The following is a 68,369-nucleotide window of genomic DNA, read 5'->3' as shown; positions in this document are numbered from 1 at the left end:
CGTTAGGAAAGCTATTTTTCCAGGAAACTATTTTCCCATATTATTCGTACAAATTAAATAGGATAAACTTAAATTGACGAAACTCTCTAAAACGACTTCAAAGTTATATGATTTTGTCAGTGTAGCCGTGTATTGTTTGTCTGTTCTTGTGGCTATACATCGTACTTGCTTTGCTCCCAAATAGTATCGTCTACGCAACACTCATAACTAAAACGTGTTTACACTATTAAGATACATGCACCTAAATGCTAGACCAAACGAATAGGTTGAATTTAGTCCCGAAATCATATATTATGAAACGTGTTTATACCATCAAGAGACAAGAGCTAGTCTCCAATCAAGAGACTATGCATAAATATCTTGGTACGTTATAATAAATCATTCACCTAAATCATATGGTTATATTGGTCGGACTGCTCAAATAACACTGATTCTATCATTCACAACCAACATATTTTTTTTTCACACCCAACATATTTCAACCTTAAGAACTTAAATAAGACCAACTAATATTAACACAAAAACAAACATTCACTTATACATGTAATATTTTTATTTTCCAATATTTTTGAGATTTTACAGTATCACCAGTCAAAACCTACGATTCGAATTAAACATCCCAAGATCTTATTAATATAGCAAACATTACATTCAAGTTGATTCAATTTATAGGGCACAATATTAGTGCTACAGACAAACAACACGTAACATATTACAACAAACCAAACAAGAAAAGAAAGGCTTCTGGGGAAATTTAATTCTTAAGCTTTATAATTAAGGAGTAGGCTTCAACGTGTTGGCAACATCAATCACAAAACGGTATCTAACGTCAGCCTTCTCGAGCCGTTCCATGGCAGTGTTGACATAATCTGCAGAGATAAGCTCAATGTCTGCCGTGATGTTGTGTTTTCCGGCCAGATCCATCATCTCTTGAGTCTCTTTTATCCCTCCTACCATACTTCCCACCACCATCTTCTTCCCTATATATATGCACAACCACAAAATATATTCTCAATGTTTATCAACTGTACACTTGAAATGTTTTTAAATTTCTGCTGATAATAGCCATAGATATACATGTCGGTAGAATTTATTATTGATACAAATTACAAGAGCTGGTCCCAAGATTTGAGAAGCTATATGTAATTTAGTAAGAGTTTTAATAAAAAAAAAATTTCCAAAAGTTTGAGACATATTTATGTAAATTATATCTTAAACGTTGGGGATCATAGACCTATATTTTATTTGTCTACTATGCTCAAGATCGTGAAATTAAGACAATTCTTAAATTTGGCTAAAGACATACCCTAAAAAAAATAAAAGTTAGTATTTCGTCATGAAAACTATATACATATAATATAAGCTTATGAATTGAAAATAAAAATATCATGTGAGATAATGGTTAAAGAAAATGCTTCTTACCCACGATGAGAGGCAGAACCGGAAGCTCAAGTGGTTTCTCAGGTGCACCAACCATAATTAGTTTACCGTTATATTTAAGCAAATCAAAAAGCGGGAGAAGTGAATGAGTCGCAGATACGGTATCAATAATACCATCCATAGTCCCCATTACATCCTTCATCTGCTCCGGGTCACGGCTCACCAAGAACAGATCCGCACCAAGCCGACTAATGGCCTCGTCTCTCTTCTTATCCGAAGTACTAATAACCGTAACCTTAGTACCCATAGCCTTAGCAAATTTCACAGCTACATGACCTAAGCCACCTAGGCCCACCACACCGATGTGCATACCCGGCCCGAGGAGCCCGTGATACTTCATAGGGGAATAGACCGTGGTCCCAGCGCAGAGTAGCGGCGCGGTAGCGTCTAACGGAAGATTTTCTGGAATACGGATGATGTAGTCCTCTTCACAAACCATGTGGTCGGAGTAACCACCATATGTTATAGTGTCATCGTAGTACTTGGCTCCGGATGTTAGGATCATTTTTGGACAGTAGTTCTCTTGGTCATCGGAGCAGGTTTCACATGACCGGCACGAGCTGACCATATAACCAACTCCGACTTTGTCTCCGGCGTTGAATTTAGTCACTTTGGCTCCGACTTCAGTCACCACGCCCACTATTTCATGACTGAAACAATTTATAAAAAGGTTATAAAAACAAGAAAACAATTTTAAAAAATAAAATTTCTAATTTAGATAAGAGTTATATATGAAAAATATGATATGTTATAACCCCAAACAAACAAAATATATATTTGTATGTATTTATATCTATAAAGTACATACTGTATATATATCTTTTAGTATATTTAAAGGATATTGATTAGAATATCAGAAATTCACGATATTTGGGATCTAGATTCAGTTTTAACTTATCCTTAATTTATTATTTGAATCTAAATTCAAAATCCTAAGATATCCTAATTGTTTGAACGGATATGAGTTGTTAGATTAGAAATTTACCATGTATGGGGTAAGGATCCGTTATATGAATCCAAACTAAAATAAATTTTTGAATCCAAATTCAAAATTTTAGGGTATCCTGATTTTTCTTATTTGGATGTCAGATGGAATATTTTCATATAATAATTCCTTTTTTTCAACATTTTCATATAATAATTCCATTCTTGATTTTGAGTATCTTTTGAGTATTCAAATGTTGTCTTTTACCCGGGGACGAGAGGATAAGTAGTAAACCCCCACTCGTTTTTTGCCATGCTCAAGTCAGTGTGGCAAATTCCACAGAACAACACTTTGAACCTCACATCCTTCTCTCCCGTCTCCCTGTAAGTTAATTTCACAAAAAATAGTTTCATTTAATGAAAAAAAGAAACAAAATCGACACAGATTAATTCGTTAAAAGGACACTGGAACCTTCTTGAGAAACTGAAAGGCGAGAGAACTCCAGATTCGTCTTTTACAGCCAATCCGTACGCCTCCGTCTTCACAACCTCTCCCATTATGGATAAATAATAAGAGAATAGGGCTGAGAATTTTTCTCTGAGTGATGATACTAATAATTGAGAAGTGTAGAGTTAATGAAGAGGAGAGGCACCAGTTTAATATAGGAGAGGCTCGTTGAACCGATATTATTGAGGAGTGAGTACTATTACTCATTACTCGATTGGACCATTTTCATTACGATATTACAGTATGATGTTTTTGAAATTATTTTACCTTATATACACTAGAAACCACTAAACTTTCAGACTGTAGAGTAGGTAATATCAATGATCTCACGCTAACAAAATATTCTTACCGAGAATTTTACTTCTAACTTCATAGTGAACTACGTTCATTATAAAGAAGTAATACTTTGAGATTTTAAGATTTGTTCTCGACTGCGTTGAAAAAAAAGCGTTCTAAAAAAGATTTCTTGTGGATCCAAAGACATAGTCAAAGACTAATAAATATTCCCTCCGTTTTTTCAATAAGTCGTTTTAGATTTGACTACATAAATTAAAAAAAATAATTAATCTTTATATTTTCATAACAAAAATATCATTTATTGTTTATATAATCATATAATCTAACCAATAATAAAATATAATGTATATTATCATTGGTTAAATAACATTAATTGTTAATAAATTTTACATAACAAAAAACTGAAAAGGTCATATAATTTCAAACAAAAAAATTCGCTAAAACTTAAAAGAACGGAGGGAGGAACTCGTAACAAAACTGAATGTATATGATACTGATGTCTTTCATCCTTCGTTTTTGTAATTCTTATTGCTAGTATTATGAGTTATAAGGCTGAGAATTTTTCTTAGTCAGCATCATCAATTTTAAATAAAACTAGATTTTGACCCGCCCTTAAAAGGGCGGGTATATTTTTTTCTCTCATTTTTTAGAAATTAAAATTTTTTATATTTATGTTTTTTATATTTGTGTTTTTTGTATTATTTTTCTCTTAAATGACTAATAAGATATTTTAATAATTGTATTAAAATAATTAGATAACAGCTAATCAATAGGTTATATTCATGTTTTAATAATATTGATATAAAAGTATAAATTTCTCATGGTTATTGATAACCTATTATAAATCTATATTTATTTTTGGATTTTAAATATCATTTTATAATATTACTTCAAATATTTTTGAACACTCAAAATATTTATACATTTACATGAACTGGTAAGCCCTTATATATTAATAAAATATTATAATAAACTGGTTAGTTTTCTAAACCATGAAATGATATTTTAGTATATATAAATTCACAAGTAAATTCTATCCGTATTTTCAAAATGTGATATAATCTTTGAAGTAAACCAAATTTATATATTATAAATTTCAATTTTAATTATGTACCTACATTTAAATGTTACACATTAAGTGTTATATTTAGTGTTATGAAACCGATCGGACCCGCTGTTAATATTAAAGTAAATGTTATATTAATCAAATAAAATGTTGAAACTTTCAAAATAAAAATTAAGATTCTTTTTCTTTTTGCTAATAAAATTCATCGTTTATATAACCAATATACATTTTTCTAATAAAATCAAAGTGATAATATGTAAAAACACTTTCGAAAATATTTCAACAGACAGAAATATATGATGTTATCGAATGTGTAAGAAGGTGGTTTCACGATTCCACGTTGTATATGTAGAAAGTGGTTATCAAATTTTAACAAAAAAAAAAAGAGAAGTGGTCATCAAGGTGGTTACATGATATTTTAAATAATCATTAAATACAGGTATATAAACTTTTCTTCTTTCATACATAATGCATAAGAATTTTTGACTCAAAAGTCATCATCTATAGGTTAGCACTTACTGTAGTTTTATGCATTCTTGATCCAAGGTCCACAAACCACACATTGTTTGCATGGTTTTTGTTTGTTTTTTTTTTCTCAAATAATTGTTTTATTTTTCTTATTATGCAGTGAAACAAAACATGACGCACATAAACTGAAAATTATATTCTGCCTCAATGGCCTCAAAACAGTTTATGTGCATGGAAACTTAACTCAAGCACAACTTCGTCATGTAAGAACTTGGACTCATCAGCTTTTATTTTCTTTTGTGATTACCTCGGCTTGGATCTTTGCAATAACTTAATTGTAGCGTTTTATAATATTAGAAACTTTTCAGAAATAAAAAGTTGCTTTTTCATAAACTGGGTTTCATCGTAGAATTGAGAAGAAATCCAAATTGTTCCTAAATCTATTGCTGGAAATTGTACTATGTTTCAATCTATTTGCAGATTCGATCAACGTTTTAAAATTAACAAAGGGTTTCTGCAACAGCCATTTAAAGTAAGAGATATTTTGTGTTTCACGTAAAAGAAAGATAGAAAGGATAACTGTCTATGTGACCTTATTTGTAGGAAAAAAGATAACTGACTATATTCATTCTTATGCAGTTATATTTTAAATTTTTTTTTTAATTGGACCCAACTTTTATCAATTGGTCAAACAGCAAAATTAATAGAATAGATATTGCAAATAGTACTGAAAAAAATTATGATCAAATTTAACGATTTCATAGTTACTGTGATTAAAATATCTTCATCGCTATTTGCAGTTGCAAATTATAAACATTAAATTCCAAAAGTATAGATAAATTGTTTATATGCAAATCATATATATGATGTGAATTGCAAATTTACAAATTTTCAAATGGATCCACACCTTCTGGATATTTGAAACTAATTTCATTTTGTTAGTTGTAATCCCAAACGCGAAACTATGAGTTTTAGGTTTAGAACTGTAAAATTTATCTTTTTCGAATAAACGAAAATAAATAGTTGAAGTCTGCGTGGAATTCTACTACAGGGTAATGCAAGGTTTAGTTGGATCATTGATAATCTGATTTCTTCGTTTCAACATGCAACGACAGTGATTTCGTCTCATTGTCTCTACTGACAGAGACTTTGGCAGTTCGATCCGCCATAACATTTTCCCTCTCTCCCAGTCTTGTTTCCATCTCAGTTTTCTCGGATTCATAGACTCTTATCAATTTGATCAATAAGAAGAAGATAAATCTTGAAATCTGTGGCGCACTAAATGATATCTGCCTCCTATCTTCCTCTTTTTAACTATCGCTTTCAATTTCATACCAAGATCGACAAATATTAGGCCGATCAAGTTGCTAAATAAACCATTGGGGCCTCAAACCCACTCTAATTATTAATGCCAGTTATGTTTGAACCAAAGAAAAAGAAAAATTGAAGTCTAACTCATTTAACTAAAGTACGATAACAACAGGATGCTCCGTAGAATGGGTCAGTATATGTGTGGAGGGAAATATTTTCACAGAAAAAAACGAATCCACGCGGGAAATGATAAACCACATAATTGCAGACCCAGTTTCCATATAACTCGGACAAGTAAGTGTGTGTGAGACCATATTCAAAATATGAATAATGCAAAGAGTACAAAAAAAGACAGAAATATCACATGGGTTGTTAACAAAAAAAAAGAATATCACATGGGAGTTTTTCTACCTATCTCACTTCACTAAAAATAATATGAGTTGATTGCCGTAAAAGGCACATTTTGAGTTTTCGTTACACTGAGAGGCAGATTGCGCTTGAGAGGCACATTTTTTTGTCTGTAGCGGTGTGCTTTCGCGCTTATACCCTCACTTAAGGCAGACCCGCTTTTGGTTTGGTTTTTGTGTTCGGTTTAGAAGCTTTCGAATCGGTTTGATATCAATAAAGATGAGGTTTGTTGCTTTTTGTAACTGACCGTTGGATTAGATGAAACCTTTTTGAACTAGCGGCTTAGATCTGAACAACTTTATTGAGCGTTGAGGTTGAAAATGACGTGAATTTAATGCACAGCTGTGTTCGGCTTTGGGGAGCAAGACAGAAACTCTCTCATCGGAGACAGAAGAGGCAAAGAGAGGCAAACTAGGTTTTTTTTTTGTTTTTGGGACTTGTTTTCACTGTACGATTGGGTTTTGTCATCTTTGCCTATCCGTTTGACAATGTTTTTTCCTTGTTGCAGTTGCCATGGAGGAGCAGTGTTTGGTGATTTGTGGTGATTGGGTTTGTGGACACGGAAGCCGGTGGGAATTTGTTGTAGACAAACAGCAGATGGGTAGACTGGTTCCTGTCTCGGACGGTATTACTGTGAAAGAGCTTGGAGGTTATGTTTTGAGAGAGTTTGGAAAGGACGAGACGTGTTGGGTAGCTATTCTTAGCTACTGGCCGCCAAGTAGCATGGAGCTTGCCACAGGGATTCGCACACCTCCAGTTCAGCTAACAAGTGATGGAGCAATCAAGTATTTCGTGCAGCACTTAAGGGTTAAGGGTTGTATGAATCTTTTTGTACGTTTCGAGCAGAAGATTTCAGCAGTTGATTCGAGCCCCAATGTTGATGACACTGGAATGGGCTTCGTGACGCCGGTCTCCTTAGCTCCTAAGCGTTCGGCAACATCTGTCTCTGGTGTTTCAAACGGAGTTAATGTCTCTACTGGTGCTTCGAAGGCTAAAGGTGTGAACTTTATCGATTTGGAGTTTATAAACGAGGTTGAGAGAGTTGAGTCTGAGTTGAACAGCGTGGGTAAAAGTGGTGGGGCTGAAGTTAGGAGAGGTTCTCGTGGTGGGGAGGGTAGCAATAACGTTAGCAGAGTAGTTGAAGGTGAAGTTTCCAGCGGAAGCAGTGAAGGGGAGGAGGACAGGACTGAAAGAGCAGTTGATGAGCGAGACGTCAGACCGAGAGGATATGATAAAGACTTCTGGAAACCATTGCTGGACTCTGACTACAAAGGATCAAATGCTGTGAACGTCATCTACAATGAAGACGAAATTGTTGATGGTTTAACGAGAGGCAGTGGAGGTCGCCGTTACAACTGTACCACAAATGATGTATTTGAACATGTTGCTGAGGTAGGTGGGTCAAGCCGTGGCGTTAGGTTTCGTAAAGATGAAGACTTGCGCAAGCAAAATCCATGGCTTCGTGGTGTGGATGCAAGTGTGAATGTGGATAGGCCGCGACGTGCGTCCACACGAAAATTAGAAGAAGTGGATGACGAGGAGTTTGATATACCTCCGCTCTTTGATGATACAACGTACGCTGCACCAGAGATACCTGATATGGACTTGGATGAGAGGGATGGGAGAATTTATGTTGGCAAGGTTTTTGGGAACAAGGAAGATTGCCAGATATCTTTGGCTATATATGCTATTAAGAACCAGTTCCATTTCAAGCAGACAAGAACCAAGGTTGATTCATTTGTGGTTGAGTGCCCTGATAAACATTGTGATTGGCGTGTTACAGCTCATGAGATCAGGGGGTGTGGTTATTATGAGATAAGGAAAGCTCAACTAGACCACCGATGCCTAATTGAGTCAAGACAGGGGTATAAGAGCAAAGCTACCTCTAAGGTTATTGCTGCTGTGTACAAATCTAAGTTTGGTGAGACTGGTAAAGGACCTATGGCTACTGAGTTGCAGAAAATGGTGCTAGAAGATCTTAGAGTGACAGCATCTTACATGAAGTGCTACAGGGCTAAAGAGAAAGCTGTTATGGGTGTTCATGGTTCAGAGGAAGACTCATACCTGAAGCTTCCCGAGTATTTACACATGTTGAAACTTGCTAATCCCGGGACGGTTGCTGATTTGGAGACTGAGGTGGATGAAGATGGAGATGAGCGCTTTCTTTATTTGTTCCTTGCTTTTGGTGCATCAATTGCTGGGTTTAAACATCTACGTCGTGTGCTTGTGATTGATGGTACACACCTAGGAGGTAAGTACAAGGGAGTGTTGCTTACTGCTAGCGGACAGGATGCAAATTTCCAAATTTTCCCCTTGGCCTTTGCTGTTGTGGACAGTGAGGACACGGACGCGTGGACTTGGTTCCTCCAGAAGGTTGAACGCATATTAGCTGATTCTCCAAGTCTAGCTATTATATCTGATCGTGCCACAGCCATCTCCAATGCTGTAAAATGTGTCTACCCATCCGCTCAACATGGTGCCTGCATTGTTCATTTGGCACGGAACGTGAACTCGCGTTACTCAAGCAAACACTTGGCGAAAATGGTAACTGAAGCTGCAACTGCTTACAGGATAAGGGATTACAGAGATAAGTTCAGTAAGGTTAGAGCAACTAACAGTGCATGCGGTGTGTACTTGGGGAATATAGGGTCTGGTCATTGGTCAAGGGCTAACTTCCCGGGTGAACGTTATAATATTATGACTAGTAACATTGCTGAGCAACTCAACAACGCTTTGGTGGAAGGAAGGTCTTCACCAATCATGGAATTGGTAATCTTCATTCAAAGGATGATGACAAGGTGGTTCTCTGCAAGGAGAAAGAAAGCAGAGAAGCATAGAGGGGTGGTAAGCGTTGAGGTGGATAAAGAGATGACTAAGAACATGGCAACCATGAAGGGTAGCAAAGTGAACTCGGTATCTAATTGGACTTGCGAGATTGTGGGAAAGTTTGGTAGTAAGGAACGTGTGATGCTTGCTGAAAAGAAATGTGATTGCAAGTATTTTGATAGGATCCAGATACCTTGTGGTCATGCCATGATTGCTGCCGACAGCTTGGGATTGACATATGAACCCTTGGTTGGTCACTGGTACAAGACAACGACTTGGAGAGAGACATATGCTGGTTTAATCAGTCCCGAAGGAGATCCAAAAGATGTAGATGTCCCTGAAGACGTGAAGAAGAAGGTGGTGATGCCGCCTTTGACGTCAAGGCCACCAGGCCGGCGTAGGAAGAACCGGATGGCTTCCACTGGTGAATTTCCAGTAAGTGTGTGCGTAGATGATATGTTTTTATTTTGATTTAACAATTTTTGGGTAACTCCGCTTATAATGGTTGCTTGGATAACAAACTGCAGGTGACTAAGAAGAAGAAGCTAATTCCTAACAGGTGTGGAAGATGCGGTGGAACCGGGCACAACAGGACCCGTTGCACCGAACCGATATAGAGAGTTTTGTATCGCGTTTCGTTTTTTGCCGTTATCAAATGTGGGCTTGGCACACTCATTTGGATGAGGGAATCTTGTTACTTTCCCTTGCTCAAACATAGTTAATCAATTTAATTTGGTTATCTGCGGAAAAGTTTTTTTTAAGTTGTGGAAAGGATTGTGATAACAGAATTTCTTTTGTTTTGGGAGTTTATTGTGGTTTTTGAGACATATTTTGAAGTTAGGAATTTGTTTAACTTGTTTCCATATTTTGGTGTATTTATGGTAAAACAGCATAAGTTAGGAGTTGGTTTATCTTTTGAATGAAGGAATTGAAAACCTACAGAAAGTTGTAAAGAATAGAGTAAACCAACTTCCTCTTATGACAATTTGTGTTCGGACAGTACAGGCGTTCTCCGAACACAGCAATTGCGTCCACAATTGTAAACCGAACACAAGGGAGTAAGCATTAAGACACTACTGGAAACTGAGAAACATTTTAGATTCTTACATAGCAATAATCTGATTCTTAAATAGTATCGGCTAGTGAGATAACATTACTACAAACATAATTAAATGATGAGAATTACAGAGCCATAAAAAAGTTTAAAGGAACTTCCAATATAAGCATGTGATTGCTCCAACGATTGCCACAGCAGCAAGAAAGTTGTGGGTGGTGCCACTGTCGGCAAGCGGTTTTACCACCGTGTTTGAAGACACGATAGCCTCAACCTCTTCTTTCATCTGTCTTGTGGCTTGACGAATCTCTTGCTTCATCTGCTTGATGTGTTCATCCACCTTGAACACACACTCAGCCTTGTGTAGATCTATCTGTTCAGAGACGGTTTTGCTTAATGTCTGAATGTCGTGTACGAGATCCATGATTTTCGCATCCAACATCCTAACTTCGTCTAAAATGGCTTCGTCTTCCCATTTGAAGAGATGTGACTCTGTTTTCCTCTGAAATCATCAATGTAAATGTCAAAACGATATCATAATCATAACAGTTAGTGTGGTTTGGGTGGTGTGTTGTATGTGTCGCGAATTTACCTGAAGTGCTACTTCGCAGCGGTAGAATCGGCGGAATGGGTTCTCTTTGGTTTCTGAAGCCCAGACAACGAGTCCTTTGCCACACCAACATTTAATGGGAACGCCGTGGACTGTCCTCCGTGCCGCCGATCGGGAAGACATAGATGAAGAGGTGCTCATCGATCTGGAGGGGGGATCTGAATGAAGGTACGAGTTCTCTACGTAGAAGATGCGTTGGAGGTGAAACCCTAATTGAGATTTGGGATGACACGATTTAAGCAAGAGAAAGTGTTTACGGAGAAAACCGGTTTGTTGATGCCGGTCTAACCAACCGGAATGGACATATTTAATTGGTTTAACTCTTAATTTGTTTTTTGAGTAGTCATCTTTGGAAAGATTCAAAATTGTTTATTGGTTTAGTTTAGAGTGAGCGATCAAAAATCTAGGATTTAAACAAAAAACAAAGTGAACATGGAACCCAATCAACTAGGAAACGATTAATAGATAGAAAGTAGTAGTTAGAAGCAGAAAATAGTTTAGGAACACAAAGAGAATTCTACGCAGAAATAACAGAAACAGAAATAGTCATGGAGACAGAGAGGTGAATCGAAACAACAGCAGTAACAGGACACAATCTTTGTTCAAGGCATTGGTGGGGCATGATAGGCAGGTAGAACGATGGTCTTGTAGACATCCATTGCGTATTGTTTGCGCATGTCGTCCACATTGGTGTCTGTGAGACCTGACATCTGTGGATCTGGATCACCGTGAGCATGGAGCTCCATGAACTTGATGCTAAGGGGTCCACAATCACCTCCACGCTCGTTTATGTAGATGTCTTTCATCCTCTTCCAGTAAAAGGGCTTAAGACCACGAAACTGAGTCTGCTGGGGTTTGGCGACCTTCTTGACTAGGTAGGGAAGTGAAGTGAGTAGAGCCTCCATAAACTTCACAACCTTCTTATCACCGTAAAGCGATGGTAGGGGATCCATGATCTCGACGTATCCCATGTCGAGGTTTATCGCCAGGCCAACCCAGTGTCTATCCCCCCAGATCATTGGGGTGTATATGGTGACAACATCCTCCATCCACTTCCCCCCCGGCTTAAGCACCAAGTCTGTGAGGTTCTTCTCCCATTTGAATCTGTCTTTCCTTCTGATCAGTTTGAACCTCTTCCACACCTCCTGAATACTTGACGTTAGGAATGGTGTTGTGAACGCAAGCTTCTCCCTCTCAAGCAGTACCCGGTGCCTACCAGCGAGCATGTACATCAAAATCTCCATGTGCTGCATGAAGATAAACAGCAAAAAAACAAACTTTCAGGAACTACTATTACAAGTACACAATCACCAAAAATCCCAAGAAGCTTCCGTATGCTTTTGTATAATTGTTGCCTACAATCCAACTATCAACATACGCGATAAGTGTTCATCTGAAACTAAACAACCTCCAATAGCTACTAGACAATATGATAACATCCACTACATATCGAGATGGTTTTAGCGTGACACTTACAAATGTGGTAACCCATTTCTGCGGCTCCGCTATCTCAAGCACGAATTTGTTGGAGAAGTCAAATTTAGAGGGAGTGATGTGCAACCTGTGAAAAGACATTAGACACACAAAATGTAATTCTGTTAGGGCCTTCGGATAGATTTATAACGTTACTAATGAAATAATGATTGCACTTACACATGCTGTTTTGTTTGGAGAGTGGAGTCGAATCGTTCCCACATCGTCTCTGGGAGGGGGGGAACGAGGCAAATCGCTGGAACGGACGTACAATTAAACAGCTCAGCTGCGAGCAACGCTTCCTCTTCGGAAGGCTGATGCATTGGGGTCGGCCTTGCTGGCGATGAGTCGCTCAGCTCAGTACAATCATCCGTCGCATTATCCTCCTGAACTCTTAATTTTTTGGACTTAAGCATTGTGTCCTAATGGGCCTAAACAACGGTAAAGAGACAAGAATGATCAGTACCTGACTCTGGTCGAAGTTAAGTTTAGGTATTGAGATCCGTCTGGATGTAGCAGTTGCAGCGAAGGCGTTAACTGTGGCCGCATGCTCTTCAAACCCGCTGCTTTTCGTGGGAGAGGTATCTGGAGTGATAGGATGTGGTGGAGGTTGATCATCTCTTCTCGTTGAAGTGTCGTAACGTGGGTTTTCAAGTGATGAAGCGTCAGGACTTATTAGATCGAAAATTTCAAGACCTTCATTGAGGAGGTGGTGTAAGGCAGGACTGTTAGGATGATCAGCAGCAGTGTAGATCTCTGACTTGTATATGACAGGTGGCGACTCCGGAGTGTACAGCCAGGGGGGAGTGGCAGAGGGAGAAGCTGCGAGTGGTAAGGACTTTACTGGTGTAGTGCCTTCTGGAACTGGTGGAACAGAAGTAGTGGGCTCTGGAGAGTTGTGGAGAGGAAGTCGGAGGTCAGTTACCTTGGGTTCAGAATCTTTGTGTGCAGGGCTCTTGTGTTCAGGAAGGTTGTGTTCAGTGTCCATTGGTTCCAGGTCTGTGTGTGCAAGGTTCATGTGGACGGGGGATTTGTGTTCTCGTATGCCGTATTGCTGAGCTCCGTATTGGCTGATAACAGGTGAGTTGCAGTGAATCAGGTCTTCCTCCATAGGTGTAGGAGATTCCTACGAGTGGACGATAATAGTTAGATTCGTTATGTGTAATAGCATACTTTGTTGTTAAAGATAAAAGAGATAGAAAAGGTACTGTTGTAGGTGCTTTAGCCTCTGTAATTTGTTCTTCGTTTTCGGTTTGACAGCCTCTTGATTGAAGATTATCTTTGCGGTCACACGATATGACTCTGTGAAAAGTTGTTCGCGTGTTGTGGCTCCGTGTCTTCTTGCGTTTGATCAGCTGCCGCATCGCCTTGAAATCTTTCTGAAGTTTTGAGACCTGGGAGGAAACCGTAGTCAACAATCCGATAATCTGGTCGTTGGTGTTGCTGGGATTCGAAGCTGTTCTAGGGAAGTAGTTGCTGATCCTTCTCTGCTTGCGGGAAGAGGATGGTTTGATAATGGTCTTGGTGGGTTTCAGAACATGCCTCCTAGGTTCTGGTTGCTCCTTCAGAGGTTTATACATCAGTTTAGGACAGCCCCCAAAACCCCCAGGCCATAGATGCTTCTTGAATGGGTGGCTGTTCGATATGAGGCTCTCCATGTAGGTTACACGGGCGTCAACTGCGGTTCCAGGCCAGACACCCCATCCCTGTTGTGGTTGCATGCGGATAGGTATCAGAGAGGTCACCGCAAGCTGCATAAACAAATGAAAAAATAACAGAACGATCAGACAAGTTAACAGCAGTAAATATATAGATTATATTCTGCAACAAGACATGAAACTAACAGGCTTACTGAGTTCTGAAAAAATAACCAAAAATTGAGAAAGTAATTCGAGTACTTACATCCTGCTCAGCTTCCACGCGTAGAATGTCATTGTAGTTGATGTTCGCGTTCACAGGAAGATGGGGTTCTTCGAGATCACTTATTGATAGCGTGTCTAAGGGGGCTGGGATTAGGGACTGCAATCTAGGGACGGCCTGAAATGCAAGGAGTTGCAAAGCTAGGGGAAAACCCTGAAGCCGGTATGTTTCCTGTTTCAGCAGACTGACAAGCTCACCAGCAGGATCTTCGCAATCCAATGGCGGTTTCATGCAATTGATGGTCTTGAGAAATGATTCTCTGCCCCAGGGGTGTTGGCAGAAAGCGTCCACATCCTGAACCATCTTGACATACTTCAGAGTAGGGCGTGTCTTCTGCTGATGAGCAATAAGGACACCGTCGACGATTAGTATCAACGCTATCTGCAACTTCTTGCGCCGTGGCATCCTTATGTCGGTCTCGAGTCTGTGCCGAAGATCAGCAATAGTGACAAACTTCTTCTTCCCGAGCAGCCTAATCCAGTCTGGATCACTGTTGGCTTTGCTCTGGTCTTCTAGTTCGGTCTCGTAGTCTGCAGGGAAATCACCACATGGTAACCCTGTGATGGTGCCAAACTCTTGGAGCCCAAAACGAACGGCGTCGCTTCCAAAAACTGACCACAAGGTGTGCCTGTCCTCGCAAAGAAGTTGTCTGGTGAGAAAGGCGTGGATAAGTTTGCAGGAGACAGGACATTGACGTGCAGGGAGATCAAACAGCCCTCCGAAGCAAGAGTTCTTGATGTACTGCAGCTCGTCCGTGTCCTTTAGGACATTCTGAATGAAAGGTAGAATGTCTGGCTTGGAGAAAATGTTATGTCGACCGGTGGGGAAACGATCTGTCGCGAAGAGCCTGGATGGGAGCCTTTTGTCGGGTTTACTCTTCTTTTGCCCTACAAAACAATGGATCTCCAGTACGTGAGTATAAAAACAGAACTCAACTAAGAACAAAAACAAAAGAAAACAGACAGACAGTGTGAGCCTCTGGTTGGAAGTAAACAAAAGTAAAACAGGATCACAAACCCTAAAAAAGACAATTAAAAACCCTAGAAAAGACTCTGGTTGGAAGCACATTGTTATAATGACAGTCAAACGATAGCAAAACTTCAAAATATGTATGAAAGTCGAAGGAATCGAAAACCCAGAAAGTCGAAGGAATCGTACCTTTCATATCTAGAGAAGAACTTAAGAGTAGTCGGAACCGGCAAACTGGTAAATCATGGGACTGAACGAACAGATAGGCGAGCTTCGGGAATTAGGGTTCGTCGTCGCCGCCGCTTCTTTGGGAGAGAAAGATAGAGTGCGAGAATTAGGGAAATGAAAGAAAATGAACAGACAAGGGTTGGGGTTTGGTTTAATGGATATTGGTTTAACTTTTTGGTTTGAGGCGAAACCAACCGGTTTAGTTTCGATTAGTCTTAGGGGCAGTGGAGTCTTTGACTAGAGAAGAAGTGCTCTTCAAGTGGATTGTGTCTTTTCTTGATATATGAAACTCATAATGTGTCCTAGGGGGTAATAAAATCAAATAATATCTCTTTCGATAATTTAAATAAATTTTTTCATTAATATGTGCTTCCATGTTTTTCATATGAATTCAATAGAACAAGAACTAAAACAAAACCACGAGGAAAGAAAAACGAAGTTTTTTTTGTGTAATAAGAAAACGAAGTTAACGAGAACATAGAATAAAATATGATGCCGTATATGTCGTAGTCTTTAATTTTCGAAATTTTGTATTGTAATAGGATTGAGGTGGGATAATAAATGAACAAAACTTACCTTCACCCCCTAAGGTGAATCTCTACATTCATCCACCAACATGAATTAGTTAATTGAGATTTGATATCTCTTAAAAAAGGAAACCAAATAATAAGAATTTAATGAAATAAAATTATGTTTTTAGATAAATAAAAAATAGTAGCAATTATAAAAATATTTTTTTTTTAGTATTGATAAATCCGTCAAAAATACTAAACCCTAAACTCTAAATTCTAAATACTAAACCCTAAATTCTAAATACTAAACCCTAAACCCTTAAGGAAAGCATGAACCCTTGGGCAAATTTTATACCCTAAATCGTTAATCTTAAACCCTAAACCCTTAATCATAAACCATAATATTAAACCTTAAATTCTAAACACGAAACCCTAAACCCTAAACTCTTTGACAAATATTAAATCATATACTCTTAATCCTAAACCATAAACCATTTTGGAATTTAGGATTTAAGGTTTAGTATTCGAAGTTATGATTTAGGGTTTAGGGATTAAGATTTAGTTCATGATTTAAGGTTTGGTTTAAATTTAAGGGTTTAGGGTATAGGATTTGCCCAAGGGTTCAGGCTTTCCCTACGGGTTTAGGGTTTAGTATTTAGAACTTAGGGTTTAGGGTTTATAATTTAGGATTTAGGGTTTAGTATTTTCTGACGGATTTATCAATATTAAAAAGAATGTATTTTTTTATGATTGCTACTATTTTTATTAATCTAAAAACATAATTTTATTTCATTGAATCATTATTACTTGGTTTCCTTTTTTAAGAGATATCAAATCTCAATTAACTAATTCCTATTGGTGGGTAAATGTAGAGGTTCACCTTAGGGGGTGAACCTAAGTTTTGTTTATAATAAATGAGGACTTATTCTTGGGTTCACTCCCTAGGGTGAACCTCTAGGTTCACCAACCAATAGGATTGTGTCATTTAAGATTCAATATCTTTTAAAAAAGGAAACAAAATATTATTGAATTCTATTATACTTTTAAAATAAAAATTAAATAAAATTATACTAATCTAAAAAAAAAACTTTTTAATCTAAAAAAAAATATTTTCAAAAAAATTTTTAACGCTCCCAACAAACATTAAATCTTAGACTTTTGGATAAATCTTAAATTTTAAGATTTATCCAAAAATTTCGGATTTACCCAAGGGTTTAGGGTTTACCCAAGGGTTTAGGGTTTAGGATTAGGATTTAGGGTATAGTTTTTTGTTAATTGTGTTATAAATAGTTTTTTTTAAATCAAAGTTTTATAATTTATCCAAAGGTTTACTAAAGGATTTAGGGTTTAACATTTAGAGATTAGTGTTTTTTGTGGTATTAATTTATTTTTTGAAAAATATTTATTTTTAGTATTATTTTATTTATTTTTACTTTATTTTATTTATTTTTACTTTATTTTATTTATTTTTACTTTATTTTTATTTTTAAAACGTAATATAATTTGACAATATTTTATTTCCTTTTTTAAATGATGTCAAATTTGAAATAACTAAATCCTATTGGTTGGTGAACCTAGAGGTTCACCCTAGGGGGTGAACCCAAGAATAACTCATAAATGAGGGAACTTTTTTTTTTTGTGGTGTCGTGAATCAAATAAAATATGCATGATCTAGACAATTAGAATACTTACTGAACATTGTCATATTAAAAATGTGATTGTTATTCATATGAAAATCATTAAATCATGGTTTTTCTTGCGACACAGCAATACAAGTGAATTAGTGTATTTGTTTCCTTTTAAAATGATTGTTTTAGTCTTCTTCTGCAATGAGTATTCTCATGGATTCTATGGCAAATATGGAAGTCTAGGAACGCGATAGTCTTTGAAAATGTCCAATATGATTTCATTTCAATCATTTCAAAGGCAGAGGAAGAGGCTGACATTGGGTTTGCTACAATAGCCCCTCAGAAGATGTTGAAAAAAGGAAGATAAATGATGTTCAGCTCGTTGGGGGTTGGCTGCAAATAATGAACTACCGGTGGTTCTTAGGATGCTATGAGGAAGATGAGTGTCACCTCTTGGATTGTTCGTGACCATATGGGCTCAACTTCTTTCCATAGCCTCCCTCACTTGTATTCTAATGTAAACTCTGAAATGGAAGCACCGAAGCAGAGTTACTTGCAGTCTTATGGTTTGTGTGCAGCATGCGGAGTATGAAGTGGCACAACATCATTTTTGAATCCACATCCACCTTTGCAAGAGTGGCTATGCTTTTGCCTCAGGTATTCTCATAGCATGCTACTCTTATACTTGAAATTATCTACTCGCCTTCATTCTCACTAATAGCTGGAACAATGCAGCTGAAGCAATTGCTCTTAAACTAAATTTGCTAATCAATACTATTAAAACAGGAACCACCGGTATATATACGGTCCAAGTATTTTAAAATGATCTATTGATATATGTATGGTCCAAGTATTTTAATATAATTATTAAAACATCTTATTAATTATTTAAAATAAATATAATACAGAAACACAAATATGATTAAAAATACAAATATAAAAATTAAATTTCTAAAAAAATAGAAAACAAAAAATAAACTCGCCCTTTTAAGAGCGGATCATAATCTAGGTTGGTTTTAAATGAGTTTTTAATATAAATAAATATCTTCTTTTTGTGGTCAAATAAATATCTAATCAGCTCCACTTATTTTAATAGATTATAAATTGGTAGTTCGATTAAGGCTCATTTATTCTATGGAGTTTTGCTTAAAATTAACATAGATGTTATTAACATGTTTAACTTAATATATTTAATTTGTATAAAAATCAATAAAAACTAAAAGTTCCCAAAAATAAATATATCTTTTAAAATCATCTTTTCCAAAATTAGTTTTCCATTTTTCATTTTTCTTTTCTTTTGAACTTTAGAATAAAAATTTAAGCTTTTTTTAAAAACACTCTGAATCTTTTTATAATTTATAGTTTTTATTCCAAATAATATTTGCTTCAAATGGATCTAAACAGGTAAATATAACATTTATTATGGATCGAAATGGCTAATTCTAATAAATCTTATAACTAAATAGGTCTAAACATGTTTAATTTTTTCTAAAAGTTTCATGTAAAAGTTCCAATGTAGAATTGATGCCTAATGATTAGTCAAGAAGACACCGTTTTAGGACACATGACTAACACTCGCTCCTCTGTTACATCTTTAGAAGTGTAGAGTATAGAAACTGTATGCCATAGATGATGGTGAAATACGTGCCGTGTGTTTTAAACCGTGTCTTTTCCTCGACATACTATCGATTAAACATGTTCAGGGACCACAATCTAGACTTTAGACGACATGAAAACTCAAGTGTCTGGAAAAATATCAAACTGTAAGTGAATCTGGTATTGCGAGACAGAACATAAGCAAAAGAACAAAAGGATAAAAGTTTAAGATTGATCACTGTCTCAGAAACAGAGCAGTATTTAGTTTAATACAACGACAAGAATAAAACTTTTTCTCAACGGTGTGGATACATAAAATATACTGTAATCTAAACGTAGTTGTTATTTTCGATTCAAAAAAGAAGAGATTATTCTATAAAAGGGAACCGGGGCTTCTAGCTCAGTTGGTAAAGGGTTCACAGCTGTGAGTTCCGCCACCTGGGTTCGAATCTCGGCCACTGGGGAATTAACATTTCGGCATCGCCAGGGACAGAGGACCGACATGTGGCAACACGTGACTAGTCTGGACCACTTCGGTAGGGCCAGGATACCTCTGTATAATTCAAAAAAAAAAAAATTCTATAAAAGGGAAGACAGAAAAGAGACTCAAGTCTGCTTTCTCTCAGAGACCCACTCATTTAACCGGTGTTTTGCAATCCTGCGGCAATACCCTTCAAGAAGATCTTTGTGTCCAAGAGTCTGCAACAAAAAGATTTTAATGGCACTGCAAAGTAAAAGGAATAAGAAACAGAGGACTCTGTTTTTGCTTTTGTTTACCTGGAGCACGAGGCTCTTGGTTTCTTCAAAGTTGGTTCTGAGTTTCTCTCCAAAGGCCCATAAATCTTTCGAGACAAGAAGTTTGTCATACAATGACTGCTCAATGACTTCACGATCAACTGTCACTCAGGAGTGAGCCATTAACTGTGTCCGGTGGCTGAGACAATATAGCATGATGAGTGGGACCACCTCCTCTTCTAACTATGCCACCACGGCCATGAAACATAGTTGGCTTCACTCCATATTGCTTAGCGACCTTCACAAGCTCTTCTTGAGCTTTGTACAGCTCCCAAGCAGCTGAGAGACTCCCAGCGTCTTTCCCTGAATCTGAGTAACCTATCATAACCTCTTGAAACGGCGGGACAGCAACTTCCTGTTGGATCCGGTGTATGAGACAAAAGATCATCCATTTTGTTAGAGGACACAAACAATCCGAACTTTATAGAGGAAATCAGCTTCCTATGTCTAAACAAAGAAAATAAATTTGCTATTTATTACTGCTATTTTAAGTTATAATAAAAATATATATTATTAAAGCTTGGCTTATACCTACTCGTTGGAGTTAGAGAAACATGTTTAGATCTCCAATTGACACAAATTCCTTTTTCTTAATCCCTTCCATATCAACACATGGGAAAACCTCATGTACCTCCCAAACTGCATGGAGAACGTATGTTTGCATAAGATAATCAGACATTTAGGTCGTTGAATACAACAGTATGAATACTTACTTGGTGGTGAAGTCTTTGAGGCAGCCTCGTCCCACAAAGATTAGTAGACGATCACAGTTCTGGAGTTGGAAAGATAAAAAAACATATCTGGCAAGAGTTACATAATTGACTATAGGACATACGCAATAGATCAGTGGCGATAGAAAAAAGAGGTCGCTACCTTTTCATCTAGGAAGAGGATAGTGATTCTCATAAATCCCAGAAGCTAAGGAGGCGGGCGTCAAACGTTGTGTGGCTAACGGCGGTTTGAGAAACTGGAGCATCAGAGGCATACATCTTAGAGAAGTTGTTAAAATCTGTGACGGCGTTATATTTCTCAGAAGAGACTGAAGCAAGTCAAACCCTAAATCAACCATTGAAGAGGATGATAATAAACGGAAGAGACTTTGGTTCTAAATATCTGGTTTTTATCTTATTGGGCCATGAGTTTATACAAATGACATATATTACAACGAACGTAACAAAATAATCACTCGACATCTGAAACGCAAACATCATTTTTTCTTGTGAGACCCATATATTGCTGATGTGGAACTCTAAGAAGAGAGTGAAGTGTCCTATTTTTCTTTTTTTTTGGACAAAAGTAAAGTGTCCTACTATAATATAGATTACTAAAGAGTTACATATGTATATGCTGTCATTTTATTTGTTGTTAAGAAACATTGTATATAATAACTTGATGAAAACAAAATGAAGAATAACATTTTCGTTAACTTTGGAAGCATGTAATAGTCAAAATATTTATTTCACTGGTTACAAAAATTATTGATTATTAATAACAAATCTTCTTATTTAAAAAAATAAAAAAAATAAACTCTCATATCACTCACTTATCTATATTTAAGAGATTATTGTTTGGCTCCTGAAGGACCTTCCAATCGAAGATAATCATACATAACACCTGCAAAAATACTAGTGACCCGGTTTTGAGTGAGATAAATCGTATTGTCACCAACCTTGAGCAAATTCGTCTGAACGCCTATATTGAACAATCTGTATAACCCGTGAATTCCATGTCTAGCGATCGCGTTATCCCGACCTACCATCCCAGTCCTGAACATAGGTTTGGTGCTAGGTGGTTTGTTAACCTCAACTAATATATCGGCAGTGTTGGCTGCAGCCAAAGCCATTCGAAGAGTATAATTTCCATTTTGGGACACTTCTTTTAAGTTAAAAACAATTTTCCATGTCGTTGCTTGAAGTTTCTTTCCTCCAGTTTTTCTGTTTAACAGAAAATATTATCGAATCAATATATTAAGTGAAAATAAAACATTTTAAAGGAAATATATATTACCTGTTGAGATGTGCAAAGAACCAATCTTTTTTATAGTCACTCACTCCAACAGTAAAAGTAACATCTTCTTTAGGATACACTGCACTGTAACGATCCCATAGACCATATTGTCTAAATCTGTAACATTACATAGATAAAACACCATTTAGTATATATTTGAAAACTATGCTGCGAATCATTTCTGACCGGGTGCTTAATTTATATTACCTGTCTTCAGGAGCATTTGGGTGATTAGCATATAGTTTGGTTATAAGGGCTGGGTCCGGATCCGGGATATTGAATTCTGCGGCGCTCCGATCCGGTACACCGATCTCCCACAACGTTGGACCACTTCTTGGCGGCTCATACACTAAGGGTCCTACGTTTATTTCCTTACCTACACGTAATGAACAAATGAATTATCTCTAGTTGGATCTATAGGGACCTATACTTACACACATGAGTCACATGAAAGAAGAATCCTGCTGGAAAGACCGGTAAAACCAACAGCTAAAGCCAAGGAGTAACAAATGCAATCAACATCACTGAGGAAGAGGTAACTGAGGAAGATACTAGCACTATCCATCTTTCTAAAAGTCAATCAATGCAAGTGCAAAGATTGTTTATGAATCATGTAATGATCATTTCACTATGTATCATTTCTTAAATTCTATGACTTCGGTCATACCAAATTGTAACCCTTATTTTCAAATAAAAGGTTTTTGTTAAAAAAAATAAAAAAAGGTCACATTTGTACGCAAATAAAATTAAATATACCTGGTGTAATTGTAATTTCACGCTCGTATTTATAGTCGCCAATATGTCCGGCAACCCATGCGAAGAGGTTATAAGTGCCAGGTCTCACATTCGCTATGGTGAACGTCCCCGTTTTGTCTGCTTGTGTCCAAAATTGATATCCCTTTGTCCAAAATTAATATTTTAAACTATTAAACGCGCTGTGAAAACATCCACAATGGTGGTATTACACCAAAGGTCTGCATTAAAAAAATGAAAAATAGAAGAAAAAAAAGGAGAGAGCAGAAACCGTCTTGTCTTTTGAAAGAGACTATTATTAGAGATCTTCATGCGTATTTGTCATGATGTGATTGGTATCAATTTTCTTTATTTAAAAACTTTATATCTAATTAATTGAGAGATTCTTGGAAGAGTTCTACCGATAACAATACTCTAATAATCCATGTATTAAATCGTTGTATAACGAGTTATATAGCAAGAAATTATTAAATATCTTTAGTCATCGAAAATTTTCATATCAAAACTTAAGAGTACTGCCTATAGCATATAGTCGGCATGCCAATACTTAAACTAAAAATAAAAATGTAATACCTTGGTTTCGGCTTGCCATGAACCAACTTCACCAGGTAATGCTAAACCCACAAAAGCAATTTCTTCGTTTAACTTCGACTTGCTTTTGAAACTACAAAAATCAGAATTTCACACATTTGGATTTAAATGAATATCCAGAAGATATGTAAGATAATATTTGTTTACCTGTCCTTGACAGATAGTTGACCCTGGACTGTTCCTCTTTGTTGGCGAAGAGGGTAATCTTCTGACTTCACGAACTCATAAGGCCAGCTTTTAACCTCGGCAGCCAACTAAACAATTGGTTTAACATTGTAAATGTAAATAGGAATAACCCTGATGATTCAAACTAATTGAATTCACACGATAACAAGACCTGTCGTTTAGCATCGGTCCACATGAGATCGGGAGAGGGGGCAGAGTTGAGATAAACAAAGACAGGACCAAACATCTTCTTCCACGGCTCACCGCTTGCGTAAGTTGTGTTGATTTCTTTTCCAGCATAGTGTGTACTTGTAAACATCTAAAACCAAATATTCTTAGTTAAATACGAATAATTAAGAGAATACAATGATATATATATATATATATATGAATCAACGTTATTTAAATCATTTTTGTTTTATTAAATTAGGGTTTTTATAAAAGAAATAGTTCATAATAACTACCTTATATAAACATAAATTGTGTCTTAACTGAGAAAGGATGGACTTACAGAAAGTAAGGTGGGTCCAGTATGAGAAGTGAGTTCTTGTTTGACGGGCCCACAAGTACGGAACTCGTTGCTGGCAGTAATAATCCAGAAGCCGACACGTTGTTCTGAAGCGAGCCAACCATGTAGTCTGTTGTCCTTGCTTTCCATCGAGTAAAGATACTTATCGTCAACCTGCGTCACAACAAATCACTTATCCAATGTTTAATTTGATTTGTTTAATTGTTTTTTTGGTATCAACGACTTAATTAATTTTTCAAAGCATATTTATGGTTCCTTGTATGGCTATGTATATTTACAATTTTACACAAATGAAAATGATTTCAATGTAGTTTAGTATTAGCGGTATTATATATAGTTGGCGTTCAAAAATATTTCAAGATTTATATACAGTTTTGTATTAATTGTGGAGTCGAAACTTGATTTAATATGAATTAAACTATACAAATTTTGTGGATCGATTTTTATATACCTGCCCTTTAAATAATTTATTTTTTGGTTTTACCATCCGAACCGCTTCTTTGTATTCCAATGGAGCTGCACTACCATCGGTAAGATTTCGATCTGCCTCTAAAGGCATTAGATTCTGTCGATGATCGTCTACAGCCATATAATCGAACCTGAAAAAAAAAAATTCGTAAGAGAGGAAAACAAATTTATCAACCACAATGATTAGATTTTTAATAAAACATATATAATACTTACTTTGTAGCGTTAAGCTTGTAGACTATTCTGGTTTGGTCCATTGTTACCGTCGGCCAACTTTTTAACCTCTCTACCACACCGTACATATACACTCCACTTACACCGCGTCGAATAATATATCTGTTCAAAGGAAATTATTTTGAAATCAATCTATAGCTAGAGCACGCAGCTGATGCTCTTGCTAAAAGAGATTTGCTTTACAGTGTTCCTATTATGTAAGTTCTTCTATTAATGAGTCGGTTGTTAGAAAAAAAGGAATCTATATCTAACTTTATCAGAAAAAAAAACAGTGACATTTTTTCTTTGAAAATTGATGTACCTTTTATCTACGTTTAGTGGAATTGTCGAGCCGCGTTTAGAGGTATCCCATGTTTTTGAAAATGAAATTTCGACTTGCTCACTTGTTTGGCTTATTATCTTGAACTTTTCTCCTATTAAACTGTTAAAACAAAATATTAATAGGAAATAAATACACATGTTTTCCAAAAAGGGAACTTTTTTCTGATGATATATGAACAAAAATATAAGAAAAGAGTTTTTAACACTCACAAATCTGTTTGCGATACTTGTCCTGGTTCATACCATACTATATCCCAATACCTGTGTATATATAATAACAATAATAATTTATCAAACGAAACATTTTACTACTTTTCTGAAAGCTATATAACATTTTACCAAAAGAAAAGAAACTTATCGTACACACGATTCTTAGTTCTTTCGTTCAACACATTGTCAAAGCCCTTATACTTGATTGCAGTTACTAAGCCGGCTGGATTCGAGAAGGTGAGTTGGATGATACCATTATCAACAACCACCTTAAAAAAACAACAGAGTAAGCAACAAATCTCATGAATAACAATTATTTTGGACCGACGTATTATACTATTATGATATATCAAAATAATAAATTCTTTTACCAAAAAGGAATAAAACATTATAGTAGTATATTTAAACCAGGTATTAGAACTTAGAAGATAGAATATTTTGACCCAAAAGAAAAAAGAAGATAGAATATAAACTTCGATCATACTTGTTCGCCAGCTGTGTTAACCGTAACCTTTTGTCCCGATTCTGCAGTATTTGATTCGCTTCTGTAATTGGAAAAATAAACAATTAAAAATAAAGAAAATTTGAGAAATCCAATTAAACATGCTCAAAATGCTCGCTTGAATGACTTATGTGTATATACGACAGGGGAGATAATTTAATTACTTCAAACATCTGAATTTGAGGATAAACACGGGTTTTTATATATAAAAGGAGGATAAACACGAAATAAAAATAGATTGAGACATAGAACAAAATATAATTCCACAAACACAAAAAAATCGACCAAAAAAACACAATTATTATGTATCTTTCCCTTCAATATTTTTTTTTTGGTAAAGTCACTAGCGTATGCCAATCGATAATCTTCTTTTTTGGGCAACTAATAGACATAAGTTCGTAGAACCCGACTAAGTGAAAAACATACAAGTTACTAGAACGTACCGCAACGTTCGGGAATGAACACCTTGAAGAAGGAATATCAGAACAAAACCCTGAGTTATGACCCGATCCATCTCCTTGACTAATTCACTGAACCTCAGCCAACAAAGAAAACACAAGATCAGACAATATGCTTTCTTATCCCAAAATGATATTCTATGGTCTAAAATATTTACACACTAATTAAGATAACTAGAAATGATTCATAAATACGTACATTTTCTTGTATGATTTCCCTATTTGTCTATTTATTGAGTTCCTTTTCAGCTTTATTCTTATGATGAGCCTTCTCCACTGAAGAAATTTGTATCACTTATACAATTTTTTTTTTGTTTTTGATTTACCACTTTTTTTGTTGTTTTTACTCACTATGTTTTATAACTCTGATCCAAGTTGGAGGGGTACTTATTATCAAGAAAAACTGGTTACAACTGCGAAATTTACTGTAAGTACGTGAAAAATTTGTGGTTATTTGATGAACACCTACGCGCAACCACAAATGTTTTTGAGTTTTGAATTTCTGAATATTGTTCAAAAATTTTATCCTTTATTTTCGATCCATGATATCCATAAATAGCAAAAGTTGAATCTGCCTATCTTAACTACAGTTAGCCATAAGTTTAAAGGTAACTATTTTTTATGTAGCCATAAAATATATTATTACCTCTGTTTTATAATAATTGTTACTTTAGAATTATGCACACAAATTAAAAAAATATTTAATTTTACATATTTTATATATAAAAATATCATTACTAATACATTTATTCATATTTCAACAAATGAAAAAATAAACTGGAAAATAAAATTAATAAATTCTGCATTAAAATAGTAGAATGATATTTGTTTTGCAACCAGAAATTTTCTATACAACAATATTTAATATGAAGCAGAAGGGGAGTATAATTAATATCCATGAAATTTGAAGCTATATTAACTCACTCAATTGTTATTAAATTTTTTTATACTTAATATGGACCTTCCAAACGAAGATAATCATACATAACACCTGTAAAAAAACTAGTATTCCGATTTTGAGTAAGAAAAACTGTATTATCGCCAACCCTAAGCAACTTTCTTTGAACATCGATACTGTATAATCTGTACAGACCATGAATTCCATGCCTAGCGATCGCGTTGTCCTGACCTATTAACCCGGTCTTGAAAATAGGATGGGAATTGGCTTTATTAACCCGAACAAACAAATCCGCTTTTGTGGCTGAAGCCAGAGCTATTCGAAGTGTGTAATTTCCTGTTTTAATCACTGTTTTTAAATTAAACACAATTTTCCATGTCGTTGCTTGATATTTTTCTTTTCCAGAATATCTGTATTTTAAAAAATATTTAAAAATCAAAAGATTTAAGTGAATATTAAATATATAGAACTTCAAATATATATACAGTATTTACCTGTTGACATGTGCATAGAACCAATCTTTTTTATAGTCACTTACTCCAGTAGTAAAAACAAGATCTTTTCGAGGATACAAAACACTGTAACGATTCCATAGACCATATTGTCTAAATCTGTATTGTTATATATATAGATAAAACACCATTTAGTATATATGATCATAGTACACTGTAAATCATATCCAACCGGGTGTTTAATTAATATACGTACCTGTCTTGAGAAGGATTTGCGTTATTAAGATAAAGTTTGGTGAAAAGGGTTGGATCCGGATCTGGGATATTGAATTCTGCTGCAGTCCGATCCGGTACCCCGATTTCCCACAGCGTCGGACCATTTCTTGGCGGCTCGTACACGATGGGTCCTACGTTTATCTCTTTGCCTACACAAACAAACACACAAATGAAACAAATAACTTGCCCTTGTTGTGTACCACATATTTTGGTATTAGCTAATAATGTATGAACTAACGGACATCAATGCTTCGCTTGTCCGATCTAAAGTGGAGTTTACTTACCACACATGTTACATTTTTGTATGCAAATAAATGAAATATACCTGGTGTGATGATAATGTCGCACTCGTATTTATAGTCTCCGATAAATCCGACGACCCATGCGTAGAGGCTATAACTTCCTGGTCTCACATTCGCTATAGCGAACCTCCCCATTTTGTCTGCTCGTGTCCAAAATTGATATCCCTTTGTCCATAGTTAAAATTTAAAACTATTAAAAGCCGTTATTAATCAGTCTTGGCTGTATCGTCATGTTGCCAAGTCCAGATATTAAACCGTTATATAGCATAAAACAAATATATTTGTTTTCATTGCATGTACTGAGTGTAGCATATAGCCGGCATGCCAATGGTTATCAAAACAAAATAATATATACACATATTACCTTGTTTTCGGTTTGCCATGAACCAGCTTGACCAGGTAATGCTAAACCCACAAAAGCAAATTCCCCGTTTAACTTCGACTTGCTTTTGTAACTACAAAATTCAGTATTTTCTTAACTACAAAATTCAGTGTTTCACACATTTGGATTTAATTGAGTATTCTGAAGAATATATTTGTTTACCTGTCCATGACAAATAGTTGACCCTTGACTGTTCCTCTTTGTTGGCGAAGAGGGTAGTCTACTGACTTCACGAAGTCATAAGGCCAGCTTTGAACCTCCTCAGCCATCTAAACAAAAGATTTAACATTGCAAATGTAAATAACAATAATCATGATAATTCAAACAAATTGAAAGCACACGACATCGAAACCTGTCGTTTAGCATCGGTCCAAAGGAGATCACTAGAGGAGCCAGAGTTGAGATAGACAAAGACAGGACCAAACATTTTCTTCCACGGCTCATCGCTTGCATAAGCTGTATTAATTTCTTTTCCCACGTAATGTATACTTGTAAACATCTAAAAACACAATATTGTTAATTACATCCGAATAATTAAGAAAGCAAAATGAAATATACTTCAAGTTCACTGCAGCTTTTAGTTTTTGTAATTTCTACGTTCCAAATCAAACGGGAGATTTCAAGTTCTCTGAATCGGCATTTTATTTTTATTCAATCATTCAAGTCTTCTTAAAATTTTATATTCATTGAAATCAAAATTATTCGTTTTTAATTTCCTTATAAAAGTTTATTTAAAATCAACAAAACTAAAAGGTTATGAAAATTATAGGTTTTTTGACATCCTATATAAAAAAACAAAGTAAAAACGTCATAAAATTTATGAAAAGGAAAACAAATTTTCTTATTTTTGTTAATTTTAATTAATAATAACACAACCCTTTTTGTAACATAAATTGTGTACTGAAAATATGGACTCACAGAAAGTACGGTGGGTCCAACATGAGAAGTGAGATCTTGTTTGATGGGCCCACATGTACGGAACTCATCACTGGGAGTAATCATCCAGAAGCCCACACGTTGTTTAGAAGAGATCCAACCATGTACTTTGTTGTCCTTGTCTTCCATCGAGTACATATACTTATCGTCAACCTGCGTCACAAGTCACAACCAATCATTTATCTTGTTGCTATAAAAATATTTACCATAGACTGGTTTAAATATTTAAGGTTCATTGTTTTTTTTTTTGTGTAAAACATTTAAGGTTCATTGTTCATATATATTGTGTAGTCATAGTGGAGTCGAAGTTTGATTTTATAGGAACTAAACTATATTAATTTATGCATCGAAAAAAAAATTAAAAAAAATTATGCATCGAATTCATATACCTGTCCTTTAAGCATATGATTTTGTGGATTCTTCAACCGAACCGCTTCTTTGTAAGCCAATCTGGCGGCAACGCCATCGTTGATATCTCGATCTGCATTAGAAGGCATAGTTTTCTGCCGATTATCTGATATTGCCATAAAATCGAATCTGAAAAGATGTTTTGTAAGAAGGGAAAAGAAAATTATCAGCCAAAAAAATATTAGCCACAATGTTTTTGAAATCAAGCATTAATTAAAATTTTAATAATACATAATTGTTACCTTGTTGTGTCAAGCTTAAAGACGATTCTGGTTTGGTCCATCTCCACTTCCGGCCAACCTTCTAACCTCTCTAACACAGCATACATATGTACTCCGGATACACCACTCCGAATAATATACCTTTTTTTTAAGAATTCGAATAATATATATTTTCAACTAAATTAATTTAAATGAATAATCTATATTTAACTTAACCGAAACAATCTTGTGACTATTTTTTCTGTTGCAAATTGGTGTACCTTTTATCAACGTTTAATGGGGCTATCGAACCACGTCGAGTGATAGTCCATGTTCTTGAAAATGAAATTTCGACATGCTCAGTTGTTTGATTTATAATATCAAATTTTTCTCCTTTTAAACTGTTAAACATAATATTATCAGGAAAAAAATATTTTTGTTCACAAAGGAAATAAATTATATATATGTAAAATAGATGATTATTTGGATTGGATTATATGAACGAAAATATGCGAAGAGAGATTTAAATACTCACAAATCTGTTTGCGATTCTTTTTCGGGTTCATACCATACTACATCCCAATACCTATAAAATAAATAAATAAATATCATACGAAACATATTAGTAATACTTTTCTCAAAAGCTATATAAATTTATATCGTACCCGCGATTCTTGATTTTGCCGTTCAACACATTGTTAATACCATTATATTTGATTCCGGTTATTAAGCCTGATGGATTCGAGAAGGTGACTTGGATGATACCATTATCAATGACAACCTTAATAAAACAACAAAGTAAGCAACAAATCTCATGTATAACATTCTTTTTTGGACCGAAGTATTCTAAATATATTAAAAGAATAAACATTTCATAAAAAGGAATAAAATATTATAATAGCAAATTTCAACCGAATATGAGAAGATGAAATAAGAACTTCGACCGTACTTGGTTAAGGCCAATTTTCTTAAGCGTAACCGGGGGAGATGCGAGGTTTTGTCCCGGTTTACCGATATTAGATTTGTTTCTGTAACATGAAAAATAAATAATTTAAAAAACGTAGAATTTCAGTTAAACAAAATACATTTATCATCTGTCCCTTCAAATTAAAATAAAGTCACTAGAGTATGTCAGTCAATAATCTAATAGATATAAGTTATAGATATAAGTTCGTAAGAACCCGACTTAGTGATTTTCTATTTTACAGTATAACCTCTTTAAATTAATAATCGATAGATTAATATCTCTATAAATTAATATAATTTTATAGTTCCAAATTGAGTTTTTGGTTCAATTAATATTTCAATAAATTAATAATCTCTATAAATTAATAAAAAAATATAGTTTTGGTGTAGTCCTTAATTTATAGAGGTTTGACTGTATTTTGATCTAAATGTTAAAAGACCCGACTTAGTGATAGCATAGAGGTTACGACAACATACCCTGACGTTTGGGAGTAAACACCTTGAAGAAAAGATATCAGAACAAAAACTTGAGTCATGAACCGAGCCATCTTCTTTAACGGAACTCCGTTTCTCATCTCCTTCTCCGTCAAAGAAAGTAGAAGGTCAAAAACAATATGCTTTATATCCCAAAATGACACTCTATGGTCTAAAACTATTTAGTATTTACACATTTAACATTCTTTTAAAAGAACTTTACACATTTAACGTAACTAAATCGTAAACACGTACTTAACTTAGAAAAATTCACAATTTTCGTTTTGTTGAGTTCCTTTGCAGCTTTGATTCCTCGGAGAAGAAGATCAGGCCTCTTCACTGAAGAAAGTTATATCTCTGGTACGATATTTATATTTTCCTATTTGATTTACCAATGTAATAAGATAGATTACAATCTCTAATTAATAAAAAAGGAGATCCCTATCCTTTATAACTCAGATCAAAAGTAGAAGTCTATTTATTCTAACTGGTAACATGGAATAGTCAGATTTGTTTCTTTTTAATTTTTGAAATAAATGGTTAGTTACGAAACAAAGTTAATCCATATTTTTACTAATTTACGTGTCATTTAAATTAATATTATCATCTTTTCCATTATTTTATGATAAGTCATTAACTTAATTAGTATTATCATTTAAAATTTTACTTTAATATATGTATATATATGTCATGATATTTAAGATAATTAATAAACATTAAACATTAATTAATCTAATTTACCAATATATACTATTTCTTTTACAAAATATATTTTTAATATGTATACTTATCATATTTAGGATATTTAATAAATAAATATTAACAATATTTACGGATAATATTATTATTAAATTTATTTTATATTTAATTAATAAATAGATATTATATATTAACAATAGCTACTTCCCTAATTCTTATTGGAAATATTTATCTAAATACAGATTATTACATTACTGAAACTAAGATTAAAGATAAGCCATCAATAAAAATATGGTAAAAATAAATTATATACTTATGCTAATAATATATATATATATATATATAATATCTAACAATCATATTTTAGGTTAAAACATCAATTATATACTTATGTTAAATATTTTATATATTTATATTAATATTAAACAATCATATTTCTAATCTAAAATAAATTAATTTGTATTTTTACATGATGAATCACCAATGAATTTATGTTAAAAATAAATTTACCCGTAAAATCAAAAATGTTATGAAATAATATATTTAAAAGTAAAATAGTAAATATTATGTAAACTAAAAAAATGAACATTAGCTAAAAATGTTTATATATATGGAAGCATAAAAAATGAGGACTAAGAAATTAAATAAACTTTTACAAATAATAACATAATATACATATAATCTAAGAGAATACATATATAATGTTTTGTAATTTATTATTTTTGCATTTTTTGTCTCACTATTTTAAATATAAATTATATAGAATATATAATGTTTGTTGGATATTGTTATTTTGTTGATGTTTTACGGATTGTGATTGTTTGTAATTATTTCAGTGCCGCTGAATTTTTGTTACACATATACAATACATGTTTTATTTCAAATCCAATTTTCTTAAGTTGTTTATTACTAAAAAAATATTTTAATCCAAAATCTATATCGCATAAATAAAACATGAAAACATAGTTTAGCTTTATAATTTATAAAATTAATTTTAAATTAGTATCTATTTAAATAATTTATTTCTTTTATCAAAATATATACATTATAGTTAAAATTGTTATATATAAGCTATATAACATGTCTGAAATAGTCACAATTTAGGGCTGGATAAAATATATGAATCTGAAGAACCAAGCCGAATCCGATCCTAAAAATAGCACTGAACTCAAATCAAAATTTGATTAAATATTCAAATGAGTTTAAAATTTTAGTATTTAAATAATTAAAACCGAATCCGACCCGAGCCATCTTTATTCTCCACCGTAACTTCTACTCCATCCACCATGTTAAATCTTTATTCTTCTTTCTCGTTTCCTTCCTTCACCACTATAAACTACCGTCCATCTTGTCTATCCACCACCACGCATAGTTTCCAGCATGTTTATTCCCTTCCATCGGCACGAACTACAGCGCCAACCATCACCTCGCTCAATTTCCCTTTGCTAGGTTTCCTTCAACGCCAAACATTTATTTTTATTTAACATAATATTTAATTATATATTTGTCCTATATTATTAAACTTTTTTTTTTGAAAAATATATTATTAAACTCGGCCTTTGCAATTACTAACTACATTAATTTTTCTTTTATATATTATTAAACTTTCGTACCATTGTTTATAACAATCCAGTCGTAACATGATATTTGAAAGTATCTTCAAGTTCCAAGGCCATTTCTTTTCAGCTCGGCCTTTGCAATTACTAACTACATTAATTATTTCGGAGATCTGAACAAGGGATAAAACTAAAAACTTTATTGACCGAAAGATCATGTGGGATATCTTTAAAATATCAAAAGGGACAAAGACCTTAGCTCCTTTTCTTGTTCTGATCAGTAACCTAAATAAGGTTTATTATCTTTCACAGTTTCAGTCTGAGTATCATCTGACGTGCATAGTTGATATCCTCTAGTCTATATTTGAGAAGTGATTTGCCACATGTCTTCTCTACAATTATTTTCACAAAAAAAAATTATGACGTGGCTATTAAGATTGATGACATATCACATGGTTAAATATGACATGGACAATTACATTTAATGCTGATATATATTTTTGGAAATCTTTTTAAAATATGGCAATAACTCATATATTACATTTAATATTGATTTATATTTTTGGTAAACTTTGTAGAATATGGTAATAATTCATAAATCAACACTAAAATAAATATATTCAAATATGACATTTTGAATTTCGAAATATTATATAATTTTATTTTTATAATTATAAAATTTTTATTATCTAAATTTTCTAAATTTTCTGAATTAAAAAAATAAATCGTAATATCATTAGTTTCTTTTAGATATCTACAAATTATATAAATATTATTTAGTTTTAATTTTTGATAACTATACAATTTTATATGATTTTTAGTAATTTTGTACAAGTTGATTTAATACATTTAACCAAATGAAATAAATATTTTTAGCTAAGATTTTAACTTTATATATATACATATATATTCTTAAATATAATATAAAATAAAAAAATATTTTATCTTAATTTTATGCTTAATTAATGATATTTATATTAATTATTTGTCAAAATAATAAAATATATAGTATTAATAAATTATATTTTAAAATATAAAATTTAACTTTTAAAAAATTCATCACACACATGGTGCAGGAAAACACCTACATTAATAATTGTGACATGACTACTAAAATTGATATTATATATTTTGGATATTTTTAATGTTACACGTCATATTATACATATTTTTCGTCATATTGTCATATTATATCAATAAGGGTTACTTCTCAAATATATATCCCCGAGACTATATTTGAGAAGTGATTTTGCCACATGTCTTCTCTACAATCATTCTCACAAAAATAATATGACATGGCTACTAAAATTGATGAACAATTATATTTAATGTTAATTTATATTTTTGGTAAACTTTTTAAAATATGGTAATAACTCATATATTAAATTTATTTTTGATTTATATTTTTGGACTTTTTTAAAATATGATAATAACTCATAAATCATCATTAAAATAAATATATTCAATTATGGCATTTCAAATTTCTAAATATCATTTAAATTAAAAATATTTCAAAATTATATACATATTTTAGAAAATTATAAAAATTAAATCATAACATCAAATTAAATCATAAAATCAAACTAAATCATAAATCATTAGTTTTTTATATACACTTACAGATTTTATAAATATTGTTTAATTTTAATTTTTGACAATTATGAAATTTTACATATTTATTTAATATATTTAATTAAAATAAATAGATAGAAAAATCTACCTAAGATTATAATTTTAAATATATACATGCACATTCTTAAATATAATTCAAAATAAACAAAATTGTTTTTATCTTAATTTTAATGTTCAGTTAAATCAAATTTATATTAAAATATTGATAAGAAAAAGAAAATTTATAATATTAATAAAATTAAATATAATTTATATTTATCTGTTAAAAAACATTTTAAATTTTTTTTACTACACATGGTGCAGGAAAACACCTAGTAATCTGTAAAGTTACAAGAACCACCTGAAAAAGCTATATTCTATAAACCAATAGGTGTTTATAGCATATATAGTGCATCTTTAATGAACAGTGCATGTTTAATGAACATAGATCTGCTATTGGACAACTGGTAGTCAGTATGTGCATGCTATTAAACATTTATAAGAACTTTAGTAAGCAATTTATTTTGGTCAAAATTTGGGTCATCTGTAAAACCTGTAATTGTATACTGATTGGCAAGTAATTTCTGGATTGTAGCTTAGATATTTTGTTTAAACATTACTAAACATTTGTTAAGAATGTTTCTTATGGTAAAGTAATAAACTCAACAAAGTATATATAAGGGGCGGACCAAAATAAACAAAAAATGATAGCTGTTAAAACTCTTCGAATTAAAGATAGTAACGTTTATTATTGGTAAAAAAATCGAAAAGATTCGATGATGATTGACAACTGGCATGATATAAAAATTTCACCAAAAAAGTAATATTATATATTATTGATGTTTTCAGTTTTAGGTTTTTAATATTTTTATTATTTATAACTAAAAACTAATTATTTTATCGCATTTAGAATATTATTTATATTTTTATTATTTGTAAGTGATATATGGTAATAGTCGTTTAGTAATATGTTTTGTAATAAAAAAAATTTGTAATGTAAAAATAAATTAAAAATACAAATAATATAATATATATATGTTTAATAACAAATTTGATAATAATTGATAATATTAAATAAACATAATTATATATGTATTTTAAAGATTTGGTATGATGAATATTATTACACCGAATTTGATATAACACTATTCACGTTATTTAAATTTGGTAATTATTTTGATGTTTGTTGAAAATGGCCTAAGACGATGATAATTAGGGATTTCGTCACTTGAAATCATTTTAAGATTCATTGTTAGTGAAAAAGAGCAAAATCTGAACGAAGTTGAGTTTGAGATTCGAGATGCGACGGTTCGAAGCAGTCGAGCCCACGTGGTTTTTATGGATCGCTGTTACCATGTTGTCTATTTAGGCCTTACCTGAACGGCTGAACCTCTGAGATTTCATTGGTGTAAATTTGAATTCGATTAGGGTTTGGATTTGGTTTAGTTCGGTTTAAAAAGTTTTTTTTTTAACTTTAAAATTACGATATCATTTCTGAATAATGCTTGTTACAACTTGAAACAGAAGAAGAAATGATTTAAATACAAAGGTTGAAACCCCAAAAGAAAGCAAGAATCAATTGATACTCCGTTAAGGCTGGTAGAATTCTTCTCTTAAGTCTGAACACGCTGGAACCAGAGAGAAAAATATGGAGTCTTTGCGACTCTAGAAGTTGATGAGGATGCTCCAGTGTGAATCGTGGGTATAGCCTCTTTGTCAAGCGAGTAGAGCTTTGCTCTGAGGTGAAGGAAGATATGTTTGGCAAGATGAGTGAATGGTCGATAAGCTCTGTTGTGCAGACGAGAGTTTCTTTCCAACCAAATGTGGTAGACAGCTGCATGCAGTGTGAGCCACATAATAGTCTTGAGTCTCTTTGGAATCTGGATCGAGATGAGAAAGGAGACAATGTCTTGAAGCCGATCTGGAAGCTGCAGTCCAGTGGATTTAGTGACTTTTCTCCAAACAGCTGAAGCATAATCACATTCAAAGAAAATATGAGGAAGCGTTTCGTTATGGTTTCCGCACAGTAGACATAGAGGAGAGACGTCTAATCCCCAACTTAGAAGCCTGTTCCTCGTTGTCATCCTGGATTCATTGTGGTTTGGTTTTGATCTGGATTTATCAGAAGTTTGAATACGATTTTATCAGAAGCGTTTTATTTAAATCAATCCAAATTCATTGTGGTTTGGTTTTGATCTGGATTTATCAGAAGTTTGAATACGATTTTATTTTTCAAAGATTTTATTTTACATGTTATTATGATATTTCAAAATATCATGGGAGAGTCGAAGTGAATAAGTGATGTCTCTAAACCAAAAAGTGAAATTGTAAATAAAACACAAAATACTTTTAAAAGGATCAGGTGTACGGATTCAGCGGTGGTGCGTGCGAATGCATCCATCAATTGGTGTTCGCATGAGCTGTTTCTGCCCTCCCACGTGTGTGCCTGTCACAGATGCATATTGCATTATTATGACTATATAAATATATACACCATACATATATTATAATGTGAATCTTGCCTCTAAAACTCAAAAAATCACTTAAGAGATGAAGTTGTGGTTTTTCCTCATTTTACCCATATACCACCATTATTGTATAGCCTATAAACAAAAGAAAACTATTGGAGATAACTTGTACAGAATGTGGATTACTTTGCTAAAAAGAGGCAGAATGGATTACTAAAGTCTTAGAAATAATGCGTTATATGTTTTTTTCTTCTAAAACTAATATTTTTTGGTTTCATAATAAGTCTTTTTTTATAACTGTAGTGTGGTTTCGAAGGTTTTTTAAGCCTAAGAACTAATCACTACGAAACTCATGAAAATTCGGATCTTTTTGCAACTAAAGGCGTCTATAGGTGGCCAAGAGGAATCAAATCTAGGGCGGAAAGTCCAGTCGGGACCCCGGTTTCATAATAAGTGTTACTTTAGTTTTTCATCTTGTTTCAAAATAAGTGTCTTTTTAAAATTCTAATATAATTTTGTACATTAAATATATTTTTACCTTTTTGAATAATTAATAGATTTTTATTTAAATTATTCTCATTTAATTAATATACATTAAATAGGAATATATTAGTTTATTATACTCTTTCCGTTTTAAAATGATGCATGTTATAGAGAAAAAAATATTTCCAAAAGATATATTTTTATATTTTTACTGTAATTTTTATCAACTAGTAATAACTAAAAATTTGAGAAGTTTCAAAAACATTAATTGCATCTTATGAAGTCTTACTAGTTTTTAAAAATATAAGAAATATAAAATTATAGAAAGCTATGCATATATATTTAAGTTTTAATATGTTTTATTAAAAAGTGTGAAAATTCTAAAATATGTACTATTTTAAAACGGAAGAAGTATTCCCTCCGTTGCAATAAGATATATATATATTGAATATTCACACATATTAAGAAAACATCTTAAATTTTGATTATAAATGTACTGTTTTGGTGTTTAACTGTTTTCCATAAATGGTAACCAATTAAATTAATAAACACAATTAATTTTCTTAACAATTACTATTTACATTATTATATGTATTGAAAATATAAAATACTGATCTTTTTGAAACAATTTTCTTTCTAGAATATAGATCATTTTAAAATGAAAGGAATATAATTTTTATTAATTTCTGTGAAAATATAAAAATGACACTTATAATCAAATGTAGCGAGTAATTGCGTTATATGTTTAGATGTTTTTTTTGTTCTAAATGTTAACAATATGTTTCATTATTTAACATTGTGTTATTCATATATATACACATTTAATATACAGGGCTGGAGTTGCTTTAATTACAATTTACAAATTAGTAAGCATTAAGGCGTAGAAACTAACAAAAGTTAGCTATGTGATACTCCCTCTGTTTCATTATAAGTGTCGTTTTAGACTTGTGCACACGGATTAAGAAAGCATTTAATTTTGCATATTTTCAATATAAAAACATCATTACCGATACAATTCAACCAATAGAAAAATAGAATCGAGAATAATGTTAATAAATTTTGCATTGAAACTCTAAAACGACACTTATTTTGCAACGAACAAATTCTCTAAAACGACACTTAATATGAAACGGAGGGAGTATTAAATATCCTGCCATATTTGGAAACTTACGACAAAACAAATACTATAGTGAATCACCGCAACTCCAAGTTCCTGTCTGACAGTTGTACTTGATAAATTTAAGTATTATACTATTTCATTGACACAAAATAATTTATTCATTCGTATTTTGCAGAAAGCCATATGGACTATTTGTACTATGTTTTTGTTCAATCCATTCTCTTACTTTTTTGGGTTCGGACAGATCCAGTTATATATAGTTGTTTCATATGACCATAATAATTAAGGCCCCCAAAGTTTTTTTATCATATGACAGAAAATGTTGTCAGAGTGGCACAGCACTGTGCCCATTCACTAGTTCCACATGACATCTGATAGAATACGAAAAATAAATTATAAATATGTACGGACATGTCAAAAAGGAAAATATTATTGATAATGGAAATTCACCTAAATCATACAATACATTTAATATAATTTCACTTTTTATCCAAACAATTCCATTAAGTTTCCACTATTTCCCATAATAAACTAGCAAAGAAGCAGTGATTAAGATTGATTAAAAAAACAGTGATTAAGTACAGTAATATATATCTATATATACTAATATACATATATTTAAGCTACGTTTATATATTATCTTAACCTAGGAACATTATACAAACTTCTTTCTATTCGTTGGTTGCTTTTATTTTTTATCTCCATTTATTAAAAGTAAACACTGATATTTTGGGCTAGAACTTACTATATATCAGATCTATGAAAAATATCTCAAATTAATAGGTAAGTCTGTGTGAATATATGTGTGTGCATATGTATATATTTTTTTAGTTTATTCCTCGAATAGATTGTTGACTCTTGGCTCAATCTTCCTCTCTTTCTCTTTCTCCTTATTCGTCCCTCTTCTTCTTCGTTTCCTTTTTTGGTTTTTGTAAGATCTACAAAAAAAACCCTAGAAAAGAGAGGAACCACAGGAGAGTCAATTAGAGAACACAATTGATGGGAAGAGGGAAGATTGTGATCCAAAGGATCGATGATTCTACCAGTAGACAAGTCACTTTCTCCAAACGAAGAAAAGGTCTTATCAAGAAAGCCAAAGAGCTAGCAATTCTCTGTGACGCCGAGGTCGGTCTCATCATCTTCTCTAGCACCGGAAAGCTCTATGACTTTGCCAGCTCCAGGTTCCTCTTTTAAAGTTATTCAATCTGAAATATTTACTATTCTTGTTTGTGTGGATATATATGGAAGTGAGTCTATACGTGTGCGACATATTCATTCAGATTTGGTTATATGATCGACTCATTAGTAGTGGACTTTTTTTTTGCATCTTGTGGTAGGTCTTGTTACATTTTACTATATGAACACTAAGATGTGTATGTAAGCCGACACATTTTAGTACAGTTAACAAAGAAAGATTGGAAATGAGGAGAAGTTGATGCAAAGAAGAATGATATCTTCGAATATGAAAAAGTTAATTCTAAATTTTATAATTGGCTTAATATGAGAGTGCTTGTGGTAGAAATTTTCAAGGCTCATTTTTGCCTTTTACGAATTTTAGAAATATTTGAAAAATAGATGAGATAACAAGTGAATTCTCAAACATCAGTTTTTGAGAGAATTATGAGGATGCCACACAATTGAATGATTGGTATGGAGAGGTACTTAATTGCTCAAAACAATAAACTAAGAGATGATTTAGCCTAATCCAATAATAAATAATCTATTTGTAATAGAAATATAACACCCTCTATATATTTTTGTGCATAGAACAATTTATTATGAAAAATATCAGATAGTTGTATATCTGACACTATATATGCAGGACAGTGACCTTAATCTTTCATCTGAGTTAATTTTTATACTGTGGCTAGCATAATAAAGTTGGAGACAACTTATATTAATTGACAGTTCTATATTAATGGATATATGTATCATCGTAAGAGTATAGATTAAACATATACATTACCAGCTAACCTTTGATTTTTTTTTTGATAAACTCATATTTAACACGACTCCATAAATTCAAGCAAGTAAAAAGAGAACATTGATAATATACTTGGTTAATTATTTAGCACCGAAAAAAACTTATCTTATATATGTGAGAAAGTGTCAATATCATTTTTCTCAGGTATCATAGAGTTAATGAACCATGAACCATATATATCTAAAACTTAGCATAGTTGAGTTTACAATAATTAAAACTAACTGCATGATAAGACCTTGACACATGTTATTGTTTCTTGGATCTAGTATAAGAAGTGTGCCGGCATAGAAATGCATTATATTTATGATCGAGCCTTGGTATTAACTTATTCTTTTCACCCTGATTATATTGTTTCAAAGTTCTTGCTTATTCAGACCCAAGATAAAAAAACATTGAAGCAATTTTTGTTAAGTTCATCGAAAAAGAAAACTAATGTCTATTTAGTTTATTTAGTGACATAAGTGTGTGTCTGTGTTATTTATATAGTCTATTACAAAACCTAAGAACTATTGCACATACTAATGATATACTACACAAAAATTCAAGGCTATGTGTTGTAAGATTTCTCAATCAACTTCATGGACACTTATTTATATATTCTTTACTGTGAGAACTTGATATGATATGAGTGAAATATACACCATGATCAACTTACCAGTAACAAATCTTGTGAACAGCATGAAGTTTGTTATTGATAGATACAACAAGAGCAAGATCGAACAACAACAACTACTGAACCCCGCATCAGAAGTCAAGGTACATATCTTGATGACCACGTGAATATGTGATTAAACTGATTGAGTTTTAGAATCTTGTATTGAAATGAAAAATGGCTTACTAAGTTCAAAGTTTGATGAGTTATGTTCGCTTCGTCTGCGACGCCCTCCTATTAAGACACACACGAAACGATTCCGTGAGCTCATGCCACTACGTTTTTGTTTTTCCTCTTGTTTTTGTTTTTTTTTTTTTGGCAAGGAAAGAACTCAAGAGCTAGTTAAGCTTATTTTGTATGTAAATTAATACAAATCCCTTCCATCTTAATGAAATTAATATAACTTCGTGAAAAAGGTTTGATGTGTTGTGTGTTATAGTTTTGGCAGAGAGAAGCTGCGGTTCTAAGGCAAGAATTGCATGTTTTGCAAGAAAACCATAGGTATTGCCTTGAACTACCACCACTTTGTAACATATATCATATTAATAAGAAAAGAAGAAAATTATACATTGAGATTACATGTTTGCTATAAAGCAGACAAATTATGGGGGAACAACTAAATGGTTTGAGCGTCAACGAGCTAAACAATCTTGAGAATCAACTTGAGATAAGCTTGCGTGGAATTCGTATGAAAAAGGTATTTTGTATTTTAGAATGTGTTGCTCAAAGAATGACTATATAGCATAATGGAATTAATTAGAATTGATTGCTTTTCGGCTTCCACAGGAACAAATGATGAATCATGAAATCCAAGAACTAAGCCAAAAGGTCACCATAAGATATGTACTTATATACAGTATATTTGTTATACATGTCAATATAAACTCTCTACAAACTAACATAATTTACAATTTTATTTTGCGATTTTCTGATGATGGTGCAGAGGAACCTCATTCATCAGGAGAACCTAGAGTTATCTCGAAAAGTACAACGAATTCATCAAGAAAATGTGGAGCTCTACAATAAGGTAAAAAACATATACACAAACTCCATTTGCTTGAACTAAATTAGAGCTTTGAAGTGATGGCTTCGACTTTCTATTTTCTTGCAGGCTTATACAGCAAACACAAACGGGTTTATACACCGTGAACTAGCTGTGGCGGATGATGAATCACACAATCAAATTCGGCTGCAACTAAGCCAACCGGATCATTCCGATTATGAGACCCCACCTAGAGCAAGCCAATAACACTATGTAGTAGTAGACTTTCTGAGATGATCTTGATTAATCAAAAATACTATAGACAGTCTCATATATTAATGTAACTCGTTTAAAATTTCACAGATTTATGTGCGGAGATACCATGACGTTAAAGAATAAACTAAAGGTGTTTGAATACGGGTCTTGAATTGGAATCAAACTAGAAACCTCTCAAGAAGCCAAGCCATGATAAGCAGCATGTCTCTTCTAAATTTCATCAATCATTTTTTTTCTTTCTCTTGTCCGTTTCAATTGTATAACTGAAGCATATATAATACAGAAGAAATATAACTCAGATTGTGTTTATTATAGTGGGTTTATATATTGCCTGAGTGTATATACTGATATATGGTCCGGTCTTTTTAATAACCACACATTCGCTAATTAACTGAAGACAAAGGAACAGTCATTTGTTTTTCTATCGAATTCTCTATAATACACTTCAAGAAAATATATATTTCAACACTTAAGATTTTTATTTTCAGTAAAAAGTGCACTTAAAATGTTCGTCTTTTCGTCCTGTCATAATTGTTCTTTACTTTTGTCAGAGTTGTTTGTTGGGTCTGATCTGACTTGGTAAGATAATAGTTTGTGGTTGAACAAAAAAAAAGGTAAGATACCAGTTAGTTTGTAAGCCTTGATTATGGTTTCTGGGGACATGTAAGTCATCCGTTGGTTTTAGACTCTCGGGAATGGTCTCTATACTGTATTCCGCTAGCTTTGGATTTAGAAGCTCGATGCCTTTAGTTTCTATCATGTAATGGCTGGATTATTTTCAATAAATATTTTAATATTTTTAAAATTGTTTAGTTTAACTTATTAAATCTGTTATCCAAAACAATTCTCTAGGATATCCCTACAAAGTTTTTATCACAGATAGAATGGTAAGGTTTAATTTTTTTCTAGAAAATAAACAAATATAAAAATTTCAAAATAAAGATTTTAAAAATAGTTTCAATTTTTTCGACTTTTAGAAATAAAATTTGCAAAAATAAACCGACAAAATTTTAAAAAATTGAATTTAAAACATATAATTTGAAACTATAAAAAATATTATTTTTAATTATTTGTTTAGTTTTATTTATATATCTTTAAAGCAAGGGCGGAAGAATCTTTGGTCTCTTTAATAAAATATATTTCATTCATTTTCCTATTTTTTGTGATAAAAACTATTTGAGAAAATTGCTTCCAAAAGTAAGGCTGAACAGATTCGGATATCCAAAAAAATTGAGGTATCTGAATTCGGATTCGTCGAACCCGTGTATTTAGTATTCGGATCCGGATTCAAAGTTTTTGGATATCCGGAATCCGAATATCTGTCTAGATATCAAACTACTCACGAATCTGGATCTGGATTCGTAAAAATAATTAAAAATATATATTGTTAAAAAAATAAAATTCTAAAATAATACATAAAATAAATAATTATACAAGATTTTAAATATGAATATGATATTAAAAATTAAAATATAATATTATAAAACTAATTTTAAGAATAAATGTTAATATATCAAATATAATTATCAATAAAATTTAAAAAATTTAAATATTTTAAAAAGATGGATCTGGACTCAAAATTAAAATATCTGGATTTAGATTCGGTTTCGACAGATCTTTGATTTTATTTTTCGGATCCAGGCGTTCCGAATATCCTATTTCCGGAACGGATCCGGAACGAATCTCAGATCGAAAACGGATCACGAAAAATAAGTTTCAGGCCTATCCAAAAGAATGGATATTTCTTTTCTAAGAAAATATAAAAATAAAAGAGGGAAGAAATTCAAAAGTTTTCTGCAACCACTGAAAGCTCAGCCAAAAGCAGAGGCCACAATTCTCTCTGTCATCTCCCCACAGGATAAACCCAATCTGTTTTTTTTTCTCTGTCTCTCTCTCGTTCATGATTCAAATCTGTCTCTAGGGTTTCCAGAGAGAGAGAGAGAGGTCTAGCAAAAATGGCGATGGCCATGGCTCTTCGAAGACTTTCTTCTTCAGTTGACAAACCCATTCGTCCTCTTATCAGATCAACTTCATGCTTCATGGTAACGTCCCAATGATCTCTCCTCTCTATCATATCTCATCATCATGGAATCGAATCTTTAGAAGGTTAGGTTTCTGATTCTTGCTTCTTGTTTCGTACAGTCATCTCTGCCTAGTGAAGCTGTGGATGACAAGGAGAGATCTCGTGTCACTGTAAGCTAAACTTCCTTTTTTTTAATTTCTCTCTGACACCTCTCTGTAATAATATCTTGTTGCATATAGTTTCCTTGCGTCTGAAGCAATGACTTTTGTTCTGAAAATATAATAACATAAAACTTATGTTGTGTGTAATGGCTCGTTTCAGTGGCCAAAAAAGCTTAACGCATCATTGGAGGAAGTTGATCCTGAGATTGCTGACATCATTGAGCTTGAGAAAGCTAGACAATGGAAGGTTAATTAGTCTCTCTTGAAATCTTTGTTCTGTTTTTTAGTGAAGATTGTAAAAGTTGTTGCTGATCTTTGTAATGATTTATGTTATCAAAAGGGACTTGAACTCATTCCATCTGAGAATTTCACATCTGTCTCGGTCATGCAAGCTGTTGGGTCTGTGATGACTAACAAGTACAGTGAAGGGTACCCTGGCGCTAGATACTATGGAGGAAACGAGTATGTTCACTTCACTATCTCAGACATGATTGCTAGATTAATCTCAGTGACAAGAATAGTTACCTTTTTGCTTTGAAGGTACATAGACATGGCTGAAACTTTATGCCAAAAGCGCGCTCTTGAAGCTTTCCGGTTAGATCCTGAAAAGTGGGGAGGTAACTGACTACTCATTCCATGTATTCTGACTTGTTATGATCCTTAGATGACTTATATTTTGAGTCATGTGGTTACAGTGAATGTTCAACCTCTGTCTGGATCTCCTGCCAACTTCCATGTCTACACTGCATTGCTAAAGCCTCATGAGAGAATCATGGCACTTGATCTTCCTCATGGTGGTCATCTTTCTCATGGTTATCAGGTACCATAACCTAAACTTAAACCTTGTTAGGAATATACATAAAGTGTTTTTGTATTGATGTCATTTTGAAACTCTCTGGCTCTGATGTATATAACAGTTTCTTTTTGTCTTAATTTTCATCAGACTGACACCAAGAAGATATCTGCTGTGTCTATCTTCTTTGAAACAATGCCTTACCGATTGGACGAGAGCACTGGCTACATCGACTATGATCAGGTTCTCTATTATTCAATCAAGCATCTTGGTAGTATATAGATGCTTAAATCTTACAATACATATGTGTCTTTAATCTTGATCTGCAGATGGAGAAAAGTGCTACTCTTTTCAGGCCAAAACTGATTGTTGCTGGTGCAAGTGCTTACGCTCGGTTGTATGACTATGCCCGCATCCGAAAGGTTATATTCAAATGATTGCATAACAGATTATTGTAAACCAAGAGTGAGTTATCTGATCCAAAAACTCTTTGGCAGGTGTGTAACAAGCAAAAAGCTGTGATGCTAGCAGATATGGCACACATCAGTGGTTTGGTTGCTGCTGGTGTAATCCCTTCACCGTTCGACTATGCAGATGTTGTAACCACTACAACTCACAAGTCACTTCGTGGTCCCCGTGGAGCCATGATTTTCTACAGAAAGGGTGTTAAGGAAGTTAACAAACAAGGGAAAGAGGTAAACAAACAAAACAAAAATGTTTATAATATTTATCTACACTGTTATCATGTTAAATTCATTTGTTGTTCTTTGAAAGGTTTTGTATGATTTTGAAGACAAGATCAACCAAGCTGTCTTCCCTGGTCTTCAAGGTGGTCCACACAACCACACTATTACAGGACTAGCTGTTGCTTTAAAACAGGTACAGTGAATGGATTTAATTTTTTGCTTATTAAATTTTTGTTTTCTTAAATTATTTTCAAATGGTTTGTTAAATGCAGGCAACTACTTCAGAGTACAAAGCATATCAAGAGCAAGTCTTGAGTAACTCTGCAAAGTTTGCTCAGGTGAAAATAAAATCCAGATGCATATTATTACTGTTTGATTGTATCTCTAAAAAGGTTTTATTGTTGTTTGCTTCAGACTCTGATGGAGAAAGGGTATGAGCTTGTTTCTGGTGGAACTGACAACCATCTGGTTCTAGTGAATCTGAAGCCCAAGGTCACTTGATCTTTACTTATTTATATAATATAATCTTCCTTTATCTTCTTAGTTGTAACTTTTTTTTATAAATTTAACTTTTGTTTACAGGGAATTGATGGATCTAGAGTTGAGAAAGTGTTGGAAGCTGTTCACATTGCATCAAACAAAAACACTGTTCCTGGAGATGTTTCTGCCATGGTTCCTGGTGGAATCAGAATGGGTAGGAATCATATATAGTTAGCTAGACTTTTGTTTTGATACTTGAATGGAATTTTCTCAAACCATTGTTTATTTTCAGGTACACCTGCACTCACTTCCAGAGGCTTTGTTGAGGAAGACTTTGCTAAAGTTGCTGAATACTTTGACAAAGCTGTGAAGTTGGCTCTCAAAGTCAAATCTGAAGCTCAAGGTTCCTCCTCATTTTCTTTTATCTCTGATTCTGAGTTTTTTACTTTCTTATAAACATTGCTTGAACTTATTTAACTTGTAAACTAGGAACCAAGCTGAAAGACTTTGTCTCAGCAATGGAAGCTTCTTCAACCATTCAATCAGAGATTACCAAGCTGCGCCATGAAGTTGAGGAATTTGCTAAACAGTTCCCAACAATTGGGTTTGAGAAAGAAACCATGAAGTACAAGAACTAATAAATGTCTTATCCTACAAAGTCTCTTACTATGCTTTGAACTTCCATGGAATGGATAGATGAAGAAGATACATGTGCTCTATCTTATGCTATGAGAAGAATAATGAACGTTCTATGCAAATCTTTTTTATTTGATAATTCTGTGACATAGAGAAATCTAAAGACATTAAAAAGGATTTAACAAATACAACAACACAACATGTAACTTCTCAAAAGTATTGTTTGCCTCTCAAGTGACTAAAGATATAACCACAAAACCCCAAGAAAACAAACAAACAAAAAAAGAATGGAAGAAAACGAAAATTGCGAGAAGCTCATCCATAAGCTGTGGCCAGTTCTCAATCTCATGAAATCTCTTTAGAGTACAGACCATGTTTCTGTAACCAGAGAACATCTCACAACATAAACTCTCTTCTTTTTTCACATTTTTCAGACAAGAAAAAATGGCTGCAGCATTCTCGTACACTGCGTGTCCTAAGCTATCTCTATTACAGCCTCCCATGGTTGCTCAAATCCGACCATTTAGAACATCCCAAAAGGCTTTCGTGGTGACAAACCCTGAGCAAGACAACACACTCCAGGAACAAGACATAGAGACAATCAAAGAAGAGCAACCAGCAGAGAAGCAGATGAAGAAGCAGCCAACGCCATTGAGACCAGTGGAGAAACAGTCAAATGTGAAGAGCACAGGCTTGCCAAGAGAGTTTGGTGGTGAGTGGCTAAGCAGTGTGACACGCCACGTCAGGATATACGCTGCTTATATAGATCCTGAGACTTGTGAGTTTGACCAGACGCAGTTGGATAAACTCACTTTGATTCTTGATCCAACTGAAGAGTTTGTGTGGGAAGATGAAAGCTGTAACAAGGTTTATTCTTATTTCCAAGAACTTGTCGATCACTATGAGGTAACAATATATATTAAAACTAGAGATGTAGAGATTGATATTGAATATGGTTTGTTTTATAAAGATGTAGTTAGAAGAGCTAGACTTTTTTTTGGACAGGGAGCACCATTGACAGAGTATACACTAAGGTTGATAGGATCAGACGTAGAGCATTACATAAGGAAGATGTTGTTTGATGGAGAGATACAATACAATATGGATGCAAGAGTTCTTAATTTCAGTATGGGAAAGCCTCGTGTTCAGTTCAACACCAGCAACATTGAAGGTGGTGGAGATGACCAGCCTCAAGAAGATGCATAATGAAAACAGCTCTATACCAAAGTTGTGGACAAAGGAGATCAAAATATATATGACGTTTTTTATATGGGTTGATAAAATACTCTTTTTTTTTTTCCATTTTCTCGTCTTATAAGTAACATATGTGTATATAATATGATATGCTCGTATGCTTGATTTTAGTTATTAAATCCGCATAACCATGAAATGATTTTAGAAACGGTAACAAATCACAATTACGACTAAATATAAGATCTATGTTATAAATTAATATTTTGAAAATGGGCTATGATGTCAATAAGACCATACAAGGCCCATATAATGACTTGTAGCCCACGGGGCTTTTTCTATAAATGGTTAAACCCTACACGTTGTGTTTCCCCGATCTCACGCTTAAACCCTTCTTTCTCCACCGACTCTCTCTCCAACCAAAAAATGGCCTCCGTCGCGCTTCTACGTGCTCTTCGCCGCCGTGAACTCCACACAGCTTCCGTCTCTGCGTTTAAATCCGTATGTATTTCCCCCTCGATCTTCATTTTTTAGCTTGAGATCTGTAAATCGGTAATACTGATTAGGATTTGAAATTACCCGATGGGTTTGAATCGTTTTCTCATAAAGTTCCGTTCTTTTCGCTCTTTCGGTTCGATCTAATATGGGTTGAAGCTTACAGTTTTAGTGTTGAACTGTGTAGATTTCTACAAATGGAAAGACGTCTCTGGTGGGGAAGCTAGGTCACTTGGCGAGGCCTTTCTGGTATATAACTTGAACATGAATCTCCCTTGGAATGTTTGTATTTACTCATCGTTTCGTAATTGTTGTGTTTGATCCAGCTCGAGGCCTGTGGGGAATGATGTCATCGGTATTGATTTGGGTACCACCAACTCTTGCGTTGCTGTGATGGAAGGAAAGGTATTGACTTTGTATCTCTCCTTTCGTGCAAGTGTTTGAATAAAGGTATTGACTTTGATCTCGCTTTTTCTACAGACTCCTAGAGTCATTGAGAACGCAGAAGGAACACGAACCACACCATCAGTGGTCGCTATCAACCAGAAGGGCGAGCTTCTCGTTGGTACACCGGCTAAACGTCAGGCTGTCACCAACCCAACCAACACGGTTTTCGGGAGCAAGCGTTTGATCGGGAGACGGTTTGATGACCCCCAGACGCAGAAGGAGATGAAGATGGTTCCTTACAAGATTGTCAAGGCGCCCAACGGTGACGCTTGGGTTGAAGCGAACGGGCAGAAGTTTTCTCCCAGTCAGATTGGAGCTAATGTCCTCACCAAAATGAAGGAGACTGCTGAAGCTTACCTCGGGAAGACTATTACCAAAGCTGTTGTTACTGTTCCGGCTTACTTCAACGATGCGCAGAGACAGGCCACGAAGGATGCTGGGAAGATTGCTGGTCTTGATGTCCAGAGAATTATTAACGAGCCGACGGCTGCTGCGTTGTCTTATGGTATGAATAATAAGGAGGGTGTGATTGCTGTGTTCGATCTTGGTGGTGGAACCTTTGATGTTTCTATTCTGGAAATCTCTAGTGGTGTTTTTGAGGTAATGACTTTGTTATCTCTTCTGCTATTATCATTCATTTGTCTGGTTATGTGACTGGTTTTGTCTTTATCAGGTCAAAGCAACAAATGGAGATACCTTTTTGGGAGGAGAAGACTTCGACAACACTTTGTTGGAGTATCTGGTCTCTGAGTTCAAGAGATCAGACAACATTGATCTGACCAAGGACAAGCTCGCCCTCCAGAGGCTGAGAGAAGCTGCAGAGAAGGCCAAGATCGAGCTTTCTTCCACATCTCAGACCGAGATCAACCTGCCTTTCATCACCGCGGACGCTTCCGGAGCTAAGCACTTGAACATCACCTTGACCAGGTCCAAGTTTGAAGCTTTGGTCGGCAAGTTGATTGAGAGAACAAGATGCCCGTGCCAGAACTGTCTCAAGGACGCTGGAGTCTCGGTTAAGGAAGTCGACGAGGTTCTCCTCGTCGGTGGAATGACGCGTGTTCCCAAAGTGCAGGAGATAGTCGCTGAGATCTTTGGAAAGAGCCCTTGCAAAGGTGTGAACCCTGATGAAGCGGTTGCCATGGGAGCTGCTATCCAAGGTGGTATCCTCCGTGGTGATGTCAAGGAGTTGCTTCTTTTGGATGTGACTCCTCTCTCGCTCGGTATCGAGACGCTTGGTGGGATCTTCACGAGGTTGATCAACCGAAACACCACCATCCCCACAAAGAAGTCTCAGGTAAATAAAATCAATGTTTGATAACTGTTATAAAGTTGAATCCTGTTGATTGCTAATTGTGGTTTGCTTGCTTCTTAGGTTTTCTCCACAGCTGCAGACAACCAGATGCAAGTGGGAATCAAAGTTCTTCAGGGAGAGCGTGAGATGGCTGCTGACAACAAGAGTCTAGGAGAGTTTGATCTCGTTGGGATCCCACCTGCACCTAGAGGAATGCCCCAGATCGAGGTGACCTTCGACATTGACGCAAACGGTATCGTTACAGTCTCAGCCAAAGACAAGGCAACAGGTAAAGAGCAGCAGATCACAATCAGATCATCAGGTGGTCTCTCAGACGATGAGATTAACAGAATGGTGAAAGAAGCTGAGCTCAACTCACACAAGGATCAAGAGAAGAAGCAGCTTATCGACATTAGGAACACGGCTGATACAACAATCTACAGCGTTGAGAAGAGCTTGAGCGAGTACAGAGAGAAGATTCCTGCTGAGATTGCATCTGAGATTGAGACTGCAGTGTCTGATCTCAGGACGGCAATGGCTGGTGAAGAGATAGAGGACATCAAGGCTAAGCTTGAAGCTGCCAACAAGGCAGTGTCGAAGATTGGAGAACACATGTCCAAGGGGTCAGGTTCGTCTGGAAGCTCTGGTGGAGAAGGTTCAAGCGGGACTGACCAGCAGACCCCTGAAGCTGAATTTGAAGAGGCGAGCGGTTCAAAGAAATGAGATCGGTAAACCGTTTTAACTCGGTTTTGTTTCCAAATAAGTTGACATGCATTTATCCTTCACAAAATTGATTAAAGTTTATTTTGTATGTTAAAACGTCCTTTGTGGAGGTAATTCTTGAGATATTTGATACTCGGATGTAGTTCTTGCTTTCTTTGTTTGGTTTTTGCTTGAAATCTATGGTTATTATCTTGACCGGTTGATCCTTGGGTGATGCTCCACTTTGTAGTTATTAGTATTATCACTCATGCACTTGGGTCATAAAAATTGTGACTATTGGTCCACAAGTTAGACTAGAGTGATCAAGATCAAGCTAAGTAGCTATAGGTTTTGAGTTTTATGGACTGGTAAGTACTAGCGGTCTTTGAAGACAATTCTCTGTCAAACTCAAGTTGATACTTCTCTTTCAAAAGCGTATTCTTGCACGATAACAAGATTAACAAAAATATCAAAACGTTTTGTCTGGATCTTTGAGTTGTTATCGTAAGAGATGGACGAGGAAATGGATCAAAAAATGGAATGGCTCGAAGCTCAGAAGATAGAGATAAGCGTTGACCTATTTGCTGCAGCCAAACAACAGCTTCAGTTCCTCGCAGCTGTTGACCGCAACCGTTGTCTCTACGACGGCCCTGCACTTGAAAGAGCCATCTACAGGTGCATCTTTCTTTCTTTATTTTCATCATATTCAGAACCTAGAGCTAGTAGTTACACAATGTGTAGAGACTTGGATTCCAAGTTAGGGTTCTTGTTTCAAAAATTTGATTACTTAGTTATGGTTGTTCAGATAGAATGCTTGCTGGCTTCCTTTATTCCAAGTTAGGATTAGTTTTAACGGGTGTAGAGACTTGGAGTCCAAGTTAGGGTTCTTGTTTCAAGTTTGATGATATTGTTGTTCTTGTCGTTGTTCAGATACAATGCTTATTGGCTTCCTTTGCTTTCTAAGTACACTGAGTCCTCTTCCATCTGTGGAGGACCATTAGTCCCTCCTCTTGACTGTGAATGGGTTTGGCATTGCCACAGACTCAATCCGGTAAATCTTGAAATCCATATCTCACTTCTTGATTCCATATCTATTACTCTCTATGGAAGAGATTCTACCCTATGGAGCCTTATGACCTTGACTTGGACAAGGCAATCTCAGAAACAGAGGAACAAACCACCACTTACGATCTGGTTTCAGCTGTCAAGAGACAATGTCCGTTTTACTACCAAGTCTCAAGACCTCATGTAGACAATGACCTCATGTGGCTAGATACAAAGCGTTTCTCTACTTGATTAAGAGAAATAGAGAAAGATCTGTTAAGCTATTCTGTGTTCCCACTTACGATATTGATCTTATCTGGCACCAGCTCCACGCTCTCTCTTACTGCGAGGACATGACGAAGATGATCGGTAAGGTCTTGGAGCATGATGACACAGACTCTGACCGTAGCAAAGGTAAGAAGCTCGACACTGGTTTCTCTGGAACTACTGCTATGTGGGAAGAGACGTTTGGTGTAAGGTACTGGAAAGCTGGTTCTATGAACCGAGGTAATACTCCAAAGGCGGTCACAGCTTCTCCTTGTGGTTTCTTGGGGAAGAAGTTAACTGCTAAAGAAGATGTAATAGTAATACAATCTCCAGAGGTGCAAGTCATTGAGGTTATCTTGGAGATTGTTGGTGTTAAGAACCTACCAGATGCTTATAAAGGAAAGGTGTTTGTTGTGTTTAGCAAAACACAACCTGATTCTCTGTTCAACGCTGAGCGTAAGCTTACTATTCTATCCGAGTCTTGTGGTGAAAAGCAAGTTGCTATGTTTAGGTGTGAGCCTACAGGAGAGCTTAGATTCCAGCTAATGTCTTCTAAGTCTAGAACCTTAGGGTTTGCGTCTTTATCTCTCTCTGAGTTTCTGTTTCAGGTTACTACTACACTCTCTGTTGAGAAGTGGTTGGAGTTAGCAACAACGGCTAAAAGAGGAAAGGACCCCATCTCTCTGCGAGTGGCTGTCTCGTTCACTCCACCAACTCCAAGTCCGACTGTTCTACACATGGTTCAAGCAAGACCTTCGCTGAAAGACTCTTGTTTCTTCCCTCTTGTCGGAAAGGCACGTCTTGCTAAGATGTCTACACGCGTTGTTGATGAAACCGAGACAGAGGTGATCAGTCTTCAGATGAGAAACGCTAACGACTCAGCGCCGAAAGGTGATGCAAGACAAGTGGTTGGTGTGAAAGGGAGTGGTGAAAGTTATGTTCTGGCAGAGTATGATGGGAGTTATTGGTCTTTGCTTGACTCTAAATGGTCGCTTAAGCAGAAAAGTGAGAGAGATGGTTCTTTGTTTGAGATTATGGGTGATAGAACGGTGAAGGTTTACTCTGGAAGGAAGCTGGAGTATGAGCCAAAACATTGTGTAAAGCTGAGAAGTGAGCAAGGTTTTTTTATGACTGCTGTTGAGTTCTCAAAGGAGTATCCTTATGGTAAAGCTGTAGGGTTGCTAGACTTGAAATCTGGTTCTTTTGAGGTAAAAGTTTGAGACTTGACACTCAAGAAACACCATTTTGTTTACAATCTGACTTTAGGGTTACTTAAAATTTGCATGCAGGCTAATGAGAGATGGATGGTTTTGCCTGGAATAGTATGTGCTTTCATACTAAGTGATCTTCTCAAGAAGGAAGGGTCTTTTGCAGCGGCAAAAGAGGCAGTGAAAGGTAATGGTTTCAAAGAGGAGACTGATCAAGTGAAGTTAGAAGAAGAAACAATGATGAATGTGGACGTCAGTACTCCAGCTGAGGTAGCGGCTGAGAAGATCAATGGTGGTGCTAAGTGCTATTCTAAGGAGCTTAACGCTAGTAGTGGCTGCGGTGTAAAAAGTGTGAACATGGTTGAAGAAGAAGAAGGTGGTCATTGTGGTGGTTGTGGTGGCTGTGGTAGTGGGTGCAGTGGAGGCGGTGGAAGATGTGGTGGGAATGGGATGAAGAAGAGCAGCGGCTGCGGTGGTGGCTCCTGCGGAGGCGGTTCCTGTGGTAACTGCAGTGGAGGATGTGGTAATATGATCAAGAGTAATGCTAATGAAGATGTTCCAGTACCATCACCACCAGAAGCTCCAAACAACACCGTTACTGCTTGATTACTCAAATAAAGAAGAACCATACTAAGTTACATATATGTAATATTAATAGATTGGATTAAAACCATATAATAAAACTAAAAGAGAGATGTTTAACATGTTTTGCAACATTATAATATAATTACGGAAATGTAAAGTTTGAACAAACACAAAACACGTTTTAGAAATGCAACTGCCTACACTTTGAGATGTCAACATCGGTGGGACAATAAGGACACTTGAAAGAAGACCTAGCACCATTCTTGGACATCTTGTTGATAGTCTGCTTACACAGCACGTGACCACAAGACATCATCATCGGAGGATTCTCATCGCTCGCCTGTTCCTTGGAGACAGGACACACAAACACCGAGCGGAACTGAAACTCCTCAGACAGCTCAACAGCCACAGGAAGCTGCTCCACGCTCTGCCAATCGAGCTTCTTGCTCGCCGCCACCATCACGTTCATGTACTTCAACAGCACAGGCAAAGCCTGCGTCCCCGCAGCTACCGTTGTACTCAACGCGCTCTCAGATGATTCGCCGAGGAGGTTGCAGTACTGTCTCGTCAACTCTCTCACCGCATCGTTCCATCGAGAAGGAGCGAGGAGATCCGAGTAGGGAGAGTGTTCGAGGTTTCTGCTCCATAAGAGAGAGCAAATGAGCTTCTGGATCTCGTAAAGGGAGCTATCTGCGAATCCCGCCATGTGTTTTCTCGCGTAGTTGATCGCTTCTTGTGAGGTTTGGTCTCTGGCTATCTCCAGGAAGCGTAAGCTGTGAAGCTTCATCTCTAAATCGGACCGTGCTTGCCTTAGCTTCTCAGAGTTCGAGGTCGCCCAGTTGAGAGCTGGTCCAAGCTCTCTCCTCATCTCCATAGCTTCCACAATTTGGTGCATTTCGACGAAAGAACGTCTCGTGGAACACTCGGATTCGTCGCCGGTCTCGGCGAGGAAACAGTCGCCGACGTCGAACATCCCTTGACGGTAGAAGAAGTTGGCTATTATCTGGTTCACGACATGGGTGTCGAACTCGACGTTGTGTCTGTAAGCCTTTGATATGTCGGAGTTGAGCTGCTGCTTCTCGAGGACTTTAGGGTACTTGGTGAGAGCCATGTTGAGTTCTTTCTCCCTAACTTCGATTTGAGTGAGTGGAGAGTTCTCTTGTAAAGTTTTCTTCAGAGAAGCAAGGATGGGTCTGTGATCGAACTGTTCCTGTAATAAGATCAACGCCTTGTCGAGTTCTTGAGAAAGCATCTGAATGATCTCTTGTGTTTTGGTGTATGAGAGTTTCTGCTTGTTCGCAACGCGATCAAACGCATCCTTAATGCTCTTTAACTCCATTAACAAGTTAAGTGATAATAGAGTGCCTGAGAGATAAAGATTCAATACACATCATATCAAATCTCTGACCAAAGTTGAGTCAGTTCTTGTAAATGATTCAGACCCAAAGCATCCAATCATATTCAGTAAATACAAATGGTTCCGTAATACACAGATCAGACAAGAAGATTCTAGAATCTCGAACCTAATTTACCTAAATCAACGATCTCTCTCTCGATCGCTTTGCTTTAAATACATAGCACTTACAGAAGGACGAAAAACCGTACCTGATGATGATGACGAGAGGTTGAAGATGAGGAGGTTGTTGGTGGATCAAAGTTGGAACCGCCTTCCTTTGCTTGTCGCCGGACGAATCAGATTTTGTTATTTACGTTTATTTATTTTATTATCGCTTCTCTTTGTCGGAACTTGTTCTTTTTGTCTCGTACGAGTTCCGTGAAACGACGACGTGCAGTGTTATCGGTGGCGAACGGATCTTGACCGTTGGTGTATATCGAATGTTTTTCTTCTATTAGTGTGGAGCAGATTGTACACGATAACAGCTCTTTGATATTTTTGGGTTCTGAACTAGCCCGTTAGTCATTGTAAAAGAGGAAAGAGGAGGCCCAAAGTTCCTGTCATAATATTGAGGTGATATCGAACACGTATCCAAACCTTGAACCCATCAGCAAAATATCATATTTGATTTTGATTTAAAAGAGATTGGATATTTAAATCTGAATCGATAATATCTGAATTTGAATGGATGTTCGAAGATAACGAACATATATATACTTACTCTAGTATTTCTAATTTACATTTTTCATTTTATTTAAAATATTTATATTAGTACATATACTTTAAAATCATACATATAATTATGAAGAAAATCATATGATCTATACTATTAAAACACAAGACCCTTTTTTTATGTGTCCTTCTACTTCAATAGTATTTACCATCATTTGTCACTGATTTATTTATATGCTATTGTTTTTATTTAATGCTTTAAATTCTTTTTTCTGTAAATAGTTGCTTTAATTCTTTAAGCTTTCCTCGGTTTATTTTAATAATTGGTTACCGTCAGTGAATCGTGGCTTTTATAGTGTTTTATCAAACTTTTAATTATTGATATTGTTGTGACTATAGTGTTAATGCAGTTAATACAATGTAGTGCTTAGAAACATTTATTATATATCGATTGTGACCAAGTTTGATAACCCTGATTTTACAATTGATTCAACATTATATGCAGGCAAAATATTGAACATTTATATTCATAACGTCAGTTTCTTAGCTCTTAGGGACATTTTCGTTTTACATTGAATTCATTTATCTTCAAGCTTTATCATGAAAATAATATATGAATGTTTATTTTTGTTCAAAATGCCATGATTTATATGTTTATAGAATGTGTACTTTTATATACGGCTTTTCATATTTTAATAGAACAAAAAAAAATTGAACTTGTGAGAAACAGATACATGCTATATCCTAATTTTATATATTTATCAACAGCCATTTAAAAAAAAAATCTGATAAACACTGGCATAAATTCGAAACTAAATTCTGGTATAATATCTAATCTTAACAAGTTTAATCATCCAAAAACACATTAATAATATATTGTTGTAACTTAATGATCTCAAATCGATTGTATCCATAGGATATTCCTAAGTATATGCATTTTTTATTAATGTGTTTGCTATTTTGAAAATGAACAGAAAAAATGAACGGTTAGATCCATCGATGTGTGATTTTTAAATCAATTTATATATTAATATAAAAAATCTGTTATGAAATCTAAACCAAATTCTGATATCCTATCTATAATAACAACTTGATTCATTCGAAAGCACCAATAATAATTTGTCATTTTAAATTAAGTTTAGTTTAAGTATCGACATCCTAGAATATTCCTTATTATGATTTATTTCTTATATTCGGTTTGCAGTATATTTCATCGTAGACAACTATATAAATATGACCATCCATCATTCCGAACCTAAGCATTCCATTTCTACAAATTTTTAATCGTTAGCTATCATTTCTCAGTGTGCTAAAGAGGCTATTCAATGGTATTTTATAAATACCTCTGTCTCAAGCACAGCACTTTATTCATCACTTCCCTGGCGCTGAAATCGTCGAAACCCACCGCCCCAGCCTGTTTAGCACACTGAAAAGCCCTTTTAGCACTCTAATTCAGTGATGTACAACACTGATTGGAAAACTCGAAGTTGGTTTTCAAGCTAACATATTTCTTGGAATCCCAGAGCACTGCTAGAATCGGTGTCCTAATTAGTGCTATCAGTGAACATGTATAAGAAGTTCCTTATTTATTCATTTTCCAATTGTTTTAGCTCCTCATGTACTTACCAATATCAAGCCACCACAGGGACTGTCATCGTTTTCCCTCTTATTTTCTCATTGTGGATCTGATTAAGTACCTTAAAAATATAACTTTTTTTTTGAAGGAATTGAAAATAGAAGTTTGGAGAGCATGATATGTGGTTAGCCGCCGCGGAAAACAGATTGTTGCTATGGCATACTACGAGATATAATGACAAAAATACCAGCAAAACATTAACTTGGAATGGATTGATGGTGTCTAGGTTAGGATATAAATATATTTTTAGAATTTAAGTTTGACAATTCTACTCTAATAATACCCTTATCGATCTTTTTACCCTTATGTGGTCTACTTTGTCTACATCAAGTTTTCAAGTACTTCAAGGAAAGAACTCCCAGATCGTACTTCCAAATATGCGAGACTTCGATTTTATGGGACTACCAATATGCAGGTGACTTACTATATACATATATATGGAATAAAAATATACATTTTTGACTCAGAAGTTATTACTGGAATGTTCCTAACCTAAAAAAGCTATAGCCGTGTAAATCATCCACTTTTTCTTTATATGTTTTGGGGTATATGTATATACATTTTCTTGGTTTATTTGATCTTTATTTATTTGTAGATGCTGAATTCGGGAGAGCTCCAGAGATATGTTGCAACACTTTTGGGCAGGACAGGACCACTCTAATGCACAGTGGAAGTTGTCTAAGTACTCCATTCTGTTGGTCCATACTCCTGGGGTAATAAAGGTAGTTAATACTATTGTTTTCATTGATTTCTATATCATCAAATGACCCAAATAGTCTCATTTTCTTTGATCTAACACATGTTCGCTCTTCTCTGTTATCTTAAGGGAAGTGCAAAGAAGCGTATCCTCAGAGAAATAGCACTGCAAAATATGTCATAACAGCACAATTGATTACGTCTTATGCATTGGTAGTTTATTGGGGAAAGTAAGCTTCTTATGTAACCAAATGTTTATTATACTGTGACGTTTAGTGTATGCAAATGTAAGTGCTTCAGCTGTATGATATGGCAATAAAAATTGAAGAGAAAAACATTACAAATTTCAATGATGATTTTAGTCTATAGATACCCCGAGATAGATACACAAGAGTCCAAGACTTTCTCTGAAGTATAAAAATTAACGTTAAATAGAATTTTTACTTTCATTTCAATATTTCTTCACTTTTAGTCTTAGAAGAATCCAAATAATCTAAATAAAAACTGTTTTAAAAGATAAAGTGAAGTTAATAAATATTTAACATGCGTAGTATTATCAACTCTTTGCAAGTTATCAATACTATTAAATTTGGATCATGCTCCATTGATATTAGTTGAGTCCAAAAAAATAATACAAATGTTATATAACTGCTTATGCTTATGATAACTGTATCTATATATGAACCAACAATTTATATAACTGCTCGATCATGCCTATTTTTCCTACTTTTTGGTAAAATCTAAAAAAACAAAAAATATACATATACAACTCTTTTCTGCTACACGCGCATATAAATATGAAAAATATGCGGGGCGGGTGCAAGTCAACAAATTTGAAAAATATGCGGGGTGAGTGTGGGTCGAGTATATTTTATGCGCGGCGGATGCAAGTCGATTGAATTTAAACAGCGGGTATCCGTTAACCCGCAAAATTAAAAAAAAATGATATTTTAAAACTGATTTTCTTATAAAAATAATTAAAATTACGAATATTTATAAAAATTTAACTAAAATATATTATTTTATTCATTTTAAAAAAATATCAACAAAATATATGAAATAATTATTTTTTGCTATTTTTAATATTATCTGTGGATCCTGCGGGTTATGCGTTAATTTAAGCAGGCGGGTGTGGTATCATTTTTTTCTACTCCTTGGTCAAGTGGGTTGAATTTTTGAATTAATGATTTCACCCGCATCGGAGCGGAGCTGGACAGGTTGGAACGGGTCGACCCGCAAACCCAGCACTAATTATTGATATAAGTTTAGTCCAACTATTTTAATATAGTCACTAGATTTTGACCCGCCCTTAAAAGGGCGGGTATATTTTTTGTTTTAAATATAATTTTTGATATTTTTTTTCTTTCTGATTATATTTTTATTTTTCTATAATCATATATATATATAATTTTTAATCAAAATATATTATATTAAATAATATTAATTTAAAAATTGATCTGGTATACACAAAGTTAAAGATGGGTTGCGGGTCAAACTCGTCCCGCTGACCCGTCAACCGCAAACAAATAATTTTGTTTTGGCTAAAAAATATGACCCGCACAACCCGCAAACAAATAACTTTGTACCCGCATCCGTTCCGCTTAATTTTGTAGTTATTTGCGGGTTATATACATATTTTAAAAATCACTATTTAATTTAATTACTATAAAAGTATATTTACAATACAAATTTTATACATGATTTAAATTTTAAATTATTATTTTCAAATTCTTGTATTTAAAAAAAAAAAAATTAATTTTTTTTCTAATATTTTACGGGTCGACGGGTTACCACGATCCAAAATCCACCAATCCATACTCATCCCATATAAAAACTAATAACCAATATCGGTCCAACAACTTTTTCAAATAGTTGGACCAAAAATAATTAGTTAGTGAAAAGGTCCAACAACTTTTTTAAATAGATATAGTTTGTTTAGATACAAATTTGAAAGAAAATGAATCAATTTTCAAAATTTTGTTAGATTGTTTGTGTAGATATTTGAAGAATTAAATTTTTAAATTAATATTCGAAATTTAATTTATGTAGTTTTATAATATACTTTCAGAATCAGCGGCGGGTATACTATTTTAAACTAAATAAAATATTTTAACTTAATTTAGTTTTGTTTTTGTATAATTATTGAAATAGACTTACAATGCATGTTTCATATTGTTATGATGATTTACCCATGTTTGAACGTTAAACCTTTAATAATTCTACCACTCGTGGTTGGGTTGGGTTTCTTAACATTTAGACCCAAAAAGACTCATAGTTGGGATTAATAAGTGATGTGTTGATAAAAAAACGTTTTAATAAAATGAAGTGTATCATGTGGTATAATATTATTTTCATGTACCAAATTCTATGATCTAATAAATAAAATATATATGTGCTATAATCAAATCGTGTACAAAAAGATATGGGCATAATTAATAAATAAAAATATTGACTAATTAAATGATTGTTTGAGAAATATAAGGTAACTAATTGTTAGTTGAATTTAATGTAACACTAAAATATTATTAGTCAATATGAAACATGCATTGCAAGACCAAAAAAAGGAAGGAGTCCAAAACAACTTTCATAGGTAGATTTATTTAAACTCCTCCTCTTTTAATAAAATAGATTAAAAATTCTTACTAATCATTTAAGAAATTTTTTAACAAATCTATTTACAAAAAGCACAATTATAATTAAAATATGAATATAAAATTAAATTTTAGAAAAATAAAAAATAAAAAATATACCCGCAGGCGTTTTTCAAACAGTATACATTTTAGCAGGATAAAAAGATTGCTTGCCAAAAGAAACATACCCGCCATCTCAAAGGTTGCTTGCCACGCAATCTGTCGGTAAGATTGTACGTTATCGTAGTTGATATTGTATGTCGGACCAAACCAAATTTATTAACGACAATCGATCTCAACCCAGATACTCATGCCTAAACACACTTATGAAAAATCCAACAAGAGCATAAATTTAAAACAAAATGATTGTCCCGCCCTCTAAAAGAGCGGGTCAAAATCTAGTACTCACTTAAAATGTATATAATGTTATGAACCCAAATTTCTTGGATTTTCTAAAACAAAAAGGACATAAAAAGCAAGTTCTTATAGATTAAGACATTAAGTTTGTAGAATACACAGCACTATCTGCAACAACAACCAAATATGGATTGGGCTATGATGTCAATAAGCCCAAACAAGGCCCATATAAAACAACTTGTAGCCCACGGGGATTCTCTTATAAATCCTTAAACCCTACAAGCAGCCAGACATTCGTGTCCCATCTCCGACCTTAAACCCTCCTTTCTCCTCCACCGACTCTCTCTCCAACCAAAAATGGCCTCCGTCGCCCTTCTACGTGCTCTTCGCCGCCGCGAACTCCACACAGCTTCCGTCTCCGCGTTTAAATCCGTTAAGTATTTTCCCACTCGATCTTCAATTTTAGCTTGAGATCTCACGTTTCAATACTAATGGCTTGAGATCTTCAATCTTCAATCTGCAGATTTCTACAAATGGAAAGACGTCTCTTTTTGGGAAGTTAGGTCACTTAGCAAGGCCTTTCTGGTATATAACTTCAACCTCACTTTGAACATGAATCTCCCTTGGAATGTTTTTATTTACTCATCGTTTCGTAATTGTTGTGTTCGATCCAGCTCGAGGCCTGTGGGGAATGATGTCATCGGTATTGATTTGGGTACCACCAACTCTTGCGTTGCTGTGATGGAAGGAAAGGTATTGACTTTGTATCTCTCCTTTCGTGCAAGTGTTTGAATAAAGGTATTGACTTTGATCTCGCTTTTTCTACAGACTCCTAGAGTCATTGAGAACGCAGAAGGAACACGAACCACACCGTCAGTGGTCGCTATCAACCAGAAGGGCGAGCTTCTCGTTGGAACACCAGCTAAACGTCAGGCTGTCACCAACCCAACCAACACGGTTTTCGGGAGCAAGCGTTTGATCGGGAGACGGTTTGATGACCCCCAGACGCAGAAGGAGATGAAGATGGTTCCTTACAAGATTGTCAAGGCGCCCAACGGTGACGCTTGGGTTGAAGCGAACGGGCAGAAGTTTTCTCCCAGTCAGATTGGAGCTAATGTCCTCACCAAAATGAAGGAGACTGCTGAAGCTTACCTCGGGAAGACTATTACCAAAGCTGTTGTTACTGTTCCGGCTTACTTCAACGATGCGCAGAGACAGGCCACGAAGGATGCTGGGAAGATTGCTGGTCTTGATGTCCAGAGAATTATTAACGAGCCGACGGCTGCTGCGTTGTCTTATGGTATGAATAATAAGGAGGGTGTGATAGCTGTGTTCGATCTTGGTGGTGGAACCTTTGATGTTTCTATCCTGGAAATCTCTAGTGGTGTTTTTGAGGTAATGACTTTGTTCTGTCTTCTTCTACATATGTTTTGTCTCCTTGATTAGCCTGGTTATATGATTTGTTTTGTCTTTATCAGGTCAAAGCTACGAATGGAGATACATTTTTGGGAGGAGAAGACTTTGACAACACTTTGTTGGAGTATCTGGTCTCTGAGTTCAAGAGATCAGACAACATTGATCTGACCAAGGACAAGCTTGCCCTCCAGAGGCTGAGAGAAGCTGCAGAGAAGGCCAAGATCGAGCTTTCTTCCACATCTCAAACCGAGATCAACCTGCCTTTCATCACCGCGGACGCTTCCGGAGCTAAGCACTTGAACATCACCTTGACCAGGTCCAAGTTTGAAGCTTTGGTCGGCAAGTTGATCGAGAGAACGAGATGCCCGTGCCAGAACTGTCTCAAGGACGCTGGCGTCTCGGTGAAGGAAGTCGATGAAGTTCTCCTCGTCGGTGGAATGACACGTGTTCCCAAAGTGCAGGAGATAGTCGCTGAGATCTTTGGAAAGAGCCCTTGCAAAGGTGTGAACCCTGACGAAGCGGTTGCTATGGGAGCTGCTATCCAAGGTGGTATCCTCCGTGGTGATGTCAAGGAGTTGCTTCTTTTGGATGTGACTCCTCTCTCGTTAGGTATCGAGACGCTTGGTGGGATCTTCACTAGGTTGATCAACAGAAACACCACCATCCCTACAAAGAAGTCTCAGGTAAATAAAATCAATGTTAGATGACAGTTTTTAAGTTGGAATCTGTTGATTGCTGATTGTGGTTTGCTTGCTTCTTAGGTTTTCTCCACAGCTGCAGACAACCAGATGCAAGTGGGAATCAAAGTTCTTCAGGGAGAGCGTGAGATGGCTGCTGACAACAAGAGTCTAGGAGAGTTTGATCTCGTTGGGATCCCACCTGCGCCTAGAGGAATGCCCCAGATCGAAGTCACCTTCGACATTGACGCAAACGGCATCGTTACAGTCTCAGCCAAAGACAAGGCAACAGGTAAAGAGCAGCAGATCACAATCAGATCATCAGGTGGTCTCTCAGACGATGAGATCAACAGAATGGTGAAAGAAGCTGAGCTCAACTCACACAAGGATCAAGAGAAGAAGCAGCTTATCGATATTAGGAACACGGCTGATACAACAATCTACAGCGTTGAGAAGAGCTTGAGCGAGTACAGAGAGAAGATTCCTGCTGAGATTGCCTCTGAGATTGAGACTGCTGTGTCTGATCTCAGGACGGCAATGGCTGGTGAAGAGATAGAGGACATCAAGGCTAAGCTTGAAGCTGCCAACAAGGCAGTGTCGAAGATTGGAGAACACATGTCCAAGGGATCAGGTTCGTCTGGGACCTCTGGTGGTGAAGGTTCAAGCGGGACTGACCAGCAGACCCCTGAAGCTGAGTTTGAAGAGGCGAGCGGTTCAAAGAAATGAGTTAGGTAAACCGGTTGAACTTGGTTTTGTTTCCAAATAAAGTTGACATGCATTTATCCTTCACAAAATTGATTAAAGTCTTTTTTTGTATGTTAAAACGTCCTTTGTGGGGGTAATTCTTGAGATATTTGATACTCGGATGTAGTTCTTGGTTTCTTTGTTTGGTCTTTTCTTGGAATCTATGGTTATTATCTTGACCGGTTAACCGGATTTGATAAGGTTACCGATAGTCTTCTCCTTAGTTATGATATAACTGAAGGATATAATAAGTTAATGGATGAAGAATTGAATAGAGATTGTATAATTTGAATTGTTTTCTTTAACAAGTATTCTGTGAAATAATTTCGGGGAATTTTCAAAAATACCACTTTCAAGGTACCATTATTCATCTTTACCACCACTAAAGGCACATTTTCAAAAATACCTTATTTATTATAATGGTAAAGACTCTTATATCTTTGTTTTTATATGCTTTTCAAAATTCTAATCCCAAATTCTAAATCCTAAACTTCTAATTCTAAACCCTAAACCCAAAATCTTCAACTCTAAACCCTAAACCCTAAACTATATACCCTAAATTCAATATCCTAAACCCTAAACCCTAAAATCTAAATTATAAACCCTAAATCCTCAACTCTAAACCCTAAATCCTCAACTCTAAACCCTAAACTATATACCTTAAACTCTAAAACATCAAATCTAAACCCTAAATCCTAAACCCTCAAATCTAAACTCTTCATTAAAAGTAGTGGTAAAAGTGGTTAGTGTAAACATGAAAAGTGGTACTATGAAAATGGTATTTTTGGCAATTTCTCAATAATTTCCAGGAAAATGTGTGGATTTCTGAATGTCCAATGGAATTAAAAGTCTTCATTATTGTCTTTTGTAAAGAGAAGTTCAAAGTAAAAAGAAGACTTGGTCATGTTGTAGGCGTTGAACGTTTATTAAGGCTCAAATTCAATTACTTTTTTTTTTTTTTTTTTGAAACCTAAATTCAATTACTTGTAGAACTCTTAAACTAGATTGTCAGCAAAATCATGGACATGCTTTATGTTCCTCCAATGCCGATTATGTGATCTTCTCTATGTAATTTACACCTTTGGAGCTTTTTTTTTTTTTTTGTAAACTTTTTTCTTCTTCTTATTTTGATATGAATAGTTTTATTAAATTGGTAAGTGTAAAATTTAAATAAACTTAACCAAATTTATGTGTAGAATGTATCATTTAAATTTAACCAAATCTATGTGTAGAATGAATCACTGACTAAATCCAATGACTTTTTGTGGCTGACGAAAAGACAACATGTTCAAATGTTGACAAAATATATAAACCTAATATATAACAGTGTAAGTAAATAGTGACAACAATATTAATTACAGAAGAGATGTTATAGTTGACATTCGTAGGATTATTAGTAATTTATTACAAATAGATAATGACGCCTCTTGTGATTTCCTATAGAGGAAGGTAAACAAACCGCGTGTATATATTAGCGGTCTTTGAAGACTTCTCTGTCAAACTCAAGTTCATACTTCTCTTTCAAAAGCGTGTTCTTGCACGATACCAAGATTAACAAAAATATCAAAACGTCTTACCTTAGACTTTGAGTTGTTACTGTAAGAGATGGACGAAGAAATGGATCAAAAACTGGAATGGCTCGAAGCTCAGAAGATAGAGATAAGCGTTGACCTATTTTCTGCAGCCAAACAACAGCTTCAGTTCCTCGCAGCTGTTGACCGCAACCGTTGTCTCTACGACGGCCCCGCACTTGAAAGAGCCATCTACAGGTGCATCTTTCTTTTCTTTATTTGCATCATATTCAGAACCTAGGGCTAAGTTACATAAGATGTAGAGACTTGGATCCCAAGTTAGGGTTCTTGTTTCAAAAATTGATGATTTGTTGTTGTTGGTGGTGTTGTTGTTGTTGTTCAGATACAATGCTTTGTTGGCTTCCTTTATTTATTCCAAGTTAGGAATAGTTATACCAGTGTAGAGACTTGGTGTCCAAGTTAGGGCTCTTGTTTCAAGTTTGATGATATTGTTTCAAAAACTTGATTACTTAGTTGTTGTTGTTCAGATACAATGCTTATTGGCTTCCTTTCCTTTCTAAGTACACTGAGTCCTCTTCCATCTGTGAAGGACCATTAGTCCCCCCACTTGACTGTGAATGGGTTTGGCACTGCCACAGACTCAATCCGGTAAATCTTGAAAACCATATCTCACTTCTTGATTTGTTATCTATTAGGCTAAATAATCTATCTCTGTTAATCATCCAGGTGAGGTACAAGACTGACTGTGAGGAACTCTATGGTAGAGTCCTAGACAACTCTGGCGTTTTATCTTCCGTTAATGGAACCTGCAAGTCACAAACTGAGACTCTATGGAAGAGATTCTACCCTATGGAGCCTTATGACCTTGACTTGGACAAGGCAATCTCAGAAACAGAGGAAAAAACCACCACTTACGATCTTGTTTCAGCTATTAAGAGACAATGTCCGTTTTACTACCAAATCTCAAGACCTCATGTAGACAATGACGTCTTCCTCCAAGAAGCTGTGGCTAGATACAAAGCGTTCCTCTACTTGATCAAGAGAAACAGAGAAAGATCGGTTAAGCTGTTCTGTGTTCCCACCTACGATATTGATCTTATCTGGCACACACACCAGCTTCACGCTCTCTCTTACTGCAAGGACATGACCAAGATGATCGGTAAGGTCTTGGAGCATGATGACACAGACTCTGACCGTAGCAAAGGTAA

At 34.8% G+C, this 68,369-nt stretch overlaps 10 protein-coding genes, 2 long non-coding RNA genes and 1 pseudogene across 14 annotated transcripts; 7 read left to right on the top strand and 6 right to left on the bottom strand.

The window, feature by feature from the left end:
• Positions 1-604: 604 nt before the first annotated feature.
• On the bottom strand, positions 605-3,030 carry LOC108819841 (cinnamyl alcohol dehydrogenase 7). The gene is made up of 4 exons (XM_056995759.1): positions 2,837-3,030; positions 2,633-2,746; positions 1,423-2,090; positions 605-980 (listed from the first exon to the last, which is right to left on the bottom strand). The coding sequence occupies exons 1-4, from the start codon at positions 2,920-2,922 to the stop codon at positions 775-777; spliced, it is 1,074 nt and encodes a 357-aa protein (XP_056851739.1). The 5' UTR covers positions 2,923-3,030; the 3' UTR covers positions 605-774.
• A 7,420-nt stretch (positions 3,031-10,450) lies between these two features.
• Positions 10,451-11,053, bottom strand: LOC108819845 (uncharacterized protein At4g04775-like). Its single transcript, XM_056995761.1, has 2 exons — positions 10,895-11,053; positions 10,451-10,804 (listed from the first exon to the last, which is right to left on the bottom strand). Exons 1-2 carry the CDS (start codon positions 11,051-11,053, stop codon positions 10,451-10,453), a joined length of 513 nt encoding a protein of 170 aa, XP_056851741.1.
• An 8,771-nt stretch (positions 11,054-19,824) lies between these two features.
• Positions 19,825-21,177, bottom strand: LOC130500807 (uncharacterized). Its single transcript, XR_008939344.1, has 5 exons — positions 20,907-21,177; positions 20,747-20,805; positions 20,565-20,672; positions 20,016-20,388; positions 19,825-19,937 (listed from the first exon to the last, which is right to left on the bottom strand). It is a non-coding gene; the product is annotated as an uncharacterized LOC130500807 (long non-coding RNA).
• Positions 21,178-21,449: 272 nt separating this feature from the next.
• On the bottom strand, positions 21,450-26,869 carry LOC130500808 (uncharacterized). The gene is made up of 16 exons (XM_056995760.1): positions 26,860-26,869; positions 26,257-26,416; positions 25,796-25,856; positions 25,465-25,580; positions 25,312-25,362; positions 25,082-25,201; positions 24,763-24,882; positions 24,530-24,677; positions 24,061-24,231; positions 23,722-23,868; positions 23,532-23,638; positions 23,367-23,457; positions 22,797-22,938; positions 22,248-22,416; positions 22,041-22,157; positions 21,450-21,967 (listed from the first exon to the last, which is right to left on the bottom strand). The coding sequence occupies exons 1-16, from the start codon at positions 26,867-26,869 to the stop codon at positions 21,595-21,597; spliced, it is 2,103 nt and encodes a 700-aa protein (XP_056851740.1). The 3' UTR covers positions 21,450-21,594.
• Positions 26,870-27,221: 352 nt separating this feature from the next.
• Positions 27,222-31,666, bottom strand: LOC108821290 (uncharacterized). Its single transcript, XM_056995765.1, has 15 exons — positions 31,569-31,666; positions 31,075-31,153; positions 30,791-30,906; positions 30,661-30,711; positions 30,407-30,526; positions 30,168-30,287; positions 29,907-30,054; positions 29,500-29,670; positions 28,934-29,080; positions 28,744-28,850; positions 28,564-28,654; positions 28,223-28,364; positions 27,878-28,046; positions 27,664-27,780; positions 27,222-27,579 (listed from the first exon to the last, which is right to left on the bottom strand). The coding sequence occupies exons 1-15, from the start codon at positions 31,664-31,666 to the stop codon at positions 27,222-27,224; spliced, it is 2,034 nt and encodes a 677-aa protein (XP_056851745.1).
• An 8,643-nt stretch (positions 31,667-40,309) lies between these two features.
• Positions 40,310-43,537, top strand: LOC130500812 (agamous-like MADS-box protein AGL21). 2 transcript variants are annotated; one of them, XM_056995767.1, is made up of 7 exons: positions 40,310-40,683; positions 42,164-42,242; positions 42,578-42,639; positions 42,733-42,835; positions 42,925-42,966; positions 43,082-43,165; positions 43,250-43,537. In XM_056995767.1, exons 1-7 carry the CDS (start codon positions 40,502-40,504, stop codon positions 43,385-43,387), a joined length of 690 nt encoding a protein of 229 aa, XP_056851747.1. In that variant the 5' UTR covers positions 40,310-40,501; the 3' UTR covers positions 43,388-43,537. The 2 variants fall into 2 exon arrangements, with proteins under 2 accessions (XP_056851747.1, XP_056851748.1); XM_056995768.1 differs by having other exon boundaries at positions 40,319-40,683; positions 42,736-42,835.
• A 1,694-nt stretch (positions 43,538-45,231) lies between these two features.
• Positions 45,232-48,289, top strand: LOC130500811 (serine hydroxymethyltransferase 1, mitochondrial-like). The gene is made up of 15 exons (XM_056995766.1): positions 45,232-45,438; positions 45,539-45,589; positions 45,741-45,827; positions 45,921-46,042; positions 46,121-46,197; positions 46,276-46,400; positions 46,524-46,616; positions 46,703-46,795; positions 46,871-47,068; positions 47,148-47,252; positions 47,332-47,397; positions 47,474-47,551; positions 47,642-47,753; positions 47,832-47,942; positions 48,029-48,289. Exons 1-15 carry the CDS (start codon positions 45,352-45,354, stop codon positions 48,175-48,177), a joined length of 1,554 nt encoding a protein of 517 aa, XP_056851746.1. The 5' UTR covers positions 45,232-45,351; the 3' UTR covers positions 48,178-48,289.
• A 225-nt stretch (positions 48,290-48,514) lies between these two features.
• Positions 48,515-49,568, top strand: LOC130500817 (NAD(P)H-quinone oxidoreductase subunit M, chloroplastic). 2 transcript variants are annotated; one of them, XM_056995773.1, is made up of 2 exons: positions 48,515-49,081; positions 49,165-49,291. In XM_056995773.1, the coding sequence occupies exons 1-2, from the start codon at positions 48,620-48,622 to the stop codon at positions 49,255-49,257; spliced, it is 555 nt and encodes a 184-aa protein (XP_056851753.1). In that variant the 5' UTR covers positions 48,515-48,619; the 3' UTR covers positions 49,258-49,291. The 2 variants fall into 2 exon arrangements, with proteins under 2 accessions (XP_056851753.1, XP_056851752.1); XM_056995772.1 differs by having other exon boundaries at positions 48,527-49,081; positions 49,181-49,568.
• Positions 49,569-49,743: 175 nt separating this feature from the next.
• On the top strand, positions 49,744-52,517 carry LOC130500815 (heat shock 70 kDa protein 9, mitochondrial-like). Its single transcript, XM_056995770.1, has 6 exons — positions 49,744-49,867; positions 50,049-50,110; positions 50,188-50,266; positions 50,342-50,908; positions 50,982-51,602; positions 51,681-52,517. Exons 1-6 carry the CDS (start codon positions 49,793-49,795, stop codon positions 52,320-52,322), a joined length of 2,046 nt encoding a protein of 681 aa, XP_056851750.1. The 5' UTR covers positions 49,744-49,792; the 3' UTR covers positions 52,323-52,517.
• A 280-nt stretch (positions 52,518-52,797) lies between these two features.
• LOC108839183 (glycine-rich domain-containing protein 2-like) lies at positions 52,798-55,548 on the top strand (annotated as a pseudogene).
• On the bottom strand, positions 55,463-57,150 carry LOC108820937 (protein RMD5 homolog). Its single transcript, XM_056995771.1, has 2 exons — positions 57,011-57,150; positions 55,463-56,770 (listed from the first exon to the last, which is right to left on the bottom strand). Exon 2 carries the CDS (start codon positions 56,742-56,744, stop codon positions 55,587-55,589), a length of 1,158 nt encoding a protein of 385 aa, XP_056851751.1. The 5' UTR covers positions 56,745-56,770; positions 57,011-57,150; the 3' UTR covers positions 55,463-55,586.
• A 1,579-nt stretch (positions 57,151-58,729) lies between these two features.
• LOC130500816 (uncharacterized) lies at positions 58,730-60,178 on the top strand. The gene is made up of 5 exons (XR_008939348.1): positions 58,730-59,041; positions 59,198-59,335; positions 59,449-59,524; positions 59,705-59,831; positions 59,936-60,178. It is a non-coding gene; the product is annotated as an uncharacterized LOC130500816 (long non-coding RNA).
• Positions 60,179-63,066: 2,888 nt separating this feature from the next.
• LOC130500813 (heat shock 70 kDa protein 9, mitochondrial-like) lies at positions 63,067-65,834 on the top strand. The gene is made up of 6 exons (XM_056995769.1): positions 63,067-63,224; positions 63,316-63,377; positions 63,467-63,545; positions 63,621-64,187; positions 64,271-64,891; positions 64,970-65,834. Exons 1-6 carry the CDS (start codon positions 63,150-63,152, stop codon positions 65,609-65,611), a joined length of 2,046 nt encoding a protein of 681 aa, XP_056851749.1. The 5' UTR covers positions 63,067-63,149; the 3' UTR covers positions 65,612-65,834.
• Positions 65,835-68,369: the final 2,535 nt, after the last annotated feature.

The sequence above is a fragment of the Raphanus sativus genome, unplaced genomic scaffold (assembly GCF_000801105.2).
Source record: "Raphanus sativus cultivar WK10039 unplaced genomic scaffold, ASM80110v3 Scaffold0041, whole genome shotgun sequence".
NCBI lineage: Eukaryota > Viridiplantae > Streptophyta > Magnoliopsida > Brassicales > Brassicaceae > Raphanus > Raphanus sativus.
This window is presented reverse-complemented; position numbering and strand designations above follow the sequence as displayed.

What these genes read in the sequence shown, in the direction of transcription:
- LOC108819841 (XM_056995759.1), bottom strand. Translation starts at nt 2,922, where the DNA reads ATGGGAGAGGTTGTGAAGACGGAGGCGTACGGATTGGCTGTAAAAGAC. An exon ending in CCTTTCAGTTTCTCAAGAAG is followed by an intron (nt 2,747 to 2,836) that starts GTTCCAGTGTCC and finishes ATTAACTTACAG; the next exon opens with GGAGACGGGAGAGAAGGATG. An exon ending in ACTTATCCTCTCGTCCCCGG is followed by an intron (nt 2,091 to 2,632) that starts GTAAAAGACAAC and finishes AAATTGTTTCAG; the next exon opens with TCATGAAATAGTGGGCGTGG.
- LOC108819845 (XM_056995761.1), bottom strand. Translation starts at nt 11,053, where the DNA reads ATGAGCACCTCTTCATCTATGTCTTCCCGATCGGCGGCACGGAGGACA. An exon ending in GCTGCGAAGTAGCACTTCAG is followed by an intron (nt 10,805 to 10,894) that starts GTAAATTCGCGA and finishes TGATGATTTCAG; the next exon opens with AGGAAAACAGAGTCACATCT.
- LOC130500808 (XM_056995760.1), bottom strand. An exon ending in GAAAGAACTAAGAATCGTGT is followed by an intron (nt 25,363 to 25,464) that starts GTACGATAAGTT and finishes ATATATACACAG; the next exon opens with GTATTGGGATATAGTATGGT. An exon ending in ATAAATTATTTAAAGGGCAG is followed by an intron (nt 24,232 to 24,529) that starts GTATATAAAAAT and finishes GTTGTGACGCAG; the next exon opens with GTTGACGATAAGTATCTTTA.
- LOC108821290 (XM_056995765.1), bottom strand. Translation starts at nt 31,666, where the DNA reads ATGAGAAACGGAGTTCCGTTAAAGAAGATGGCTCGGTTCATGACTCAA. An exon ending in TTTAAGCTTGACACAACAAG is followed by an intron (nt 30,055 to 30,167) that starts GTAACAATTATG and finishes ACATCTTTTCAG; the next exon opens with ATTCGATTTTATGGCAATAT. An exon ending in CGACATTATCATCACACCAG is followed by an intron (nt 28,047 to 28,222) that starts GTATATTTCATT and finishes TTGTTTGTGTAG; the next exon opens with GCAAAGAGATAAACGTAGGA.
- LOC130500812 (XM_056995767.1), top strand. Translation starts at nt 40,502, where the DNA reads ATGGGAAGAGGGAAGATTGTGATCCAAAGGATCGATGATTCTACCAGT. An exon ending in TCCAAGAACTAAGCCAAAAG is followed by an intron (nt 42,967 to 43,081) that starts GTCACCATAAGA and finishes ATGATGGTGCAG; the next exon opens with AGGAACCTCATTCATCAGGA. An exon ending in ATGTGGAGCTCTACAATAAG is followed by an intron (nt 43,166 to 43,249) that starts GTAAAAAACATA and finishes ATTTTCTTGCAG; the next exon opens with GCTTATACAGCAAACACAAA.
- LOC130500811 (XM_056995766.1), top strand. Translation starts at nt 45,352, where the DNA reads ATGGCGATGGCCATGGCTCTTCGAAGACTTTCTTCTTCAGTTGACAAA. An exon ending in AGATACTATGGAGGAAACGA is followed by an intron (nt 46,043 to 46,120) that starts GTATGTTCACTT and finishes TTTGCTTTGAAG; the next exon opens with GTACATAGACATGGCTGAAA. An exon ending in ACTATGCCCGCATCCGAAAG is followed by an intron (nt 46,796 to 46,870) that starts GTTATATTCAAA and finishes ACTCTTTGGCAG; the next exon opens with GTGTGTAACAAGCAAAAAGC.
- LOC130500817 (XM_056995772.1), top strand. Translation starts at nt 48,620, where the DNA reads ATGGCTGCAGCATTCTCGTACACTGCGTGTCCTAAGCTATCTCTATTA. An exon ending in AACTTGTCGATCACTATGAG is followed by an intron (nt 49,082 to 49,180) that starts GTAACAATATAT and finishes TTTTTTGGACAG; the next exon opens with GGAGCACCATTGACAGAGTA.
- LOC130500815 (XM_056995770.1), top strand. Translation starts at nt 49,793, where the DNA reads ATGGCCTCCGTCGCGCTTCTACGTGCTCTTCGCCGCCGTGAACTCCAC. An exon ending in CACTTGGCGAGGCCTTTCTG is followed by an intron (nt 50,111 to 50,187) that starts GTATATAACTTG and finishes TGTTTGATCCAG; the next exon opens with CTCGAGGCCTGTGGGGAATG. An exon ending in TCTCTAGTGGTGTTTTTGAG is followed by an intron (nt 50,909 to 50,981) that starts GTAATGACTTTG and finishes TGTCTTTATCAG; the next exon opens with GTCAAAGCAACAAATGGAGA.
- LOC108820937 (XM_056995771.1), bottom strand. Translation starts at nt 56,744, where the DNA reads ATGGAGTTAAAGAGCATTAAGGATGCGTTTGATCGCGTTGCGAACAAG.
- LOC130500813 (XM_056995769.1), top strand. Translation starts at nt 63,150, where the DNA reads ATGGCCTCCGTCGCCCTTCTACGTGCTCTTCGCCGCCGCGAACTCCAC. An exon ending in CCGTCTCCGCGTTTAAATCC is followed by an intron (nt 63,225 to 63,315) that starts GTTAAGTATTTT and finishes TTCAATCTGCAG; the next exon opens with ATTTCTACAAATGGAAAGAC. An exon ending in TCTCTAGTGGTGTTTTTGAG is followed by an intron (nt 64,188 to 64,270) that starts GTAATGACTTTG and finishes TGTCTTTATCAG; the next exon opens with GTCAAAGCTACGAATGGAGA.